Raw genomic sequence first — 72089 nt, forward strand, 5'->3', positions numbered from 1 at the left:
ATTTGCAAAGAAACCACATAGGACACCTCAATAGAATGATACAGCAAGTACAGGACAGACATATGCTATATACTTCATAACACTATATGTGGGATCAGTATAAGTCCATTCAAAATCTGTTTCTCCTTCAGCATCAATGTGTATGGTCCCCAATAGATGTAAACATCTAAATATGGGAACAAGGCATATATAGTATGACCAAAAAAGCAAATATTGCTCAATGAACTGTTCCCAAGGCTGTACTGAGGTCACATCATAAATAGATAGGTCAGACTAGTGTCCAAGTGTGGCTAGTCATAGTATAATGACATTAGGAGGAAACACATACACAACATTGGTATAAGGTTCAGCGCTAAACCATCTGATGAAAAAGATAAAAGTTTAAAATTTCAATGAAAAAAGGCTGAGGTTCAGAGGCTCTGGTGAATACCTGCTGGCACTTGTGCCACGTACACACGATCGGAATTCTCATCGGAAAAAGCTCTGATGGTTTTCCCGACGGAATTCGACTCAAGCTGTCTTGCCTACACACGGTCACACCAAATTCCGATTGTTTATAACGCGGTGAAGTACAACGCATACAACGGGACTTAAATAAGGAAGTTCAGTAGCCAGTAGCCAATAGCTTCTGTTTCGTAGTTGAATCTGAGCATGCGTGACTTTTGGCCTGTCGGAATTGCATACACACGATCGGAATTTCCGATAGAAAGTTTTTCCGTCGGGAAAATTGAGAACATGCTATCAATTTTTGGCTTGCGGAAATTCGGACAGCTAAATTCCGATGGAGCATACACACAGTCGCATTTTCCGGTGAAAAGCTCTCATCGGTCTTTTTCTGGCCGGAATTCCGATCGTGTGTACGCGGCATTAGATTCCACACCCTGGGGAATTTTATACTCTAGCTCTTTCTGTTTGGTACCTGTCTGTGTTCAGGTGGAACCACCCAAAGCTCCATCCGTAGCAGTCAGCCGAAGGGTCCACAACCTTAGCGCTGAACTCCTAACCCCAGCGGGGTGTATCTGTCACCTGGCCTCAGGTGACCTGACACACCTACAGCATTCAAACAGTAATTAACAGGAGTGACCAGTATTTACATAGCAACATTACATAAAGAAAATCCTAGCTTGTTATAACAGTCCCAGTTTTGTCCCACTGGCCAGTAATTGATAATAAAAAAAAAAAAGTTGACCAGCAAAGGAACTGTAATGCCCTGTACACAGAATTGGAAATTCTGACGGAAAAAGTCCGATCGGATTATATTGTCAGAAAATCCGATCATCTGACTTTTTCCGTCGGAAATTCTTACAGAAAAAATTTGAGAGCTGGGTCCAAGATTTTCCGACAAAAAAATCAGATCGGACTTTTTCCGATCGTTTGTAGAGAATTCCGACAGACAAAGTGCCACACATGCTCAGTTTAAATTACAAGACCAAAGCTATTGACTACTAGCCTTTACGTAGTCCCATCGTACGCAATGAACGTCACCACTTTCCGAACGATCGGATTGTCCAACAACTTTGTCTGACCATGTGTATGCAAGACAAGTTTGGCACAAAATCCGTCGGAAAGAATCTCATGGATTTTGTTGATGGAATTTCCAACAGTGTGTACAGGGCATTACACGTTGTGTTAGAAACTGTTAAAGACTGTTGCCATAGGAGACAGCATTCCTACACGTGCAGATGTGGCGTCTTGCTGGATGCTTTCCCCTGTATTGCTGTCCTCCAGTAGAAGTCTCAAAGTCTGCCAATTAAAGTTGAAACTGCCTAGGGGTGTCCTGGTCCTAATCCTCTCTCCCAAAGTTCTGTTTAAGAGAAGAAAAATCTCCTTGCATTCAAGAAGTGTCTGGCGCCCATGAATCTAACTTTCATTACAACCCACTCTGTATGGAAGGATGTCAGCAGGTTTTGGCTCTGAAGGCTCTCATTAGACTAGAGGAGGCCTGGGACCTTGCTACAAATGCATTTTATAATATCTGTTCGATATGTGCACAAAATACCTTTCGATCCTGCTTGTAGTGTGACCTGGTAGCTTTCTGTGCTGTCTGTCTGTGCTGCACTCTAAACCTCTTGCCGACCATGTAGTATATGTGTGGTAGCATTATGGGTGGGCCTTAATGTCCACACTCTGCACTTATGTGTCTATGGTGGGCAAGGTTTCAGTAACAAGACCCAGACAGCTCCTGATCCTGTTTATGATTAGGAGCCAGTGGGATGGGCTTCTGATCATGTGACCACTGTGATAGCCAATCACAGTGATCACATGATTGTGAAGTCCATCCTGCCACATTATGACCCAGTTAAAAGGCTGCTTAAAGGGGGCATTAAGGAGTTATCAATTACATTGTTCACAGCTATCACTGTGGGCTTTAAAATAACCTCCCTCCCCATGTCATTGAACAGATGAGAGGGGGAGGTGTTCTGTAGCCTTGTTCTATGTCCTAGAGTGATAGTATTGTCTTCCCTTCCATAGCTACAGTATGGTGAATGATCATTGCCCCCAATGACATGGTGGGCTACTAGCAGAATTACCAGGTGCAAATAAAGGGAAAAAAATGGAAAAAAAGACCAATGCAGCTACCACATCCAAAGACTGGTAAGCTGCAGTATATATTTTTTTCGTTTTGGGTTTTGTCCAAAAGAGGGACAATGGCTCTAATGTGGGACAGATGGATATAAAAATCCCAGTACAAAATTGAACTATGAAGTAAAAGGACTGGTATTTGGCCCCACCTAGTGCCATGACAAGAAAACCAAAGATTTATATTAATGTCAACTCTAGATTAAAGATGATATATGATGATGCTTATATCCACTGAAATTCATAAAAAGTGTCTTAGATTCTCTTTAGAATTGTGTTGTGCATCCACGCAACTGTCATATCCTGTGACAAAATCATTTACCTGTCACAAACAGGTACATTATGTTATTGCATAGAGGCATGTTGGGGGGGCCAAAGCACGAGTGTCCATACTCGATACTCCATCCTCAATATATGCTCAGCCCCCAGTTCAAAGTGTTTGATTGCTAAGATGCTGTCAGCTGCACAGTGTCATTGGTGGCATTGTTTGCTATGATGCATTTAGCTAGTGGTTGGAAGAGTACTGTCATTAACCAAATAAAGTCATTGCCATATTTGTGTAATATTGACAGCCATCTTCTCTGCCCCATTGTTTATATTTAGCTGTCAGCTGGTGACCAGCTTACAAGTTAATGGGTTTGGGGATATGTCATTGCTGGCTTGGATGCCTGTAGCCATAGGCATTCCAGCAACCAACGAGCCCTGGGCAGGAAACTGTTGCATTTGTGACAGCTTCCAAACACTTTCGTGCATCACTCTTTGCATCAGTGGTGACCGGCCCATTAGGGACGCATGGCCGCCGTCCCCCCATCCATGCGTCCGGCCCTCTGATCTACATACAGGGCGCCACACAATGGATTCCAGGTGTATTTTTTTTGAAGCACATGATTAGAGGCAGCAGCTTTAATAGGCTTCAAAAAAGGGTGGGTTTGGGGCACAGAGCACTGCGCTCTGAGCCAACCCAGTTATGTGACAATAGCGATTGAATATTAACTATTATCACACTGATTCTCCTCCCGGCCAATCAGGAAGTTGGTTGTGAGACCCGTTTCCAGATTGGCTGAAAGGGGAAGAAGAGGTAGAAGACATACGGCTGATGAAGGAAGGAGGAGGCGATGCATGGGAACTCTGAGACATGGAGGAGAGTGAGGAAGGGAGAAAGCCACCACCTCCGCAGCCGTCTGTCACCACGGGGTGATTGAGCTGGCGGGCGGGGGGGTTGTGGGTGAGGTGTGGGCGACCGTTGGAGCACCAGCTGCCACTGCTTTGCTTGCTAACTCAGAGTTGGCTTTTACTTACTGTCAGTTTAATAATCTATGACGGTAATTATTTTTGAATGTGTTGGAGCCATAGCAACAGATTCTTAAAGTGGCACAATGAAGAACTACCTGAATCTGTCTCAACTCATATCAGCCTCCAGCCAGGAAACGAGACAGTCTCTGTGTGGCTTGCTGCAGCTTCTAATGTACACAGTGGGGGTTCATTGCAAAGTAAGCTATTTCTTACAAGAGAGCAGCCTGCACAACTGTGCAAGACCGAATTTAAGGCTTAAGGTTAAGCTTTAAAGTGATTCTAAAGCCTGGAGGTGTTTTTTTTTACCTTAATTTAGAGAATGATTTAGAGAATGAACCTTCTGAGGGGGGTGTGGCCTGGACATGGTGGATTAGATAAGTGTAGAGCCTGAGCTCCTGCTTACTTTCCAGCAAATCGACTTTTTCCTGGCAGAATATTCCCCCGGAATGAGCTCACCTAAACGGCGGAAGGTAAAGAACCTCCATAGAACCTCTCCCCGGTTGGAAAATCCAACACTTCTTCCCAGGATTGTGATCATCTAGCTCCTGGGCTTGCTCAGTGCATACACGTGGCAGGGCATCAGAGGCTCCCAGATGACGGCCCTTCCAGCTTCTCTGGCCTCATCAACATTGGACACATTTTCTAACTTACCAGATGCTCTCTGTTCCCACCCGAGAAGCGCTCCATGTGAGCAGATGGTGTCTCTATCGAACCCCAGAGACTCAGACTTGCGTGTCCTTATCCAAGCCTTGCTGGCCAAGCAGACATAGAGGCACATTTCCTTCGGCTGGAGGAATCGTACCGAAAGCCAGTCCGCACTGAGGTAAACCAGATAGTGGAGCGGGTCTCCATGGGGGGAGACTGCTATCTCTGCCATAGAATAATGCATCTCTCAACTGGAAGCAGTGCAGGCCTCGCAAACCATCCATGTGTCGACCCTGCAACTCTACCTGGAGGACCTAGAGGACCAGGGCCGCCATAATAACTTGCGGCTCTGAGGCCTCACAGAGCATAGCCGAGGGCTGAGCATTTACAGGGCACTGTACTGGCAGTCTTCAACAGGCTCCTGGTCTTGGTCACTCCAGTAAACTTGGAGATGGACAGGGTGCACAGGGCCCTGGGCCCCCGCTTCTCGGACACCAACAGATCACGGGATGTGATATGCCACCTCCACCGGTACATACACAAAGAGCTGATCATCAGGAAGGCCTTGGAGCGTGGAGAAGTGCATTAGTAAAGATATTGACAAGCTTTCCAGAGTGACCCTCCAGCACTGAGCGCTGCTGTCCACTCCTGGATAAGCTCAGTCAATTGGGATGCACATCCCAATGGGGATTCCCCGTCTCTTATGGTCCAGAAGGGCTCCTCATCATTTGCCCTGCACCACCCGGACTTCCTGTCAGCCCTGTTCACTCTCCTGGACACAGATGCCATTGTGGTCCCAAACTGGCTACAACCGTTACCGTGACCTACTGGAAGAGCTGGTGCTGCCCCAGGACCTGTGGGCCTCCCTCCTAGACCATCCATAAACCACCATGGGCCGCAGGATCCACCACTCTCCTCTGATCCTGAGACCTGTTCCATGAATCCCTCTCTACAATCTACATCCCCTGTTTGCTGCTTTGTGGCGTGAAGCTGCTGCGGTACGGTGAAAACATAGCTTCTGTGAACTGACCAATTGCACTGTTGTTCCCTGTAGCTGCCAAGGGCTTGGTCCCTTCATTTTTTATGGGTTCCAACCCAGACTACCTGTCACTGTGATCGCCACCCCAGCAGGCTTGCTATCCCGTACCCATTAATATTCTGCAGACCTGTCTCTAAGTTAGAGGACTTTGCTCCTGAATTTTTCAGCCCGTCCTAAGAAGCAAAATCAGACTGCTCTCAGTTGTGCCTATTTAAATGACTGGACCGCACCCCTACCTCCTGCTCTTTATTTCACAGACCCCAGTTGAAGAACATTGGGGTGCCTGCAGGGACACTTCATGGTCATCTCTTCACTGGGAAAAATCAGTCAGAACTACTGATGGGTTCTCCTTACTGTTTACTGTTTATTTTGTTGCATGCACTTTACAGCCTGTGGGCATATTAAAGTGGAGTTCCACCCATTTAAAAGTCAGCAACAACAAAAAGTATAGCTGCTGACTTATAATAATCAGACACACACCTGTCCCACAGTCCAGCGATGCAGTCACAGAAAGCCTCGCTCCTCTCCTCCCCGTGCCACCAGCATTCTAACTGTGGGCACCCGGCTGTGGCCCGGCTGCTGGGTTTGTGCCCAAGTGAAACAAAGACCACAGAGATACTCCTTTAATGCAGGAATACTCTGCGGAACAAGTGAGTCAGGCAACGTGGAAGGTTGGAAGACCATAGTTCGCCATAAACAGGGACAATCGGGAAGCAGAATTCAAGACCTTATTGTGAGAAAACTCCACCCACAGTAAGAGGTCTGACCACTTGTTATGATGGTCAGAAATATAGCAATGTAGGAACTGCTCCAAGGACTGATTGGCTAATTCTGGAGCCCCATTAGACTGCAGGTGATACACAGAGGAGAAAGCAAGCTTGCCAGAATCGGGACACAAACTGACTACCACTGTCCGAGATGATCACCTTGGGTGGTCCGTTTAAGTGAAAGATCTTCAGAGCAAAAATGGAAGCCAGTTCCTTAGAAGTGGGCAACTTCTTAAGTGAAATACAATGAGAGATTTTCGTGAACTGGTCATTGTGGGAGTTGGGTAACTCCACAAATCCATAGACAGGTGGGTCCAGGGCATCTCTCCATTGGATAAGGCCCACTGGAAGGTGTTGTGGAGTCTTACTCTGAGCACACACGGAACAGGGCGCACTTCTCCAATTTACAATAGAGATTGTTCTCTCTTCATTTCTGAAGCACACAAAAGACATCTGTGTGGTGGCTCTCCAGGGTCCTGGAAAAATATGAGGATATAAAATATCACACATAACTGCAACAAATCTCGGAGGACATCATTAATAAATTAATGATGCCAAATGGCATTACAAGGTGCTCATAATGGCCTGTTCTGGTATTAAATGCAATTTTCCACTCATCGCCCTCCTTAAGCCTCACGAGATTGTATGCCCCTCTCAAATCAAGCTTCATGAAAACTTGAGGCAGTCAAATAACTCGGTAATCAACGGAATTGGATAAGCATTCTTAATCGTGAAATGATTGAGACCCCTATAATCAATACATGGTCTCAGTTCGCCACTCTTCTTCAAAAAGAAGAAACCAGCACCAGCAGGAGACGATGAAACCTTGAGAAAGTGTGTCTGCAGCATACTCCTCCATGACCTTATCCTCCAAGACTGACAATGGGTAAACCCGGCCACGAGGGGGTATGGCACCAGGAAGACGGTCAATTACACAATCATACGTCTGGTGTGGAGGCAAACTACCGGTTTGAACTTTGTGAAAATCATCGCTAAAATTGCGGTACTCCTCCGGCAGGGAGGAGAGTGAAGAGGTGCATAGGACCTTGGCTACCTTCTGGAAACAAGTCTTACTGCATTGTGGCAACCAGGAGAGAGCCTCAGCATGGAGCCAATCGAGTGCCTCTGTAACCAAGAATAACCAATAACCAGTGGAAACTAAGGTGAGGAAATAACTTGTAATTAGATTATCTCATGGTAAAGATCCCCTACGGCTATGGAAAATGGAACAGTCTCATGAGTCACATGGGCAGGCTGTAAAGGTCTCCCGTCAAGAGTCTCAATGGCAAGTGGAGTGGCACGCAGCTGCAGCGGATTTGAGTGCTTCAATACAAAGGCAGCATCAATGAACATGCCTGCAGTCCCAGAGTCGATTACAGCCTGTATCTCGATGGACGACTCAGCCCAAGAAAGGGTTACCCTCATATATATTTAGATGAGGGCATATGCCTGTTAGATGGCTCCCCACAGCCATCCATCCTAAACATCCCACTCTTCCTCCTTTCCCATCTGTTTCCTTCTTTCCCCTCTGCTCCCTTCTTCTTTTCTCCCACCCACTACATTGAAAACCATGTTACCTAACCTTGTGTGTGCTTGGTAGTCTTATTCTAGTTCAAATATCAGTGCTATTCCGATCACAGATTGTACACCCTGTACAGTCTGTGATCCGAAATGTGGTACCTTTTATGCACTTATCCTATTTGACTACTCTTTTGCTGTTCAGAGTTTGATGTGATTTGTTGGTTTCATTTTGTACCTTAAATAAAGAATTAAAAAATTCTAAAATAAAAACATAAAAAAACCTCCTGAGTGCTGCCGCCCCCCCCCCCCCCCCCCACCTTATACTTACCCGGGTCCCTGATCTCAATCCAGCGATGTGCACAAGAGCAGTGTCTCTCTGGGCATTCTCCTCCCCTCATAGGCTCAGACACCTTTTTTTCAGGTGTCTTTGTTCCATTCTTGTTACTTTACCAGTCTTCTTCTTTCAATAGTAAATAGGTTCTAACTGATGTAATGACATGGCACTATTCTTTGGAGAATTCTTTTGTGGGTTCACAGCGGTCTTATGAAGGTAACCCGGGGGGCAGGTCCTTGATGCCTTGCAGGTTGGGTTTCTTTCAATCTTCCAGGTGGGTGTTTAATTTGTAAAAGATCATTAAAAGTTGGAGTTGACATTGAAGTTGAAACTGACCTTAAATCCTCAATGTGGCTTTCTTTGGTGGAGCTGAGCAGTGTGGCTCTCTTTGGTGGCACTGGGCATTGTGGCTCTCTTTAGTGGTGCTGGGCAGTCTGGCTCTCTCTGGTGGTGCTGGGCAGGGTGGCTCTCTCTGGTGGTGCTGGGCAACGTGGCTCTCTCTCTCTGGCTTCCACCCACACTTCTCTCTTACTTTGTCCTGTAGCACTTACTCCCTCAGTTTTTACCAGGTTGCAGTCTCAATCTCTCTCTCTAGATCTCTCTCTATTGATTGAGCTGTAGTCTGCTCCCTGTGGAAAATGGTCCCATGATGCTCCCCTAGTCTCCTTTGATTGGCCTGCCATTGTGGTGAATGGGGAAGGAACAGTGGGCAGGAAGCTCAGTGAGGAACCTGGTGAGAGCTGCTGAGTCTTGGTCTTGACAGGAGAAAGGAGGGGGAGAGCACCGCCGAGCCGCCGTCGGCCTGACACCCCTCAATGTGTGGCACCCGAGGGGGACCGCCTACCCACCCCCACCATAGGTACCCCACTGCTTTTAGGTTTTTATAGCTCCAGAACAACATACTCAAAGAGGCGCTCAGAACTTTTACACTTTCATGTGTAGTTAGATGAAAGAAAACAAAGCAAGCTCAATAGTTCTGGCGAGGCAATTCCCACACGACTTCCCTCAATGGGCACCCAACAGTAGCTCAAACCATTTAGATACATGTAGCAGTATGGACTGCAAACATAATGCACCGTACCTTCTAGCATTGCTGGGTATCCCTCTAGTGATCAATTTATCCATTGACCTCATATTTGTGTGCCCATTAAAAGGATTGTGGGATTCCCCCATCAGATAATTGCTTTGCACGATTATGTGCCAGGACTGCATATCCCAGGGTTCCTTGCTGGGAGTTTTCTGGGAGTAGCTATAAAAGCAACCAAAGCCTGCTTTCTCAAAGCCCGACACTCTCTTCCTCCTGGGCCTGACGTAAGATGGACCTCTCTGTGCAACAGAGAGACAGAGGTCATGGCCTACCACGCATAGTCATGCTTCCAACCAGTGGTCTGAGAGGCGTAGCCAACCAGCACCACTCCGATCGCCTGCCTGTGTGTGTGGCAGTTTCACGTCAGGAGATCGAGACAATGGATCCTCTGCACGAGTTTCTCTACCTGAGTTCCTATTCGAGGACATCAGATGTCATCAGAACACTATACTTCATTACTTGAACACTGTGCTCAGACACCTTTAGCTTTCTTTATTGCGAGGAATCCATAATTTTCACTATACCCAAATGGATTACAGTTATTGAGCTCCAACTAGCCGGTAAGGAACATCAGATCTGAAATGTGGACTTTATTGCCATTACTTATAGAAAGGCCCCTATATTATTCCTCTCTATACCTGCTTTCCCTTCCTAGGATAGTATGTAGGCTGGCCAGGTTCCATCATTTAGAGGGTGACAGTTTAAAAAGTTAACTGAAACATCCACTAGGGGTTGACATAATATCTAAAGGGTGTGTACATATATGTTTACAGTATTGTCATTGTTAAACTCTGTCTTGTGACTTTGGGAGGAAGTTTCTGCTGAGTTAGCGCTGTTGCTTAAAGCTCAACAGATTTATTACTTCCTCTTTGTAACAACTTCTCCTTTTCTTTGGTTCAAGTAAAATATCTCTAGAACCTAATTACACTGAGTTGTTTGATTATTGCCACTCACACACTCACACTGTGTTGCAAGGATGTCTGAACCCAGAGTGTCAGGTGGATTGAAAGGTTCACTTGGTCGGGCAGATGAGCAGGTAATTCTCAGCAGTCCTCTAGGGGGCTGTGCTACAAGTCCAAGATCCTTTAAATTTTTGTTAAAAAAAGTCATATAAACACAGCCAACACGTTTCAAACGCAACACCACTCCCGCTTCATCGGAACCCAGGATAAACTTGGACACAGAAAATAGTGAGATATATGTATAGTATAGTAGCAGTATTAAACTCTACACATAAAGTAACATTTTGACAGCAACCTGAAGTTGCTCAGCAATGGCTACGAAGTCTCCATGTGGAGAGTTTAATAAACGATACACAGAAAATGTTTTGATTTTTCTCTGCGCATGTGTGTGTATTTTCTGTTATTTTCTGTTTTTTAAAGGTTAAGTTCACTTTCTGAATATGTTACACCGGTATTTAGGGTATAATGTGTAACATATTCCAGCCTACCCCAGCATCTCCCGCTTTTCTCCTCTGCCCCAACAGCAGCATCATTCATTCACAGGAATCTGTGAATGGAAAAAATGACAAGCTCCGTTTTCCACTGTCTTCTGCCCCCTTAGTTCATTGACACTTCCTACAGCTTACAAATAGAAAGCCTGTAAAGCAGAACAGGCAAGAAAGTGAGAGGAAATGTCTGCAAAAGCTTGTAATTGAATTGCACCAGTGTTCCACTGATAGCTGGCGTAATGCTCTACAGACTCATACTTGAAAAACTAATAAATGCACATTTTTTGGGGGTGGGGGGGGGGGGGCATATGTGCATTGGTATTTTCTATGACGGTGAACTTATTCTTTAACATATAACAGTAATGTACGTCAAAAAAATTTGAAAAGGGGGAAACATACTATATATACAGTATATATATATATATATATATATATATATATATATATATATATATATATATATATATATATATAAAACCTGTTTTTGTATTGTGTTTCAACATGCATGAAATGTGGTGGGTAGAGGTTGAAACATAAACCCTCCACAGGAAAACACATTATTGAAGTGAAAAACTACTCTTTGAAAGCCTTTTACCTCTGTACTCCTTTTTTTTTTTCTGAATATACAATATGTGCAGCACCTGCCAAATGCAAGGGGAATATCCTTATTAAAGATATGCAGAGATAAGAATGACCTGTTATGATTGTAGTTGGAACAAGTGGGTATAGTTCAAATAATGCATGACCTTGATGGTTTTATATATCCTGATTTGCCATTGATAGTTTACTTTGGATCACTCAAGCAACTATAATAGGTTTTGGCTTTATGATAACTAGGAAGGATTATGGGTGTTATCCTGGTTCAAGATATAAGGATCTCTAACCACACTTTTCTATTTCTAGAAGATGCACAAAGACTTCAGAATTCCATATATGATTTGAAAAAGGTAAGATGTAGATATGGGACTATCCATACAATTTGTTTCCATCACTTTAATGAGCGGTTATATCTATACTGCAATTTGTCTGTTTGTAGACCCCAGTAGTTTATATGTTGTAATATAGTAAACATTCAATAAATTTTTTTTTAAATGTAAATATAAATATAGAAAATGTTAATAGAATTTATTTAAAGAATGGAAATAGGGTAAGTTTATCATATCTTCTCACCTATTTCATCTTCGAGTAAGCAGTAGTTTAACTTGTAAATGCTACAGTACACAATTCCATAGATAGATATGGCAGCAAATCAGAAGACAAAGCAGAATCTGTAGCTGGTTTACCAACTGATCTTGATAATTCGAGAGTTAAATTGTTGTTGCTCTGTTTAGTGGATTTACCTTTTTATTTATAAAGCAATTTTTTAAACCCAAGAAGAAATTGTAATACAGTAAAACCTTGGATTGTGAGCATTCAATTCATTGCAGAAACGTGCTTGCAATCCAAAGCACTCGTATATCAAAGCATATTTCCCCATAAGAACTAATGAAACTCAGTTGATACATTCCACAACCATTTATTCATATAAAAATGATTGCTAAATCTAGCAGGAGCTACAGCGTATAAAAGGGAAGAGAGGCACCTCTAAGTGTAGCAATATGGTTACATTTAACGTAACCCCGGAATCCTGCATACTTATGCCCCATACACAAGATCGGAAATTCCACCAGCAAAAGTCTGATGTGAGCTTTTGGTCATAAATTTCAACTGTGTATATGCTCCAACCGTGTGTATGCTCCAACCGTGTGTATGCTCAGACTGAAATTCCGATCGTCTGTAGCAATTCCGACACGCAAAATTCCTACGCATGCTCGGAAAGATTGAACTTAATTTTCTCGGCTTGTTGTAGTGTTGTACATCACCGTGTTCTTGACGGTCAAAAGTTCAGAGAACTTTTGTGTTACCATGTGTATGCAAGGCAAGCTTGAGTGGAATTCCTTGGATGGTTTTTCCGACGGAAATTCCGATCATGTACCTGTTTTAATGATCAGCCATGTGAGTTGCTAAATGTTGTACCTTCATCAAATATAACCATATTGCTACACTTAGAGACTCCTCTCTTCTCTTTTATACTCCGCAGTTCCTGCTGGATTCAACAATCATTTTTATATGAATAAATGGTTGTGGAATGAAGTTGCTGTTCGTATCGAAAGACATTGCTATTTTATCAAGTTAAAATTTATAAAACAAATGTGCTCGTCTTGTAAAACACACGCAGACCAAGTTACTCGCAATTCAAGGTTTTACTGTATATTGCTGTGTACTAGTCCTTGTATTTTTCAGGCTTAGAACATTTTTTTTTGCAAGTCCAAAAAAAATAACCTAATGATTTTGCTTGAATACCAGTGGCTTTGTAAGTTCTTATGCACCAAAGTAATGTCTCAAACATCACTTTGGTAATAGAAAAGAGAAGAGGAGGTGTTTGTATTCCACATTAGGAAAGCAGGCTAGGGTGACAATATTGCTCCTTCATAATTAGATACCATATGCAGTGACTGAGCTCTAGAAAAGACTGTCAGATAACATGTAAAAAAAAGAAACAGTTTGTTTTTAAGTTGTACTTTAAAGTGACCCTGTGTTCCGACCATGCACATTAAAGTAATTACATATTGTAAAAAAGCAGTAAGGGCTAATTCACATCAGCCACTACATTGTAAAGCAGTGGCTTGTGTGCAGTGCGGTCCAGCGGGATCGCAGCAGTAGCGATGTGCCAATCTCGGCACATTACACTGTTCACTTTTCTTATAAATTACCATTACCGAAATGTAACAGACATTTCACTAAGCTCAATTGCCAGCTGTGTGGTGTGAGGTGGTGAATTTGTTTTGCACTGAACTGTGCTGGATAAAGTTCTGCAAGCAGTAATTTTTTTCAGCGCACCCCACCCACACACCACTGTGATGCAACATTGCTGGATATACAACTGCTCACTTCCCAGCTGATGAAGTCTGCCCTCTTCAACAACTTTATGGCATTTGCTGCAGCTCAGTGGCAGGTACCCAAGCTGATTTTTTTTAGTGCAGAAGGCCATCACTACCCTTCACAGGTGTGTGTTTCAGTGTTGCTTCACCCTCAGCATCAGGGCCTACATGACCACAGATATGTGGTCCAGGAAACATGTGCAGGGATATTTTAATATTTTTCTTGTTTTATGGCACACTGAGTAAATTTGCAGATGGCTAGGAGGGATGCAGAATTACGCTGGTGGTGCCACCTTGTGTCCGTCACCTTGTTGATGGTAACAGCTTGGTCACCTCTACCCACTCCTCCTCTATAGCCTCATCTAATTATTAGACAGGGCCACCAGTCTCTCCAAGCAACCAAGAGCCTATGTAATGGCCCAGTCATAAATGCTGGTAACTGGTATTCCTGGGGGAACTGGAGCCACACTGGGCCACAGATTCTGTTAGCTCTTCAGGGGGTAGGCCAAGAGATAGCTGACCCCACACACTATGTGGGGCCAGGTAAGGTCACAGCAGCACTAACCCGAGATAGCAAGCAATTGTGCTGCAAGTTTGAAATTTACTTGCTAAGCTGTTGCTAGACTTGCCAGGCTTCAGAAGTTTGTTGCACAATTACAGTAAGTGTGTATTTCATGACTCCAGATCAACTTTCTTTGCAAACATTCTGCAAGTCTGCTACAAGTTCTGGTTCAATAATCATCCCACCACAAGGGTCACTGCAGCTAAATTTTCATGCTGTAGACTCGCAGAGCTCCTGCTGTAGGCTCACCACTGCAAATTTGCTCTTGTTAGAGACTTGCCATGCAAATTTGTTACAAATTGGAAAAGACTAGAACTTGTGCTTCAAGTGCTCTGCAAGTGTACAACTTGCTAGTAAAAATGTGCAGCAAGTTAACAGACTTAAGCCCCATACACACGATCGGATTTTCCAACGGGAAATGTTCGATGTCAGGCTGTTGGCGGAGAATCTAACCGTGTGTATGATCCATCGGACAATTGTTGTCAGACTTTCCGCCAACAAATGTTGGCTAGCAGGTTTTCAAATTTTCCGTGGACAAATGTGTGCTGTCAGAAGGGAGTTTTCAAATACTTTTTTTTCTAGTGATATCAAGAATAATATTTGTTGTTTATTTGTATGTTTTTTTTTATTATTTGTGCAAGTTACCACAACACCTTTATCCCCTAGTTTATAAGATCAGAGATACAACTATGTTGGTGTCCCCTGTCAATTTTACATTGTATTTTTTAGAATGTAACTGCCTACTCCCAAATTGTAATTTGAAGTAAAACACATAGCCAAGTATTATTCTACACAATTTTTTTATTGTATTTTTATTTATTTTTTTATTGTATATTAAAAAGAAAAAAATAGACATGCTATCTGCCAATAGTACTTAACCAAAAAGTGTATTCTATGCATCCAAAAATATAGAAAATATACCAAATCAAATCACTACCCAAAAAAATAATGTCAAAGCAATAACTCCAAGGCCAATAATAAATAACACATTATCTTCTCCGATTCCGCAACATGTCTGATTGATAAACGGCCTTCAGAAACAAGCTTAAAATCACGAAATGAAAAGCGCAAACTGAAAAGTGCTAAATAAAAAAAGCAAAAAAAAAAACGTGAATCAACACTCACCAAACTTCTACTTACACGAAATTACACGAGTTGCGCTGCGCAATAAGGATGGACCTGCTGCCTCTGGGATCTGTGTGTTTCCCAGCAGGCAGCGGGGGACTTTCGGAAAGGGCCGTAATCTACGCCCCTTTCCGCAGAGAGCTATCCCGGAAGTGGGTGCAGATACCTGTACTGTACAGGTACCTGCACCCCCCTCCCCCCTGAAAGGTGCCAATTGTGGCGCCGGAGGGGGGGAGGGTTCCGATGAGCGGAAGGTCCACTTTAGGGTGGACCTCCGCTTTAAAAGTATTATTATTTTGGTTTGCAAAAGTTTATGAGACTGGTCTTGTGTATGTCCAAAAGAATATCCTTTTAAAAAAAATGTGGGCTGCTCTAATTGTTTCAATGCTGACTTTGGAATCTGTACAACAATTTCTAGTTTTTGTCTCTGAAATAATAAACTCTAGTTTTTTTTTCTTGATGAAAACCTTCCCAGTCTCTGCCTCTGAAGCAGCCTAGTAAACAGGATGACATGGAGTCTGCAAAATATTTCTGTCTTTTTTCAGAAATTTTGTGTCGTGATTAAATCTGCCTTATCTCTCCATCTTCAATTGCAGCCTAGTAAAACCGCTTACCTAATGTGCATTGAACCTGTACAATATTTCTGACTATTGCCTCTAAATAATACACTGTGATATGTATTTCATAATACAAAATGCCTTGTCTTGCCTTTTACATTGCAGCCCAATCAAAATGCTTATATACTCTCCAGACATATTGTATATGTGCCTATTGTCTCAGAAATATGACACTGTATTTTTTTATTTTAGGATTAAAACTGCCTCGTCTCTGGAATGTGGGATTGTGGTTTTGAAGTGTTTATGTGCATGCTGTTTTGAGATTTTACTAAACTTTTAAAATAATATAGTGTGGTACAGTAAAAAAAGATCACATGCTATACTATAAACTTTAATATGAAGTTGAGGGCTTTACCTTTTTTTTTTGGAAGAGTAAAAATCACAATAACTTACAGATCTGATGCGGCTTCTTCTTTCCTTGTCAATTGAGGCCCAATACTGCTGGATAAAGAAAACAACATGTATCTCTATAGGAAAAGGAAAACTCATTGCGTAGCGTCCAGATTAAAAAACAGGCAATTTATTAAAATACTACTTACAACAAAACTGTAATCACTGGCATTTTTGAATACACCATACTAGCACTCTCACAAACTTAAGATGTCACCTCTATTTCCTGCCCTGCCAACGTATGTTTTGTCTAAATAGACTTTTTCTGTGAGGCATATGAGTTTTCCTTTTCTCATATGACTAACAGTTGGATTGCCTTCTGTGGATATTCTGTGATTATTACCTTGGTGTCAGAGACCATGACCCAGACAAAGACAGAAGTACAATTAAATCACACTTGTTTATTAATAAAAAATAAAAAGGTAAATAGAGTAAGCGTAGTCAAAGCATAGCCAGAGTCCAGTAACCGGAACGAGCAGTCAGCTAGGCCAGAGTTCAGTAACCAAATCGGGTAATCAGCCAGGCCAGAAGTCAGGGATCCAAGTAGAGGAACAGCAAGCAGGATAAGGAGCCAGAAGGGATGCCAGCAAGCCAGTCTTTAAACAGGAATGCAGGAGATGGTTTCTTGTGATGTGACCAAGGTGAAGGCAGAGGTGAAGTGAGCTGGACAGCTTTAAGTAGGCAGGTCAGACAAGCAGGATCAGGAACAGCTGGGTAACTGTGGAGAGAGATGAGAGCTGGCAATTAGCCGACAACTGAGCAGCTAGCCCAGAGAAGGAAGGGCTAAGCCAGCCCTGACACTTGGCTCCTTTTCACCAATGGTTCCCCACGAGGAGGCTGGATAAGCTAAGATGATCTGTACCTAATGTCTTATGGTGTTTCATATATATTATATATCATATTTTTTATATATATAATTTGTATATTATATGATGTATGTTATTTTATTATTATTATTTATTCAGATTTTTGCTCACTTTTTTTTATTGATTTTAACTAGACAGCACAACGCATTTTTTTAATTATGTTTTCGGATGTTGTTGTGTACAATGTTGTGAGTGTTGCTGTCAATTGATCATTTAATATTATTCAATTCACATATACACTAAGCGCATTATTTTTCCATATACTTTTTCCATTCATGCTATGAATAAATATGGGTCAACAAGTTAATTTAAAATATTGTTGTTTGTGTCATGGTATTTCAAATGGTAATATTGGCTTTGTGCTACTCTTTTAGCATTATTCCTTACAAAGATGTTCAAGCTGTGGCGTATCTCCTTTATATGTTGTCTTCTCATCCAAGCTCATTGCGTTAATAGCGCTAGAAGTAAGGGAGCTGTATTACGACTGGCTAAAGGAGCATTAAATGATGGTAAGATAAACCTTTTCATGTTTTCTCTTGAAACAAAAGGTCTAAATTATACTCTGGGGTTCATTTAATAAAAGAAGAGAGACTGTTCAATGAGCAAAATTAATGTCCACTTTGAAAAATGTATGTTCAGTATGTTTAACTTTCAAAAAGTCAGTATTTGCATAGGGTTTCTAAGCCCTACACTACACCCTAGACTAGAATACCTATTACAATTAAATCATTTTTTGTATAATCCAAATGCGTATGGTAGCGTATGTGTATGAATCTATAAAACCTCTCAATATCCTGGACTATCCTGAGCTATAAGAATAATGCCGCGTACACACGATTGGACTTTCCAGCGGACTTGGTCTGGTGGACGAGAGTCAGTCGGACAATTCGATCGTGTGTGGTCTCCAGAGGACATTTTCTTCCAGGCCGCATGCCCTCAATATGGGGGGTGGGTGCTTTGGGAAAGGGGGTGCCGTGTGGCCCCCCACCCCAAAGCACCTTGTCCCCATGTTGATGAGGAAAAGGGCCTCTTCCCGACAACCCTGGCCATTGGTTGTCGGGGTCTGCGGGCGGGGAGCTTATTGGAATCTGGAAGCCCCCTTTAATAAGGGGGCCCCCAGGTCCTGGCCCCCCACCCTATGTGAATGAGTATGGGGTACATCGTACCCCTACCCATTCACCTGGGGGAAAAAGTGCCAATAGAAAAACACACTACACAGGTTTTTAAAGTAGTCTATTAGACAGCTCCGGGTGTCTTCTTTCGACTTCGGGGGTCTTCTTCAGACTTCTCCGCGCTTTCTGGTTCTTCTCGCCAGGCTCCTCCGCTATCTTCTGCTCTTTTGCCGCTCTTTTGCTAGCGGAGCAGCCTGGCTTTCTCCTTCGTTGTCGCCATCGCCATCTTCTTCTTTTTCTTCTTCTTCTGTTCTTCCGATGTTGACACGACACTCTCTCCCGCTGTAATGCCATGGACACAGTGCACGGCAACTTATATAGGCATAAGGGGCGTGGTCACCGGGTGATATCACATAATGACCCCACCCCTTATGATGTCACAGTCCCAAATTTCCCCGGGGACTGTGACGTCATAAGGGGCGGGGTCACCGCGTGCCAACATCGGAAGAACAGAAGAAGGAATCAGTCCCTTGGACAATGTGATCGTGTGTGGGCTAATTGTAAAAAAAAATCAGACGGACCTAGAAATAGAACATGTTTCAAATCTGTCCGATGGATTCAATTCCTATCGGGAAAAACGTTCCTCTGTATGCTGGTCCGACGGACCAAATACGACGCAAGGAAAGCTATTGGCTATTGAACTTCCTTTTTTTAGTCCCATCGTACATCATCACGTTCAAAACGAACAGACATTCAAACAGACTTAGTCCGTTCGTGTGTGGCCAAGTCCTTTCGTTCGGAAAGTCCATAGGAACTCCGCAGAAAGTCCGTCGGGAAGACCGTAGGACCAAGTCTGCCAGAAAGTCCGGTCGTGTGTATGCGGCATTAGAGAAATCCAGTGAGCTCACAATCTTTTGTTTGATCTTACCACACTGCCTCTTAAAATTACAATTAGTGATTTCAGCCCCGAACAGTACTGTATTATAAAACAATTTTCTCCTCAACATATGGGGGAGGCATTTTGTAGTCACAGAAGAAATTCCAGACTGGGATTACAACAATGCTTTGGGATTTCTGAGGCAGGAAAATATGAGCACACTGAATACCCACCTTTACGTTTTAGATTTTTTAAATAGTATACAAGCCAAAACATGCTTTTTTGGTTTTTAGTTTTAAATAAAGAATGGATAGCCCATGTTAGGGTTTTTTTTACTGTCTGTTTCCTGTTGGGAAGATTTCCCCTAACTGCCTATTTCAGAAAGTGAAAGTAAATCCTCCAAGTAAGGGTAAATTTGCTTTTTAGACAGTTGTGACCCGAACAGGTGTACCAGTTGGAAGATTTCATCTTACCTCTGTTCTTGTGACCACTCGTACTTACTGTTCTTGTGACAATGCTCACCAGGGCATAAATTGGGTGTTTCTCCACAACATATTATTTAGAGAACAGTCTGTAATTAGGTCTCTTAATTCTTTTGAGTTCAACAAATTGATAACTTGCCAATTGTAATATATTCCTTCTGTGTATGCTATATTGTAGAGACCTTGTTGTACATGTTACTATGACTAAATATGTACAACATAGATGCAGGTCTTTGTCAGCGGCCATGTCATTACTTTATGGCCTTTTCAATCCTAATAAAAAGGCCTTCAAAAAAATCCTGCCAGGCTAATACTTCTACACTCCATAAACAGTTACTATTTTAGCTTTAGGTGGACTTTAAATAGCTAACTTAAGTAAGCCTTATTATTTCATGTGTTTTTAATAATAAATAGTAAGTACCTCATGGAGAGAATTCTGTGAAAAAGCTATGAAGGAGTTGATTGATCTTCATTACCATCATTGATATCTAAGTTTTGGTTGGATCACAGCAAACTGAACAGACCACCAGCTTCTGGCTCTTACAACAATATTTATAAATATAAATAGAGAAAAATTGGGTGCAGCTCTGAATGGTAGCCAATCAGATTCTAACTTCAGCTTGTTAAATTAATCTTTGATAAAGATAATAAACCTGAAAGCTGATTGGTTTCTCTGCAGAGCTGCACCAGATATTTTACTCTCCAGTTTTAGTAAATTAACCCCTCTCTATTACAAAATTAATGTAAGCACCAAAAAAACTGGTAAAAGGTTCCTTACCGATTCTTTGGTAAGATATTTACACCTAAAATCTCAGATCTTCTCCCCTCATGTTTTACGATTATTCGATGGTTTCCTTCTCCTTGTTTTATTTATTTTTAAATCATGGTCAAAATAATGTCAAATAAAGTAGAGCTGTTAGAATAAAACATTGGCAAATAGATCTTTCTCTTGTAATAAGCCAGTGAGATACAAACCTTTAACATTTTTTCCGTTACCGATCTAATTTGATAATTGAACAATGAATATGGAGAAAGGGAATTTTCTTTTTCCAAATTGTTTTCCTCCTATAGAAGAAAATAACTTTTTAAATCACAGCAACTGGTAAAAATTTCTACTTGTATTAAAATTTTGTTATTAAAAAAAAGAATCCATTAAATGTTTTACTCTTCTTCATTTTTCAGCTGTTTCTGGACAAATGAAAGGAAAGGCTTCCCAAAACAATATGAAAGTTCCATCGGGTAGTGGTGGTGGGGACCTGGTGGGAGGGCTGGTTGGTGGACTGCTTGGTGGTGGAGGAGGAGGTGGTGGTGGACTGTTGGGTGGTGTTTTGGGAGGTGGGCAAGGGGGTGGCTTATTAGGTGGTGTGCTTGGTGGAGGAGGGGGTGGTGGAGGTCTTTTGGGGGGAGTTCTTGGTGGTGGTGGTGGTGGCGGTGGTGGAGGCCTTTTGGGGGGAGTTCTTGGTGGTGGAGGTGGCGGAGGGCTGCTTGGTGGTCTTCTTGGTGGTGGTGGAGGAGGAGGTGGGAATGGTCCAGGTCCTCACAATAATGGTGGCATCCTAGGAAATGGAGGATTGCTGGGTGGACTGCTTGGAGAAGGAGGCCTTCTTGGAATACTTGGCAATGGAGGGATCCTAAACACAGTCCAGGGGATAACTGGGTAAGTCATATACACTAGAGCTATACTGCTGCTTTTCTACAAATCATGTGAATTTATATTGAAAGTCTAATTTTAGAGTACAATTACAGGTTTTCAAGAGGCAACCAAACTTTAAATATAAATGCTTTGTAACACTTGCCCCAAAGCTGAGGGCAGAAAATGTTTCTTCTGCCTTTAGCAGCCCCTCTTACTATAAAGCAGGCATGCCTACTGGTATCTGGTTGCCCTGTGGTCTTCGTACACAATGATGTAATTTGTATCCTGATGGCACAGGGACTGAGTATAGGAAATAGCAAAGAGCAACTGTGTTATTGAAGATGATCACGCATTGGTAGAAGAGCTGCAGGAGAGGATTTATACAAAAGTCTAAGAACTGGTGGTGGTATGGGCAGGCAGTAGATGACAGCATTATCCAGAGACAATCTAAGGTCAGGGCAGGCAGCAGACACAGCATATTGAAAAAATGTAACCATAAATAAAGTGAATGACCTTACACTATTAGGTAGCGCATGTAACAAAAATTAACTCCACTGTGTAAATAATATAATGGAAGTTCATAAATAAAAGTCTCATGTGATATGTTCAAAAAATCTTTGTGTGTTCCATTCCACCAAAAACAGAATCCTCAAATTATATCCACCACTGTGCTCCAAGTGATTTCCACTCCCCTTAAGATACTGTACTCAGTGACTTTATATAAAGCAGGGGCTCTCTTTAAAATTCCTCAAAAATGGCTCCACTTTCAATGCACCTCTGCCAGCACCACACAAATAAGGGTAAACTAAGGATCAAAGATAGGAATGGCCAACATAGCGTAATCCAATTTTTAAATGCTTTATTCAAAACATTAAGCAGATTAAAATGCACTCACATATAAATATAAAATAAATACTCATTAATGGGCCAGTTGCCGTCAACAACACCAGAACCATGCGGTCAGTAAACAGTGCCTCTCACAAAACGTACCTTCCGTGTCACTTCCATCTGCATCATGCTTGACTCAGGGTGTTGATGTCATTTCTGGTTGTCGTACAGCCCTGTCCTAACGTGTTTCATCATTACAACTTCCTCTGAAGGTGCAGCCTTATGGAGGTAGTGGAAATCACTTGGAGCACAGTGGTGGCTATAATTTGAGGATCCTGTTTGGTTTTGGTGGAATTGAACACACGGAGATTGTTTGGACATATCACATGGGACTTTTATTTATTAACTTTTAATATATTATTTACATAGGGCACCTCATGCTCCTAACATGCATACCTTTTTTGAGGGAAGGGGCAGCAGATACTCTGTGTGGCTGCTTGCTGTGTAATGTAACTGTCTGATACAATTATAGTATTAAAATATATATGATTAATAATGTATACTGTACATAGTTATGTGTGTGTGTGCGTGTTTACACATTTTTTTCTACTTGTCAGCCTAAAGAGAACAGAGAATCATTTTATTCAGACCTTGTCCCAAATTAATCCTTATATGTCCCTAAAAATGTAAAAATAATGTAGGTGGGAAAATTAATCATAGGGGAGTTAATGAACACATACCAACACTGCAAATTTTGTTCTAAGCATCTAGGCTTTGACAACCTTTGGGCGGCACAGTAGTCTAGTGGTTAGCACTCTCACCTAGCAGTAAAAAGGTCACTGGTTCGAATCGTAACCATGACACTACCTGCCTGGATTTTGCATGTTCTCCCTGTGCCTGCGTGGGTTTCCGCTGGGTACCCCAGTTTCCTCCCACACTCCAAAGACATGGAGATAGGTTAATTGGCTGCTGTCCAAAATTGGCCCTAGTATATGAATGGGGACCTTAGATTGTGGGCTATTTGAGGGGAGGGTGCAATGTACAGGGATAGGGACAATTGTAGACACTCAGGTTGAACTGGATGGACTGGTGTCTTTATTCAACCTTACTAACTATGTAACTATGACCTCTGGGCATGAAAGTGCTAATATGTATACCTTTTCCTACTATCCCATTAATTTGTATACTTAGTCTTATCAGTCTTGTTTTCATTTACATAACATTGCAAATTCATCTGTATCATATTACTCTTTAAATCACTTGTTCTGAAATGTAATATTTTTTATTAATAACAGCCTAAGAATTATAGATCTTACCCTTCCACAAGTTTCTTTACGACTCCTGCCAGGAATTGGTGTTCATCTTAATTTATATACAAAAGTGGCAATTAATGGTAACAGGTAAGAGCAGCGATATATGTTTTATATTAACTATGATCTGGGATCTCATAATTTTTACTAACAACAGTTTAGTCCAGAAGTATTCATTCATTATAGCAGGGTCAATGGGGCACCTACAGTATTTGACAGATAATGTTTTAATTTTATTAATAATAAAAGTATTAGCCAAAAAAGAAAAGCAGGTAGCGACAGGGGGTTAATGAAGAAGGGTTCCCTTATATTTTTTGGTTAAAGGAAACGTTTGTAGTCAGTGTAACATCTGCTTACACTAAGTAGGTCATTGGAGAAGTGTCCCATACATTAATGCTCCATAAAGTGCTTGCTCATGTTTTGGATCAGTTGAGAAGTGTCCTCTTACATTGGTGATTAGAGGAAGAAGGACCCACTAATATTTGTGGTCTCTGGAAGGAAAGTGTCTCTTACATTAGCGATTATTGAGAAGAATACCCCTTACATTAGTGATCAAAAATGTCAGGGATTCCTCAATGATGAAAAAATAAATAAATAAAAAGCCTATTATAAATCAGTCACATGCATATGACTGTGAATGTTGGAGGTAGTGAAGTTCCACAAGAAGTGAGTTTTTTTGTATGGTATGTATTTTTTCTGAAATAAGGTTAGAGGATATTACAAAATTAGCTGTAAATAGTTCTGAGTTTTGAATTTTTTTTAAAGCCTGTTAGGATTCCTTGATATCTTGGTTGAAGTAAATATCACAGCAAGAACAAGACTAACGCAAGAGACATCAGGAGTTCCTCGTTTGGTTATTGAGGACTGTAACGCACTTCTGGGTGGTATAAATATCAGGCTACTGAGAGGGTGAGTGGCAACAATCCTTATACTTTGGCATTAATTATTAGCATCCAAATGACCACATAAACTATGTATCTCTACCTAGACTGCTATCAGGGATTTTGGACGGACTTGTCAGAAATCTTCTTCAAGGCGTTTTACCAGGACTGGTAAGATTCTGGTCTGGACCATAACCATTAACATTTCTTTTTTTAGCTAGTTCGCTTGCCTGTTCCTGATAAAGCTAGAACATACAAAGAAGCAATATTGTCCCAGGGATTCCATAAAGGATTGTAACAAGCTGGTTCCTCGGCTTAGGAAAGAAACTTACCATAATGCAACTTATGTAGATGGTCAAGGTTGCACTTGTTTTATTCCAGCCACCAGTCCTCTCTTTCATGAATATTGTTTATTAAAATGTGTCATAAGATAATATTTACCAGTTCCTGTCTGCTTGAATGTACTTGCAATACAAGTATACTGTAGGTGTAGCTTTTGGATTGAATTTCACAAAACCACTAGTATTTTTTTTATCATGTCACATGTTTTCAATGTTTTCAAATTTAGGTAGGTTCTCTATATCCCAAATTACCAAGGCCAAGGTTCACGGTGAATAGGGAGGGTTTAGATTATATGTGTGGGTAGCTGAATAGATACTAATAGGGTTTTGGTTAATGGTTGCTGGAGAATTAATATGTATCCGAAGCCAAAACTATTGTCTTGAGCTCTGGATAAAGTATGGAAGTATTTAAATCTTTGTCAGAATTTTATTGGTGTATGTGTCTCTGCTGGGGCCATTGCAAAGTATATTGGTAACCATGGTTACTGAAAAAAGGAAGTGATTGAAAATCCAAAAAAGTGTTTGTTTAACAGGAATAAAGGGGATATCTTGTTATGGTGACAATAGTCTAAGCCCTTGTACACATAGTCAGAGATTCCGACGGAATGTGTCCGATCAGACTGTTTTGTTGGATATTCCCACTGTGTGTGGTCTACATCGGAATGTTTCCGTCGGAGTATCCTGTTGGATTTTCCGACAACTTTGTCCGACCGTGTGTATGCAACAGTTTCAGACAAAATCCGTCGGACAAAATCCATTGGACAAAATCCAATGGATTTGGTTGTCGGAATCTCTGACCGTGTGTACAACGGCTTAGAACAGATTTCACCTAATTTTGGAAAGATTTCCTTACCTCTCGTTATGTCTCTGGAAGAGAAAGTCAAAGATAAGCTTCCCAATAGACACAGACATCAAAAATATACCTCACAGGAGTTTTAAACATTCCATGCTCTATACAGAAAAAATGTTTGCCTTTAGATGGCTTTAAATTAAATTGTATCATAACGTTCTGTGAGTGGGTACAAGAAATCTAAAAAAAAACTGTATAACTTAAACAAAAAAACATGACTGATTTTCTTCTACAGCTATGCCCGGTGTTGACCATAGTGCTAGATTTGACCAATGGCCTTCTACTGTCAGTAAACTGTAAGTTATCTATGTTAAGATATATTAAGTCAAAAATCTAAATGTGTTGCTGTTGTTAGAGTGAAGGACATGATATACAGTAATGTTAGATTGTTTATGTGTGGGCAACATTTTACATTAAAGTAATAAAGACTTTACTAAAGATCCCGTAGACATAATGTAAGATTCAGAGGAGATCGGAATGATGTATTTATAGAAAATCTGTTAGTTTATCTACTTAGAGTAAAGATGCAGTGATGCCCAAAGACTGTTGTCTGAAGGGAGAAGAAATGTATATAAGCCATGTTCTTACTTAGTAGGGAACACAAAAAAGGTAACTATAGGTTGGGGTCTTTTTTTTTGCTAGAGAACCTGTCACTTTGCTCAGCAAAGTGACATAGTGTCTAAGTACATTGGAAATATACAATTTATTTTTCTTGAACCATTTGCCACTCTTAAAGATAGAGGCTTTTAAATGCAAAGGGTTTTGACTCGACTGGTTAAGGTCAAAATTATAATTGAATTTAAATATGATACCTTTCTTTACTAGAAATTAGTAGATTGGTCTATGGAATTTATCTGACATTGATAGAATGAACTTTTCCCTCACTGTGAGGATTTATTGGCAGCTGTCAAGATATACTGTTAATATGAAAGAGGCAACCTAGCTAATGAAAATTATTTTATCAGGATACACCAAATCTACAGTATGTGCAATATATAAGTGTGCATATATGTAACTGTGTTTTGTGAGGGCAGTTTGTGTGAGATGATCCCTACCTCACAGCCATTACATCCTAATGGTATGGCAGCATGTGGATAATAGGGGACTCAAAGCCTCCACTAAGTGGCAGTTATTACATTTGATGTATCACGGTTGTTAACAGTTTATTGCAACCACTTAAATAATATTGAATATTCAAAAGATACTTCCCATTAGGACATTCTTGCTCCTCAAGATAGATCACACTTACTTGCCCTTGAAGGAAAGTAAGTTATCACTTGAAGGTTGTGTTCAGCGCTTTAATCAAACTTGGTGTAGGATAGGAGAACAAAGAGGGCAGATTACACAGACTGGGAGAAGCCTTTCACCTCGGAGTTAGGATCCTGAACTGTTTAGTTATTGCCTGGATGGTAAGGATTTATTTTCAGTTTTTTTTATTTGATTTTCGTGCAATCTTTTAAAAATAAAACTGGCTATAAGTTTGATTTTAAGAAAACCTGCCATTTGTACTACCCTTTTTCCCAGGGAAGGTGAGCCCCATTGATATATATATATATATATATATATATATATATATATATATACAGTATCTCACAAAAGTGAGTACACCCCTCACATTTTTGAATTTAATTATATCTTTTCATGTGACAACACTGAACAAAATACACTTTGCTACAAGGTAAAGAAGTGAGTGTACAGCTTAAAGTAGTGAGCTGTACAGTGTAAATTTGCTGTCCCCTCAAAATAACTCAACACGCAGCCATTAATGTCTACACCATTGGCAACAAAAGCGATTACACCCCTAAGTGAAAATGTCCAAATTGGGCCCAATTAGCTATTTTCCCTCCCCGATGTCATGTGGCTCATTAGTGTTACAAGGTCTCAGGTGTGAATGGGGAGTAGGTGTGTTCAATTTAGTGTTATCACTCTCACTCTCTTATACTGGTCACTGGAAGTTCAACATGGCACCTCTTGGCAAAGAACTCTTGGAGGATCTAACAAAAGAATTGTTGTTCTACATAAAGATGGCCTAGGCTATAGGAAGATTGCCAAGACCCTGAAACTGAGCTGCAGCACATTGGCCAAGACCACACGGCAGTTTAACAGGACAGGTTCTACTCAGAACATGCCTCGCCATGGTCGACCAAAGATGTTAAGTGCACGTGCTCAGCATCATATCCAGAGGTTGTCTTTGGGAAATAGACGTATGAGTGCTGCCAGCATTGCTGCAGAGGTTGAAGGGGTGGGGGGGTCAGCCTGTCAGTGCTCAGACCATACGCCGCACACTGCATCAAATTGGTCTGCATGGCTGTCATCCTAGGAGGAAGTCTCTTCTAAAGATGATGCACAAGAAAGCCCACAAACAGTTTGCTGAAGACAAGCAGACGAAGGACATGGATTACTGGAACCATGTCCTGTGGTCTGATAACACCAAGATAAAACTTATTTGGTTTAGATGGTGTCAACCGTGTGTGACAGCAACCAGGTGAGGAGTACAAAGACAAGTGTGTCTTGCCTACAGTCAAGCATGGTGGTGGGAGTGTCATGAGCTGGGGCTGCATGAGTGCTGCCGACAATGGGGATCTACAGTTCATTGAGGGAACCATGATGAAAACATGTACTGCAACATACTGAAGCAGAGCATGATCCCCTCCCTTCGAAGACTGGGCCGCATGGCACTATTCCAACATGATAATGACCCCAAACACACCTTCAAGATGACCACTGCCTTGCTAAAGAAGCTGAGGGTAAGGGTGATGGACTGGCCAAGCATGTCTCGAGATCTAAACCCTGTTAAGCATCTGTGGGGCATCCCCAAATGGAAGGTGGAGGAGTGCAAGATCTCTAACATCCACCAGCTCCGTGAGGTTGTCATGGAGGAGTGGAAGAGGACTCCAGTGGTAACCTGTGAAGCTCTGGAGAACATGCCCAAGCCTGTTAAGGCAGTGCTGGAAAATAATGGTGGCCACACAAAATATTGACACTTTGGGCCCAATTTGGACATTTTAACTTAGGAGTGTACTTACTTTTGTTGCCAGGGGTTTAGATATTAATGGCTGTGCGTTGAGTTATTTTGAGGGGACAGAAAATTTACACTGTTATACAAGCTGCACACTCACTACTTTACATTGAAGCAACGTCTCATTTCTTCAGTGTATTTTTTAAATTATTACTGTAGAATAGCAGATCCTTTTTGTTATGAATAATGTGAATAAATATCATGTAATCTTTTGTTTGAACTGCACTATAGTTGGGATTTGAGATTTCTAAGCTCTGTATTTTGACCTTTTATGTGGGCCTGTGTTTCGGAAGTGAGCAAGCACTGTAAACTTTTCCTAGGCTTTTTTCCACATGAGGGACATTTGATATATTTTTTTCAATATTCAAGTTAGTCATGCAATATTTTAAAGCATACTGTAAGGTTAACAAAAATACAGATGAAAGGCCCTGACATAGAGGAGTTCTGGTGGCCCATGCCTCTTACTTTCCCTCATTCCAGTGCTGCAGTCTCCCTCATTGTCTTTGTCATTCAAAACTTCAGAGAGTGATTGATAGGCGTGTCCCCTGTTATGTGCCATTATTACAACCTCCAACCTCCACATTACAAGCGGACGCAACAATGACATAGGGGTTGGAGGATGAAATCACTGCATGATAGGAGACAGTAATTATAAGCACTTTTCTATTGCAGGAGACCTTTCAACCGTGTTTTATGTTAACTTGACAATGTTTCTTTAACCCTGTAGAGGAAATGGGTGTGTGGTTGTCAACTGAACATTAAGGCATGGAGAGCAAGAACAACATTGTTAGAGATTCTAGGCTTTCCTCATCATAATAAAAATGTGTTTTTGTTTTTGACTGTGTTCCAACCTGAAAGATTTCTAATCACTTCCTGTCCAGACAGAAAGGTCCCTTTCACACTGGGGCAGTGCGGCCATCGGCGGTAAAGCGCCGCTATTTTTAGCGGCGCTTTACCGTCGTTTTAGCGGCGGTCTGCGGCCTGCTAGTGGGGTGGTTTTAACCCCCGCTAGAGGCTGAAAAAGGGTTAAAACCGCCAGCAAAGAACCGCTGCAGAGGCTCTTTGCCGGCGGTATAGCCACGCGGTCTCATTGATTTCAATGGGTAGGAGCAGTTTAGGAGCGGTGAATACACCGCTGCAAAGATGCGGCTAGAAGGACTTTCTTTTACCATCTTGCTAGTGCACCGCTCCAGTGTGAAAGCCCCTCAGGCTTTCACACCGTAGTGAAAGGGGCGGGTTTTTTCAGGCGCTATTTTTAGCACTGTAGCGCCTGAAAAACACCCCAGTGTGAAAGGGGCCAAAGTGAATGAAAATTTCCTTGAAAAAAATCAACAGTAGTTCCAACTCTTCTCTACTCTACCCAAAATAAAAATAAATGTTTTTATTTGACTTGGGTCTTAAAGCTGCAATCCAGTGGACTACCAAAAAAAAAATAATGAAGAAATCGGTAAAAAGTTTGTGAAAACCAGTAATATGTTTTGTGTAAAAAGATAAAAAATAGATTAATTGTTATTTCTTTTATTCAGCAATTGTTCCTCTCGGCTTAGTTGGCAGTATTCAGTATACAGTATCAAGCCTCCCCATAGTAACTGGGCAATTTATTGAGCTGGATTTAAATGTAAGTTATCATCATTGATGTAAAGCGTTGCCTTTTCACTATTAAATGACTAAACATATGTAAGAGATCAACCTCTGGTAAAAAGAAACTTTAAAACAGTGTGTTACATGTATTAAAATGTCTATGTCTAAATGTAAGAAAATAAATTAAGCAGAAAAGTAATTGTGGAATGGGGTATACATTTTTTTACACATACACTAGTGGAGTGACTCAGGGTATCATCCCAATATGTATAGTAAAGGGAAGGTAAGAGGCCACCTACTTGAACAGGGGTTGCCCACGGAAATTTGAGAAGGTGTGGAACTGCTGGCTGGATGATAACAGAACAGCAACGGATGTAGTAAATAACCCATAGTTCGGTATGGATGTAGTATGGTTATAGGCTGACCCACCTGCTCTTATGACACTTTATCCGGTCATTTTAATACTTAGCATGAATTATCCTACAATATCCTCTCCCCACAGTGGGGTATAGATAGGCAAGTTTATGTTTGTGTTCATTTGCCCTGTTGCGGTCGGTTGCCGCATATGGAAGTTTGTTTTGTAATGTGCATATGTTTTGTAATGTGCTTTGTTGCGGCCTGTTGCCGCATTTGGAAGTTTACCCCTGTGTGGGAAATGTTTGGCCCCTGCGTGGGCGATTTTGTATGACACTGAAAATTCAATAAAAAAAAGATTTCTAAAATCTGGGACTTTAAATATACCCCTCTGATATATGAAGAATATATATGGGTCAGACGTTAGAATTGAACCCAGTCTAGAGATGAGCGTGGGATGAGCGTGGCAATGTCTGTTCATGAGCCTAATCCTCACTGCATTATATCCCCTTTTTTTTCTTTACTCTTCTTCTTCTCAGTTTTTGTTTGGTCTTGGTATGTGTGATGTGTCCTACACCCTTATGAGAGTTGAAGACGGGGAGTAGTAAACCATAGACCACAGTCTTGTTGAATTGAGGAAGATATAAGGTTATTCTTGCTAGGGGTCCAACAATCTAAGTAACTCATTGTTTTAATTTTTTTTCCTTAAAATATATGAGCTTTAACATTGGTAGACGTTCCCCAATGGTATTTTAATTAGTTCACGCCATTTATTGGGTAAGGTTTTTTTTTTTGGTAGGGTGTCTGTATATGTGTTACATGTTTTTATGTTATGTATATTTCTTCTAATATTCTTTTTCTGATTGTTTTTGGTATGTGGACAAGATCTCTTGTTGTATAAATTTATATTAAAACTTCAATAAAATCTGATTGAAAATAAATAATCCCCTACTGTCACTTATGTATGATTCAACAGATCATATAAGTTAATAAAAGACACAATTTTATCAGATACAGTTATATCGACATTAGATACATCACAGAGGCAAGCAATCTGTGTCCTTCAAATTAGGTCTACGCGTTTCACGGATATACTGCTTCTTCAGGACCCACAAAGGTTTTTGTATGTTCAGAGAGCTTGTTCACAGTCATAAAAACAAATCTACAATGGGAATAGAGGAAGCAATAAACAAACAAAATAACTTATCACATTGACATATTCCATAGGTACAGGATTAGTCACATTTTAAATCATATACACAAATATCTCAGTACCAACCGAAAAGAGAAAAATATATATATTTCATATAGGTTCATACATTTCTCATGTATGATATATATATATATATATATATATATATATATATATATATATATATATATATATATATATATATATAAACCCACAGCTCCTATCAATTAAAATTGTAAAGTTTGTTTAGTGTTTTTTTTGTTTATATCATACATGAAGAATGTATAAAACTATATGAAATATAGTTTTTTTTTCTTGCCACCAAGACAGATAGGGACAGTAAATCTCCCCAAAAGGAATGCAGACAGCAAAAACTGTGCAAAGGCTCTAGCCTTTTCATACTCTTTTTAAAACGAAAAAAAGTTTTACTTTAGGCAGATCTCACCTTTATGCATAGGCAGACAGAACTCCATGACTGCAGGAGAGGCTGGTCACATAACTCTAAGCCCTTGTAAACACGGTCGGACATTCTGACAACAAAATCCGTCTGATTTTTTCAGACGGATTTTGTCTGAAACTGGTGTTGCGTACACATGGACAAAGTTGTCGGAAAATCCGATCGTTCTTAATGTAATGACGTTCGTTTGTTACGATGGGGCTAGTAGCCAATAGCTTTGGTCTCGTAATTTGATCTGAGCATGCGTGGCACTTTGTCCGATCGGAATTCTCTACAAACGATCCGACGAAAAATTTATATCCAGCTCTCAAACTTTGTTGGTCAGACATTCCGAAAAAAGTCAGATGGAGCCCACACACGGTCGGATTATCCGACAACATGGTCCGACGAACTTTCCAACTGTGTGTACAAGGGCTAACAGGTCAGCTCCCCTTTTTCCAGCATTTTTTTCCCCTTTACATATTTTACTTGCTTCGAGTCTGCAATGTACAACATAAACTGTGGTGTAGGGTCCCCACTCCATGTTGTGGTACACTGAAAATAAAGACACAGGTATTGAGTGTCAATTGAGGTGCATTGACAACTCATTGATTTTTCTTTCTGAACCTGCTCTCTAAACTTGCATTGTTCTGTTTTTTTCACAGACAGTAGTGAGTCAGCTGGGTGGTGGACTAATTGATTATCCTCTTGGTCATGTTCAACAAATTTCTTTACCACCAATGAAAGAAGCATCTGAAAGCCAGCTGGGCTTGTCTGCCCATTTCTTGAGTAGTGTCCTCACTGCTTTACAGAAAGAGGGTCTAATGGATCTTGAAATAACAAATGGAGATGTAAGTACTCTATTCCTTTTTTTATGCATAGTAGTCTTGTGGGCCTACGCCATTTAATATTGACCTGAACTCAAAAAGTGAAGATGTGCTGTATTATATGGAACATTTTTATTTAAATTCCTCCAGCTTTGTGATATCAAACTATGCCTAGGCATTCCTATTCTGTGGCCTAATAGCTGTATGTTTGAGGTGTGAGATCTTAGGCACTGCTAGTCAGGTACTAGAGGTACTAGGGCCCTGTCTCCACCAAGATGACCTTCTCCAGACAGAGATACTGTGCAGAACAAGGCAAGGTCATCAAGGACATCAAAAAGAGAAAGACCAGCTGCAGGAAATACTCAGGAGTTATCCTTTCCTCTCTATTTGCTGTTTGGGGGCACAGCTTTCAGAATGTGAGGCCTATTTAACAGCAGCCTGAGATATATATATATATATATATATATATATATATATATATATATATATATATATATACAGTGGTGTGAAAAAGTGTTTGCCCCCTTCCTCATTTCCTGTTCCTTTGCATGTTTGTCACACTTAAGTGTTTCGGAACATCAAACCAATTTAAACAATAGTCAAGGACAACACAAGTAAACACAAAATGCAATTTGTAAATGAAGGTGTTTATTATTAAAGGTGAAAAAAAATCCAAACCATCATGGCCCTGTGTGAAAAAGTGATTGCCCCCCTTGTTAAAACATACTATAACTGTGGTTGTCCACACCTGAGTTCAATTTCTCTAGCCACACCCAGGCCTGATTATTGCCACACCTGTTCACAATCAAGGCATCACTTAAATAGGAGCTGCTTGACACAGTAAGGTCCACCAGAAGATCCTTAAAAGCTACACATCATGCCGAGACCCAAAGAAATTCAGGAACAATTGAGAAAGAAAGTAATTGAGATCTATCAGTCTGGAAAGGGTTATAAAGCCATTTCCAAAGCTTTGGGAATCCAGCGAACCACAGTGAGAGCCATTATCCACAAATGGCGAAGACATGGAACAGTGGTGAACCTTCCCAGGAGTGGCCGGCCGCCCAAAATTACCCCAAGAGCGCAGCAACGACTCATCCAAGAGGTCACAAAAGACCCCACAACAACGTCCAAGGAACTGCAGGCCTCACTTGCCTCAGTTAAGGTCAGCGTTCATGCCTCCACCATCAGGAAAAGACTGGGCAAAAATGGCCTGCATGGCAGAGTTCCAAGGAGAAAACCACTGCTGAGCAAAAAGAACATCAAAGCTCGTCTCAATTTCTCCACAACACATCTTGATGATCCCCAAGACTTTTGGGACAACATTCTGTGGACCGATGAGACAAAAGTGGAACTCTTTGGAAGGTGTGTGTCCAAGTATATCTGGCGTAGAAGGAACACTGCATTTCATAAAAAGAACATTATACCAACAGTAAAATATGGTGGTGGTAGTGTGATGGTCTGGGGCTGTTTTGCTGCTTCAGGACCTGGAAGACTTGCCGTGATAAAAGGAACTATGAATTCTGCTGTCTACCAAGAGATCCTGAAGGAGAATGTCTGACCATCTGTTCGTGTACTCAAGCTGAAACGAACTTGGGTTCTGCAGCAGGACAATGATCCTAAACACACCAGCAAGTCCACCACCGAATGGCTGAAGAAAAACAAAATGAAGACTTTGGAGTGGCCTAGCCAAAGTCCTGACCTGAATCCTATTGAGATGTTGTGGTATGACCTTAAAAAGGCCGTTCATGCTCGAAAACCCTCTAATGTAACTGAATTAGGACAATTCTGCAAAGATGAGTGGGCCAAAATTCCTCCAGGACGCTGTAAAAGCCTCATTGCACGTTATCGCAAACGCTTGGTTGCAGTTGTTGCTGCTAAGGGTGGCCCAACCAGTTATTAGGTTTAGGGGGCAATCACTTTTTCACACAGGGCCATGATGGTTTGGATTTTTTTTCACCTTTAATAATAAACACCTTCATTTACAAATTGCATTTTGTGTTGACTTGTGTTGTCCTTGACTATTGTTTAAATTGGTTTGATGTTCCGAAACACTTAAGTGTGACAAACATGCAAAGGAACAGGAAATGAGGAAGGGGGGCAAACACTTTTTCACACCACTGTATATATATATATATATATATATATATAAATATATAATATATATAAGATATATTTTGTAAATTGATGTTTCAAAGTACACCTGTCACAAAGCTAGACAATACAAATTATACATAGGATGAGAAGTATAACCTCAGACAGAGCATAGGTAGGACCATTATTTTGTTTAAAAAATAGGAACTGTGTTGTAAATTTTGGTTATGTCCTAAATACGGGGCATTTAGATAAAATTTTTGAAACTGTATCTAAAGCAATATATTTTTCTATTTAGATAGAGTAGGAAAGAAATACAACCTCATGGGTTTTTATTGGTGTCTGCGTTCCTTCTTGGAGAACCCCTCTCTTTCTTTGTCGTGGTGACCATTGTTACCAGGACTGAAAGTGAGAGAGGCTTTAAAATTTGAATTGAGCTGCATTTTTTTTGAATGCAGCATGACCTTTTGAGATGCATTTTAACTGAAGGCAAAGCAAATCAAAAGCTGCATTTTCTACCGAACACAGCTGCAATAGAATGCTGCATTTGAATAGAATCATGTTTGACATGAGCACTAAGGGGAAATATTCAAATAGAAGAACTTGTAACTCAAGACAACTGTCTAAAGGCCCATACACACGATCTGACTTTTTGACAACAAACATGCAAATTAGCTGTTTTTAAGGCAACATCTGACCGTGTGTACGTTCCATCGGACAAACTTTTTCGGTTTTCATCTGACTTTTGTTGGCTGTGCGAACGGACAAACTTTCCGGCAACAAAGGTCTGATGGAGCAAAGTCTGATCGTGTGTACAGAAACCATAGGACTTTTGTACAAAGTACAAAAAACCCATGCTCAGAACCAATGCAAAAGATCAGACAACAATACAGGAGTTGACCAAAAGTGGCGGTAAAGAGCAGAAAAAAAACGTGATTTGGTGAAAGTTGGCTAAAAAAGTCCTGCCGTGTGTATGCAATACACGTTCACAGCCCATGCCCTTTGTACAAAAATCCACAGGAAAGTTTGTACAAAGTCCGATCGTGTGTATGAGGCTTTAGAAAGGATCCCTCTTCCTTTAGAAGGGGCTCCTTTTTCTTCATGTTGTGTCTTGACAAGGAAACCTCCCCAAAGGGACACAGATAGCAAAACAAAAAAAAATCTTATAGGTATTCCCTTATCTATCCAAGGGGTCTATTTGTCAATACTTTCACCCAAAAGTAATGCATTTTTAAGAAAGATTCAATTAGAAAAAATGTGTTCATCATCTTAAATTAAAACATTGATAAATAGACCTCTAAAAAAAAGTTTTCACTGGTACATCAATGTTAGAAATACCTTCTTCATGGATTTAAAAAGAGCTGACCAAGGGATAGAAATGTTAAAAGTGTATTTACAGGTGCAGCTGTCAATTGGCCTATCTCTGGGAGTATTATCTATGTAAACAAACCCATGTGATTACAATGGTTCCTGTTTTTGTGAGCACATGATCAGGAACTGATCAGTGTAGTTACCAGTGGTTAGTCAGTCTCAGAACTACAACAGCTTGTAAAGGATTCTGGATTAGAGAGATACTGCCATGAGAAATTAATGGAGGCTGCCATTACTGACCTCTACTCTAAGCATGCTAGTCACCAACCTAGAACAATCTAGAGAAAAATTGTATCTGATGTTACAGGCACACACAGGACATAGATAATATATAAAAATATATAATATATATATATATATATATATATATATATATATATATATATATATATATATAAATTTCACTTTTATTACAAACATAATACATAAAAATCCCTATGACCACTGTAGGCCACTAAAAGCCCAGAACAAGTATAGAGAAAAGTGGTTCTGACATTTTTTTGATACTCATTTACCTCGTTTTCTTTCTAGCACTGTGACCGAAACATATCAAAATCAACCAAAATGTGAAATGTAGTGCAACACCACTGCTGAAAAGCCCAGATACAGCTTTATTCCAATAAGGGTTAGAAGGACAATTAAAAGAGTTGTCAACGCGTTTCAATGGTCCAAAAACACTTTCTTAATTAGGGCTTTAGAAAAAAAGTAATGTTTATAGGCTAGAAGTTAACTGGACCATTAAAGATATTTGCTCCATTATGATTATCTGCCGGTTTGGCAACATCAAACCAGCTTGGCAGCTTGATGACAAAAACTGTGCAAATAATCACACTGGAAGAAAATTCCTTTGTGTTTTTTGACCCTGACATGCATTGACTATCCTTTTGTTTGTCCTTCTGACTCTTATTGGAATAAAGATGTATCTGGACCTTTTAGTAGTAGATTGGCACTTCAATACATTTTGGTTGACTTGATATGTTTCAGTCACTATTTTTATTGGCTGTGGTGGGGCAATTTAATATATATTTTTGATACAGTACACTACAAACCAAGGAAACTTTGAAGATCCTCCACCATATAGAAGGTGCCTACCCTATGACCAGATCACCTACATCAACATCATTATATGAACTTAGGATAGCACTGCCAATCAGATAACTTTGCATGTCCAGCACTATCTTTCCCCTTTCCTTTTACATTTCAAAGTCAGACAAAGCCAGGAATCTATTATTTTCAGATGGAGGCCTGCAATGATATCTCCCTATACTTTGCTCATGATGGATTCACTTTATAAAAAGAGGTTTCAAATACAACTGTGTAACTGTATGTCTTGTTTTCAGATACCTGGAGTCCCCCCTTTGACAACAACTGTTATTGGTGGAATCATTCCAAAGGTCAGAGCTCAATTCATTTCAATTTGTGTTACATTTATATCATTTCCAAATTCGACTCTAAAAAAAGATATAACCAGGACTACACATTCTACTTCTGTTGTGGAATAACAGATCTGGATAAATCCTGAGGGATATTTGATCACTAAGCAGGAATGACGAAGATTTCTCCAGTTTAACCAGTGTTGGCTTTTATGGTACAATATTTCTAATACAATTTTATATGGACTTTACATGATGTTCAACCTACCCTATACCTACCCTATACGCTCCTTAACCACTTGAGCCACGGAAGGTTCATATCCAGGCCATTTTTTGTGATACAGCACTGCGTTACTTTAATGGACAATTGCGCGGTTGTGCGATTTTGCACCCAAATAAAACGTATGTTCTTTTTTTCCCACAAATAGAGCTTTCTTTTGGTGGTATTTGATCACCTCTGCGTTTTTTTTTTTTTTGCGCTATAAACAAAAAAAGACAATTTTGAATAATAAAAAAAAAAATTTCTTACTTTCTGCTATAAAACACATCCAATAAATTTTTTTAAAAAAATTCTAATTTCTTCATCAGTTCAGGCCAATATGTATTCTGCTACATATTTAGTTACATAACTACAAAGCTTTAGTGCCTACAAACTATGGGATAGCTTTCCGGGCTTTTTATTTATTTATTACCAGTAATGGTGGAAATCCGCGACAGATAGCAGGACTGCGACATTGCGGCACACAAATCGGACACTAATGTCGCGTACACACGATCGGACTATCCGGCGGACTTAGTCTGGCGGACTCTACAATTAGATCGTGTGTGGGCTCCAGCTGACTTTTTCTTCCCAAAAGTCAGTCGGACTCATAAATAAGACGTGCTTCAAAATTGTCCGCCAGACTCGGCTTTTAACGGACAATCCGTTCATCTGTGTGCTAGTCCGGCGGACTAAAACTGACACAAGGGCAGCTATTGGCTACTGGCTATGAACTTCCTTATTCTACGTCATCACGTTAGAATCCGCCGGACTTTTGGAGTGATCGTGTGTGACCAAGTCCGTTCGCTTGAAAGTCCGGTAAACCTCAGCTGCAAAGTCCGTCGGATAGTTTGATTGTGTGTACGCGGAATATGGGACACTATATTGGGGGCCAGTGACACCAATACAGTGATCAGTGCTAAAAATATGCACTGTCACTGTACTAATGACATTGGCAGGGAAGGGATTAACACAAGGGGTGATCATAGGGTGTTCCTAGGGAGTGATTACTAACTGTGGGGGATGTGCTTTTACTGTAAGAAGGCAGAAACACAGGATCTCTACCTCCCCGTCTCACAGAACGGCGATCTGCCTTGTTTACGTTGGCAGGCTGCCGTTCTGTCTCTCTCAGGAAAGATCGGCAGGTCCCAGCGGACATTGGAACCGCCAGATCCAATCACAGCTGGAGCGGGTCTCCGGCGGCATGTGTGCGTGCCCCAAACCCAGATGTGCAGAATCACATACAGGTTCGTGATTCTGCACATGGAAGCTGTCTTGTTACTGTATATACACAGTATATGGTCGGCAAGCGGTTGAAATGTTTTTGTGGCTGTACATGGCCCCTCGGAGAGAGTCCACCTCACCTGTTACTGTGACCATTGTCACTAGGACAGGAAAAGAGAGAATTCCCAACAGGTACACATCAACAAAAACCTGACAGAGTTTCTTGCTTTTCTCCATTATATGCAGAACAAAGTAAAACATTTTTTTTATTTTATTTACTATAACGTTGTCCCCAATTTGAGAGATTGGATGGTTACATTATATCAAGCCCATGCTGACTTATGCTTTTACTTACTACGCAGGTTGCTGCTATGTATAAAGAAGAAAGACCACTGGTGATGAAGATTTCAGTTCCCAAGGCTCCAATGGTGAAACTGGAGAGTAAGAGAGGCATTGTGAAAATGTTTGTGAAAACAGAAATCCTTGTCTCTAATGTAGACGGCTCCTTGAGGCCCCTCTGTGAAATTGGTGTGGTGAGTAATATAACTGCTTCTATGGGCGAGGTAAAAAAAAACAACAAAACACCTGTCAACAAACTGCAGAATAACATACACTAAAACCTCTCTAACAAAGCAAAATTCCTACATGTAAATGCTGTGATTTTATGCAATCACAGTACATCAGTATTTAGTAGCGATATATTCTTCAACCAGTAGATGGCAGTGTTTATACATTTTACCTGCTCTATGGTAAACTCTATGGAGTTGATTTACTAAATCTGAAAGTGCAAAATGTGGTGCAGCTGTACGTGCCAGCCAATCAACTTCAAACTTCATTAACTAATTAACTTCATATAATAAAATAATGACAGCGCTCGCAAAAGTGCATGGATCATTTCATTGAACACAGTTTCAAAAACAACAGTGAAAAAAAATCAAAAAAAAAAAATCTATCAAATAATCATGTTGTAATATTGCAAAGCGTCCCAAATATAGGTGCGTAAGTGCTCCAATCCTTATAAAGTGCAGTAGTGCTCCAAACTTCCATTCCGTGAGGTGGCACACACCAACCCCTCCTGTGTTCCCATTAACCGGATGATATGGACCCATAGCTTTTCATTCTAGGGTTCATATGAGCTGTATAGCTGGCCAGGATTGGTGACTCACAGATGGTCCAATGAAGATCTCCCCCAATGTAATAATCATATGTTGGTAAATGCACCAAAAATAAAAAGAAGGAACAAATAGTGAAGCACAGTAGGTTGGTGTTTATTGCGCAAATACAGGTTGGTACTTATAGGACAGAGAAGTAAAATAGCCAAAGTGTGCCAAAAAAATATCTCCCACACCATTACACCACTACCACCAGCCTGAACCGTTCATACAAGGCAGGACGGATCCATGCTTTCATGTTGTCCACCATCTGAATGTAGCAGCTGAAATCGAGACTCATCAGACGAGGCAAAGTTTTTTCAATCTTCTGTTGTCCAATTTTAGTGAGCCTGTGCGAATTGTAGCCTCAGTTTCCTGTTCTTAGCTGACAGGAGTGTCACTACTGCTGGTCTTCTGCTGCTGTAGCCCATCGCCTTCAAGGTTCGACGTGTTGAGCATTCAGTGATGTTAGTCTGTATACCTTCATTGTAACAAGTGGCTATTTGAATTACTGTTGCCTTTCTATCATCTCGAACCAGTCTGCCCATTGTCCTTTGACCTCTGATATCAACAAGGCATTTTCGTCCACGCAACTGCCTGTCACTGGATATTTTCTCTTTTTCGAACCATTCCCTGTAAACCCGAGAGATGGTTGTGCATGAAAACCTCAGTAGATAAACAGTTTTTTAAATACTTAGGCCAGCCCGACGGGCACCAAGAACCTCGCCACGTTCAAAGTCACTTAAATACCCTTTCTTCCCCATTCTGATGCTCGGTTTAAATTTCAGCAAGTTGTCTTCACCACGTCTAGATGGCGTTGATTTGCTGCCATGTGACTGGCTGATTAGCAATTTGTGTTATCAAGCAATTGAACACGTGTACCTAATAAAGTGGCCGGTGAATGTATAATTTAGTAAGATTTCTGATGGCTATCCTGCTGCAGTTATTATAATTCGTGCGTTGTATAGGTAGTTAAATCTCAGATTTCAAAGAGGAACTTCTGTCCCCTTGATCATGGCTCTGCCTGCACCTGCGCTGGCACCTATGTGCAATAGCCTGGCATATACACAGATGTGCCAAAGAGTTCCAACTTGCCTTCAGGACCTGTCCCCAAGCTGAGCTGTGCTCGCGCATGCGCAGTTAAAAAGATCCTGGACGGAACAGAACACCTCCAGGTTTCCATATTGCTTTGAATTTTTTGACAGTTTTGTGCAATTACAGCAACTACAGAAAGGTGATTTTAATTAACATTAAATTACAGAATGGCTTAAGTAGCTATCTGATATACTGCATTCATTTTTTTTTTTCATGAAATCAGTTTTCCTTTAATATCATGATATTATTTTACTACAGGATTCACAGTTAGAGGCCAAGTTTTCTGTTGGAGGAGATAAACTAAAGATATCCATGTCTGTAGACAGGTAAAACATTAAAATGTTTAAATAAATGTTGTACGGAAAATTAATCTATAACTTGTAGAAAAAAATGTAGTATGATGATCTTATTTTTACTGTTTAGAATATGACTGATAACTCCAACCTCTCCTGCAGTGAAATTGCTTGTTCTGATTTCACTATACACTATGAGATTCTCACTGTATGCAATAATCTCTTAAAAAAAACGATCAACTTGTGGATGTATATTGAAGAGCACATTGTACACATGTTCATACCACTTAAAAAGTATTTTTAAAACATTTACTAGCTATAAGCATCAGATACAGCCAGTGTTTTGGGGGAAAGGCCTCCTTGTTCTTCGGGGCTTTTGCAATGGATGTTGATGGAATAAAGTTGAAAGGAACCTCAAAATTAAAGTGGATGTAAACCCACTCTCATCCTTTCTAAACTACTGCAATATTGGTTATCTAGAAGGATATACAGTGGTGTGAAAAACGTATACCAACAACATAATATACAGTGGTGTGAAAAAGTGTTTGCCCCCTTCCTCATTTCCTGTTCCTTTGCATGTTTGTCACACTTAAGTGTTTCGGAACATCAAACCAATTTAAACAATAGTCAAGGACAACACAAGTCAACACAAAATGCAATTTGTAAATGAAGGTGTTTATTATTAAAGGTGAAAAAAAATCCAAACCATCATGGCCCTGTGTGAAAAAGTGATTGCCCCCTAAACCTAATAACTGGTTGGGCCACCCTTAGCAGCAACAACTGCAACCAAGCGTTTGCGATAACGTGCAATGAGGCTTTTACAGCGTCCTGGAGGAATTTTGGCCCACTCATCTTTGCAGAATTGTCCTAATTCAGTTATATTAGAGGGTTTTCAAGCATGAACGGCCTTTTTAAGGTCATACCACAACGTCTCAATAGGATTCAGGTCAGGACTTTGGCTAGGCCACTCCAAAGTCTTCATTTTGTTTTTCTTCAGCCATTCGGTGGTGGACTTGCTGGTGTGTTTAGGATCATTGTCCTGCTGCAGAACCCAAGTTCGTTTCAGCTTGAGTACACGAACAGATGGTCGGACATTCTCCTTCAGGATCTCTTGGTAGACAGCAGAATTCATAGTTCCTTTTATCACGGCAAGTCTTCCAGGTCCTGAAGCAGCAAAACAGCCCCAGACCATCACACTACCACCACCATATTTTACTGTTGGTATAATGTTCTTTTTATGAAATGCAGTGTTCCTTCTACGCCAGATATACTTGGACACACACCTTCCAAAGAGTTCCACTTTTGTCTCATCGGTCCACAGAATGTTGTCCCAAAAGTCTTGGGGATCATCAAGATGTGTTGTGGAGAAATTGAGACGAGCTTTGATGTTCTTTTTGCTCAGCAGTGGTTTTCTCCTTGGAACTCTGCCATGCAGGCCATTTTTGCCCAGTCTTTTCCTGATGGTGGAGGCATGAACGCTGACCTTAACTGAGGCAAGTGAGGCCTGCAGTTCCTTGGACATTGTTGTGGGGTCTTTTGTGACCTCTTGGATGAGTCGTTGCTGCGCTCTTGGGGTAATTTTGGGCGGCCGGCCACTCCTGGGAAGGTTCACCACTGTTCCATGTCTTCGCCATTTGTGGATAATGGCTCTCACTGTGGTTCGCTGGATTCCCAAAGCTTTGGAAATGGCTTTATAACCCTTTCCAGACTGATAGATCTCAATTACTTTCTTTCTCAATTGTTCCTGAATTTCTTTGGGTCTCGGCATGATGTGTAGCTTTTAAGGATCTTCTGGTGGACCTTACTGTGTCAAGCAGCTCCTATTTAAGTGATGCCTTGATTGTGAACAGGTGTGGCAATAATCAGGCCTGGGTGTGGCTAGAGAAATTGAACTCAGGTGTGGACAACCACAGTTATAGTATGTTTTAACAAGGGGGGCAATCACTTTTTCACACAGGGCCATGATGGTTTGGATTTTTTTTCACCTTTAATAATAAACACCTTCATTTACAAATTGCATTTTGTGTTTACTTGTGTTGTCCTTGACTATTGTTTAAATTGGTTTGATGTTCCGAAACACTTAAGTGTGACAAACATGCAAAGGAACAGGAAATGAGGAAGGGGGCAAACACTTTTTCACACCACTGTACAGGCCTCCTGCATGTATACTTATCTGTCAAATGCCTCCCCTCTATCTGCTATGAGACCAGAAAAACTGCAGATTTTGTGGGTGGGTCAGTTTTCCAGGGCTCAGTGGGTGGAGTTGTGATGTCAGTAGACTCCCCGCCCACCTCTACACTCCCCTTATCAACATGCATTTTCTCCTGTGTATTTCTTACACTGAACTTCTGCTATGATCATCAACATCCAGTCAAAACCCAGAAAAGTCCCCACATGACTTCAGCATGCACAATCATGCTGAGGTGTGGAACAGCCAATCCTTGCAGAGCAGCAGAAGAAAGGAGTGGGGGTGGGAATTAAAAAAAATAATGCATGTCTCTTAGTGCACAAGATATGTAAATCACCTGTCACTCACAGCAAGGGGGAGGATTTGACAAAGTTTTTCTCTGTTTGTCAAGATTTATCTCACTGAACAATAAAAGAGGATTGCTCAGAGCTAGATTAACTCTTTGTGGCAAGACTGGGCTCAAATGATAGGAAATCTTATACTCTACATTATGTCATCAAAAAAAAAATAATAATTTTGTGTTTACATCCACTTTAAGGATAGATAGAGACTAGCATATCTGGCCCAGCCAGATAGAGACTCCTGTCCTCTAGTGCATTTCATTGTGATTTGATTAACATCCATTGTTCAAGCCCTAAAGAAGGGGAAGACCTTTACCCTGAAACGTGTTACCTGTATCTCATGCTTTGAAATTCTAAAAATTTCAAAAAGACTTAAAGTGGGCTGAACATTTGTACTAGGTAGACATGCACAAAATGAAAAATTTTGCTTAATTTCATTTTGGATCGATTCATTAAGTTGCTAGTTAAGATTATTTTGTTTCATTTAGTTTATTCCTTTTTAACTGGGTTAGAATTTTCCCAATGAATTTGAACTATTAAAATTGAATTTGAACTGAAAATATAGAATTGATCCAAATTCATTGTAAAGAATAGCTGGTTTTATTCTGTTAAAAATTCTAATTTCTCGTTCAATATTTTTATTAATGTTTATCAGAAAGAACAGAAATGTGATCAATATCTGCCATACAATAGTACATATGAAGTAGATTCTTTCAAAAGCTTAATATAAAGTAAGGAGTATTGTCCTTCCCCCGGACACCCCATCTGGTGTCATGAGGGGTAGATAGCACTGCCGATTCCTAGTGTCTAGTTCTATTCTAAATCAAATTTCGAAAGATGGCTATATTCTTTCTATTCTATTCTATTCTATGCTATTCTATTTTTTTGATTCTATCCTTTTCTTTTATTCTATTCTATTCCTTTATTTTCAATTCTGTTATTTTATTTTATTAAATTATATCCTTTTTGTTTTATTCTATTCTATTTGATTTCGAAATTCGAGTTTCAGAAGACAGCTTTATTCTTTCTATTTTACTCTGTAAAATTTGAATTTTGGCACTCGAATTTCGCAAGATGGTTATATTCTTTATTTTTTATTCTATTCTATTTGAATTTCGAAAGTAGAATGTCAGAGAAGAAATCATTTGAAGTAGCTGGTAACACCTAAAACTCTCAGGTGATCAGGAACAGTCTGGAGTTATGTCGGGGGAGAATTAATTAGAAGGAGCTGGAAACACCTAAAACTCCCAGATGATCAAAAACAGTCTGGAGTTATGTTAGGGGAGAATAAACACATGATCAGATTTTCCGCAGATAAAACCTCGACCTTTTGCCCGAAGGCGTGTGCCTGGATTTTGTGTGGCATACAAACGGCAAGGAGTTGTTGGCCAACAAACACGAAAGGTAATGACATACTATGTGTTTTTTCAGCTCTTTAGCGCCACCCTTTGGGCTCCTTCTGCTATTTTCATGTTAGTAGAAGTTTGGTGAGTGTTGATTCGTGCTTTTCATTTTGCACTTTTCATTTAGCGCTTTTCAGTTCACGCTTTTTCATTTCGTGCTTTTCAGTCGGTCGTTCTTAAACCAGACATGTTGCGGAATCGGAGGAGATAACGTGTTATTTATTATTGGCCTTGGAGTTATTGCTTTGTCCCAAGTCCCAAGATATTTGTCCGTGGAAAATTTTAAAACCTGCCATCCAACATTTGTCTGTGGAAAATCTGACAAGAATTGTCCGATGGAGTGTACAAATGGTTGGATTTTCTGCCAACAGGCTGTCATCACACATTTCCTATCAGAAAATCCGATCATGTGTATGCAACTTTAATTAGAAGGAACTGGTAACACCTGAAACCCTCAGGTGATCAGGAACAGTCTGGAGTTATGTAAGGCGAGCATAAATTAGAAGGTGCTGGTGACACCAAAAACACCCAGGTGATCCGAAACAGTCAGGAGTTACGTTAGGGGAGAATTAGAATGAATTCAAAGGCACTGGCAACACTTATGCCCCGTACACACGATCGGACATTGATTGGACATTCTGACAACAAAATCCATGGATTTTTTCCGACGGATGTTGGCTCAAACTTGTCTACACACGGTCACACAAAGTTGGTCAGAAATTGCGAACGTCAACAACGTGGTGACATACAACGCATACGACGAGTCGAGAAAAATTAAGTTCAATAGCCAGTGCAGCTCTTCTACTTGATTCCAAGCATGCGTGGAACTTTGTGTGTCGGAATTAAGCACACGCAATCGGACTTTCCGACAACGGATTTTGTGGATGGAAAATTTGAGAACCAGATCTCAAATATTGTATGACGGAAATTCCGATGGAAACTGTCCGATGGAGCCTACACACAGTCAGAATTTCCGACAACAAGCTCCGATCGCACATTTTACTCCGACCGTGTGTACGCGGCATTAGAACTCACAGGTGATCAGGAACAGTCTGGAGTTATGTCAGAGGAGAATGAATTAGAAGGTGCTGGTAACAAAAAAAAATTATATTTAGCAAAACATACACTTTAACAAAATAGAAATGGACAACCAACCATTTTTTTTAATTTTCCTCAGCACTCACCTTTCATTAATCTCATCATCAGTTGGACGTTTTGAGGTATGTGTGACAACTCACTATAAAAGTATAACAGTATTACTAAAGCATAGTACTATTTGCTAGTACATAGCAAAACAAAAAACTGAAATACTGTGTGTGTGTGTATTATATTATTATTTTTTGGGATACAGTACCAGAGGAATAACTAAATAACGAAATAAACTAAATAATGAAGTATATCCATGTCCTGCTCTGGTTGCTGGTTACTATACAAACCTCCCTTCAGTGAGGCCGGGTACCTCCCTAGCTCAATTAGTTTTGCACTCCTGTGACCCGTTTTTAGCAGAGAGTGGTCTGACGTCCGCTCTCCGCTGATGTCACTGTCATCAGTCGAGGCATTGCGTCATCCCGATTTCCAAGTATGGATCCGCCATCTGCCTTGATTGATGGCAGTCTCAGCTGCGCCTCACCATAGGCGTCCGCAAGTAGGGGCAAGGGGGGTCAAGTGTCCCCCCTTGGAATCAGGGATCGGATCTTAAATTCAGCACAGTTGCGCCGCTATCGGGGTGTGGGCAGCCCGCACCCGGTTGCCACCCGCCAGTGGGGAGACTAGGAGAGGAGAGCATCATGGGACATGTAGTCCCAAACATTGGTGGCCCCATTTTCCACAGGGAGGAGGCTACAGCTCAATCAAGAGAGAGATTGAGAGACTGCAGCCCGGAAAAAGCTGAGGGAGAGAGCGCTACAGGAAATAGAATGAGTGTGCTGGGCGGAAGCCAGAGAGAGAGCCACGCTGCCCAGCACCACCAGAGAGAGGGCCACACTGCCCAGCGCCACCAGAGAGAGCCACACTGCCCAGCACTACCAAAGAGAGAAATACCGAACCACTACCAGGGTACAGACATGCTACACTACTGACCAGAGTCGGCCCTGAGGAACCCAGAGTGAACGATCGTCCAGCCGGAGGGATCACTGCTGTAGTTTCGCTGGGTCTGGTAAGAGGGCCTGTTGGCCATTATCCATTACTTATCCTAAGGACTGTACTACGTCTGTAGTCTCCGAGCATGATAATATGATAATGACATTGTCGAAAAGGGGCGGTGCATGGGTGACCCTAAAATGATGCCCCCCCCTGAAAAAAATTCTGTGGACGCCCATGTGCCTCACCCCTCCACAGCTCAGCGCTCCAATGAGCATGGAGAAGCAGAGAGGAGAGATGCTTCTCCATGGGGAAACTATGTGAAAACCGAGCCATAGGGGATGTTCGGTGGCTCGGTTCTCAGTGCAGAGATGGCGGGGACAGATGCAGCATTGGTCTGATGCTGCATCCACCTAGGTAAGTATGAATCTTTAATAAAAAATAAAAAAAACATACTTTGATTGGGCCGCTTGCCCATCCCTTTTACCCCACTTTGTGTTGTAAATTGAGGCAGACAACACATGGCCACCACATATCCATTCTCCTTCATGACCATATTTGGTCCATTACATCACCCAAGGTCACTGATTTGTTTACAAACAGCAGCTGGCCAGGGATCTGTCATTTTGCAGTGGTAGAGTGGTTGAACTTGTCAATATCATTTGGTGTCTGGTTGTTGTTGTTGTGGTGTGGAGACATCATCATTTGGTAGGGAAACATAATTGGGTGGAGGGTTGACATGGATTACAAGATACAACATTGATTGTCCTCCCAAAAATTTGCCTTCAACTCTGCTTATGATTAGGAATGAGCAAAACATGCCTGGGTTCAGTTCAAGGCAGGTTCAGTAAACATTACAGTCCAAGTGCTTAATCTGAATCCTAGTGAAGTCAATGAGTGGCAAAAGCCACTACCCTGTGAAAAATTTTATAATAAGAAATATATATTTTTTTTTTTTGTTTGGCTAGTAGCAGCTATTTAAAGCATGCTCAAAGGGCAACATGAAAAATGCAAAATGTATTGAAATAACAGGCTGTGGGAATGTCCCAAACCTGACTGTAAAGTGGTGCATCTGTACCATGTATTCAACCTACTACAGCAAAACTGCCATTTCCGAAAAAGAACATTCCTGATTCATTCCAGACCACATGCCCTTAACAGTTATCTAAACTGTTATCTGGAATGTAAATAAAGGGGCAAGGAATACCTGGTGATGTCATTGACCAAATATGGCCATGACCATATTTTGTCAATATCATCACCCAAATATGGCCATGCAGCCATATTTGGACAATTACTTTAGTCACTATACCTGCCTGTTTGTTTACATGGCTAGGGATTCCCGGCCAACAAATGAATAGTATCAGACGAGGTCACTGGTTGCTAAGGACATGGCAGGTGCTTTCTTAACAACCATTGACAGGGAATAAAGGAACCTGTCATATAGCAGCAGTAGGAAAAAAACTACTATATGACACTTAGCCCTTGTACACACGGTGGGAGATTCCGACGGAATGTGTCCTATCGGATCGTTTTGTTGGATATCCCGACTGTGTGTGGTCTGCATCGGACTGTTTCCATCGGAACATCCTTCGGACCAAATTTTCCAACTTGCCGGAAATATTTTCTGACAAAATGCTCCGATTGGACATACTCCGATCATGTGTAGCCTACTCCAACGGACAAAGTGCCACGCATGCTCAGATCAAATTCCTAGACCAAAGCTATTGGCTACTAGCCTGAACGTAGTCCCGCCGTAACGAAATAACGTCATCACGTTATGTACAATCGGATTTTCCGACAACTTTGTCCAACCGTGTGTATGCAACATCACTTCCGGACCGACAACCAAATCCATCGGATTTGGTTGTCGGAATCTCCGACCGTGTGTACAAGGGCTAAGAGGTTGATTTACTAAAAGTAAAAAGACTGTGCACTTTGTAAAGTGCAGTTGCACTCTGCAAGAGCAGATACTCCAGAGCTTAGTAAATGAGCAGAAGCTCTGCTGCCTTCCATCGTCCTATCATGTTCAAACGAAAATGTGTTTTTTTGTTTTTTTCTTGCATGTGATTGGGTATGCTTTGCAAAGTGAAGCTTTACCTCATTTGCTTAGCTCTGGAGCAACTGCACTTTCAGAGTGCAACTCTACTTTGCAAAGTGCACACTCTATTTGCCTATCAGTAAATCAACCCCAAAAAGTCTGGCATTTGGATGAACACCCAAACAAGCAAAAACTGGTTCAAACGTATGTTCAGACTGAACCAAAAGCTTATCTCTACTTATGATCTGTTGCTGACAGCTGGTCTATTTACATTGTTTTCTTTTACAGGTCTCTACACTAGAGGGATTAGTTGGGAACATTTTCACCCTAGCTTTTCTGCCTTCAATTAATAGTAAGCATTGCACATTTGTAACAATTTAAAGTTTAATTTACTCACATTGCAATCGGACAGTAGCAGAGTCAGGCTAGGTCAGGCTGATGGCTAGGTCAGATGCAGACAAAGTCAAGGTTCCAAACAGGTAATGGAGATATAGCTGACAATTGTAGAGGTAGTAGGCTGCTGATCAAGCAAACTGAGAACAAAAACTATGATACAAAGGAAGAAATTCAAAGAATGAACAGTAAGACAGAAGTCAGATACAGGCCTTAATGCAAGGTACAAGAAAACAGATGAACCTGTTATTCAGGCACTGATTGGACATTCTGAATTCCATATATATATGGATAAAAGGGGTCAGATGTTGCTGAATAACTGTAAAAACAAACAGGAGGGTGCAAACACCTAGTGCGGTGATATGCAATTAGCGGACCTCCAGCTGTTGCAAAACTAAAAAGTCCCATCATGCCTCTGACTGTCATGCTTGTGGCTGTCAGAGTCTTGCTACGCCTCATGAGACTTGTAGTTCTGCAACAGCTGGAGGTCCGCTAATTGCATATCCCTGACCTAGTGCATTACCAAAAACTTTTATTGAAACCAAATGCCAAAGACATTCTCACAAGTGTAATATATTGCAGGAAAATACCATCACTGTATTCTGATTCAGCAGTAGGGCAGTGCCACCTGGCCCAAACCATCTCTCGAAATGACAGGCTTACGCATTTCGGGGGATGCATCCCCTTCTAAGCTAAACCAAACCAGCCAATTGCTGATTGCTACAAGAAATTAACTGTATTTTCTTATTGTGCCTGTTACCCTCATTTTAAACTGAAAAGAACACCTGCCTGCATCCCTCTAATCCCGAGCTGTGACAGCAGGCATGGGATCTTCTCCCTGCACCCATTATCACAACTTAACCACTTCAGCCCCAGAAGGTTTTACTACCTTAATGGGCAGGCCATTTTTTGCGTACGGCACTGTGTTACTTTAACTGGCAATTGCAACGCCGTACCCAAACAAAATTGATGTGTTTTTTTCCCTACAAATAGAGCTTTCTATTGGTGGTATTTGAGCACCTCTGCGTTTTTTGGGGTTTTTTTGCGCTAAAAACAAAAAAAGAGCAACAATTTTGAAAAAAATAATAGTTTTTACTTTCTGCTATAAAACATATCCAATAAAAATCCAATATGTATTTTGCCACATATTTTTGATAAAAAAATCCCAATTAGTGTATATTGATATATGGGATATATTTATGGCATTTTTATTTTTACCAGTAATAGCAGTGTTTAACGATTTTTTGGGGGACTGCAACATTGTGGCAGACAAATCAGACACTAAGTGACACTTTTTGGGGACCAGTGACACCAATACAATGATCAGTGCAAAAAAAATGCACTGTTACTGTATAAATGACCCTGGCATGGAAGGGGTTAACATCAGGAGCGATCAAAGGGTTAGGTGTGCTCCTAGGGAAAGCTTACTAAATGTGGGGGGGGGATGGACTGACTGGAGAAAGAGAGACATCTGTGTTCCTGATTAGCAGGAATCACAGATCTCACTTTTCCTCTGTGACAGACCACCGTTCTGCCTCTCCTACGAACAATCGTGGGTGGCCGGCAGGCATCGCAGCCACCGAACACGCTGATTGGCTCCCACTGTGTCCAATCACAGCAGAAGCGGGTCTCCGACGACATGCGCGTTCCAGATCCAGGAAGTAGAAACAACGCGCAGGTACATTGTTTTGTGCAGCTGGGCCACAGTATTTGTACGATGGGCGGTCCGGAAGCAGTTGAGGAAAGCGCAGCCATGTGGGATTCCAACTACCATCTGCCACCACAGCAGACGGCTTGTAGTTCTTTTGTAGATCATTGACTTTCCTACTCTCCAATAACTGTCTGCTGGTACGGGAGGTATGGGCAGACAGACACACTGAGATTCTGCAGGAGCCTGACACTGCACTCGTAATCTGCTGATCTACGATCTGCTGATTAATGCACCTTTTTACCTGCAAAAATATGTGCATTAATTATTTTTTATAAGGTGAACAAAGCCTTTAAAGAATATCTATATTCAAAAAGTTTTTTTTATAGTTTTGAATAGAATAGAGAAGGATTAGACCCCACTACTTTTTTTTTTTTTTTTTGGTGTCCGTGTGCCATTAAGCAAATGTATCTCAACTTGTTACGTCTGAGACACAACAGGGAGTTACCTTTTAATTAATTTCCAGTATAGGTTGTCATCCTACTCAAGTGTTTCTGTTTTTCAATTCTAGCTATTGTGGGAAATGGTATCCCTCTTCCAAAGCTTATGAATATAGACTTTAATGATGCAGAAATTGACATCTTTGATGTAAGTATACCCTTTAATCATGACCTTTTTTTTACTATGAGGGTCATAGGTTAGGTACAGTGTCAGTGTGACATTGGGCATTGGTGTAATTTAGGAGACTTTTCAAGGCCATGTCTAATTTATGACGTGTAATGGGGGAATTGGATCAGGTCTCTACTGAGACTGATTGAAAAATATATCAATAGAATAAAGAGAAATACTCCCTGTTTGAGTTAGGTAGTACTGTGGCTTAGTGATTAGCACCTCTGCCTTGAAGCACTGGGGCCCTTGGCTCGAATCCTGGTAAGGACGTTATCATCATGGAGTTTTCATGCTCTAACATAGTTTGTTTGGGGTTTCTCTGGTTTTCTGACACACTTCTATAACATGCTGGGCTGGTAGGTTAATTAGCCCCTGTCTAATTGGTCCTAGTATGTATACATGTGAGATAGGAGCCTTAAATTGTAAGCTCACTAAGGACAGGTATCTGAATGTACAGTATGTAAATGAATCCCTTGGTCCCAGTAATTACACCGTATGCTGTGGCTGACACATGTATTTAATGGGTGACCTTCAAAATACTCATATGAGCAACTGGAAAGTCATTTGAAATGTTTGCAATTGCAAGTCTGTGAAAGTGTTACCTTCGTACTTATTTGTGTAGTTGTGAAATCCTACCTGACCTAATGTTATGTTAACAATTTATGCACAATATCATTTTTTTTTTAGCAAACTGAATGTTAGTAAAAAAAAGATCAAGCAGGTAACTTTGAGCACCTAATTATGTACTAGAGAAAAATTTTCTTGCACATGATTGGGTATTCAGAGTTAACATGGCACATCTCATTGACCATCCTTTACTTTGCAAAGTGCACATTCGAATAACTATGTAAACAGCCTCTACTCTTTTGAAATGAAGAAAAAGAAACATCCTGAAAATTAATAGGATTATAGGATGGAAAAGGTTATGAGACTAAAAAGGTTTAAATTGTTACAACATTTGACTTGTGTATATTTATTTTTAATAAAAACTGAATTATTTTTTTTTTGCAAATTGCAAAGTAAACTTTTTGAAAAGTTACTTTTTATATAGTATGGGTGGAATGGGGTGAGTTTATTTCAACCACTGGTTTGAAATATTTGCTGTTATTTATCTCGTCAAAACTATTAAAATGCATTTTTCTAATTCTTAGGAACTTATTGTATTAAACTCCTAATATGGAAGGTAAGATTGCACAATTTTACAGCTATTGATATAATATATAATACTGTAGGAGCATATTGAATACGCAAAGGATTTTTTTATTAGCTTTTCCAATATTCACTGCCCTATTAAAAGCTCAATTTCAGGTTGGACCAAAAATAAATAAATGGATGTCAGCGGCCAGTGAGGCAGCTCTGGCACACCGCAGCGCTGGAGTGGAGGTGGGTATAGTTCTGCTTTAAAGTTCAGGCGACGTAACAGTTCAATGACCATCCTGTTTCAGCAGCACTCTAGAATAACCAGCAAGGGAAGGAGAGGTTGCATTAAGGACACTGGTCAACCAGCCAATAGATAGTTGGTAATATCGAAAAACGTTCTCAGCAATCCATTGATGTTCTGTAGGGGTCCACCGGACTGCTGCAGCAAACTGGGTCTGGTGTCACAATCTTCTTTGGTGATGTCCTCAGGAGCCCAACTGTCTTTTCCATGCAGTAGAATACCCAATGGCTTCCTGGGATGCATAATGAAGTTATCCCAGGAGGTTGTAGGTACTGCATAAATCATTCTCACCTAGACAATAATACAAAAAATACAGGGATATGTTCCCTGAAAAAGGCTGAAAAAAATATACAAATAAAGAATTTCCAAATTGTAAGAGAGGAGGACAAGCAGATTGAAATGATAGAAACTGGGTGGTGAATGTAAACTTTCACTTAAAGATTTCCTCAACAAAATCGAGCATTAAAAAGTTAGTAGGTAGCATTTCCCGATGAATTGAAAGTGAAAAAAATGGTTGGTTGCACATAGAAGCATCCCAACAATTAATCAGGACTACTAAAAGCAGAATATTGGAGGTTATCTTTTTTGCCAAAATTAGGTACCTGCTCCGACTTCCACTTAAATCGCCTAGGTAATTGTCCCCCCTTCCCTCCCTGTGGACAACCTCTTGGAACACGTCACAGGTCCCAGGAGGCTGCAGGGCCACAAAGTGCAGTGAGACTCGTGCATGCACAGTGGGCAGCTGGCTGTGAAGCTGTAAGGAGTCACAGCTGACTTCCCACACTAGACATGCCGACATTGGGGACACAAAGAGAACCAGCTTGGTAGAGGACAGCATTGTCTGAAAAACAATTCAAAGCACAAGACCAGACAGTTTTATGAAGTCCAATATAAATGAAGTGAATCCTAGCATGGCAGGAAAAGTACCCTAGCTTATGATACTGTAGTTATAAGTAGTTATCTTCAGTCAAATTATTTGTCCTTTTGGAGCCCTCTCCAAGCATTAAACCCTGTTCTTGGCACTTGTTAATTGCCAGAATTTCTCCTGTCTATAGAGTTTTAGCCTTTTGATGAATGACAGAGCTTAGTGCCATAAGGAGCACCACAAATTGAAGTACTGCCCCATCTTTGAATTTGAAAGGAAACAAGGATACAAGGTAATAGGAGTTAATTTGAAGATCAAAGGACAAGTTCCTTTTAGTAAAAATGAAAAGCATAGCCCCTTAACCTAAACTATTGTAAATACCCCATCCAGCTGCTGAGTAAGTTGCCTCAGATGTTTGCTTTCTCCAGGCTGAAATCTACAGTACTTGGCCCATTCAAGTCTACAGCGGTTCAAAGAGCAAGCACAAGAAGTGCCTGAGAAGATTTAGACCCAGAGACTTACAGCTGTGATGTTGAGGTATAAGTAAGCAGCTGACTGATGGGTATCTAGATTAGTTTAGATTAGGAGAGCTGAGGCTGAACCAATATTTTTTTTTTTTTTTACTAAAAGTAAACTTTTTCTTTTGAACCAGATATTTTCTGGCACTTCAGCAGTATTGTTATCTTGAAGTGGACCTCCACTGTTTATTTACCCTAACCCCCCCTCCACAGCATACCAATGCACTACAAAAAAACTGTAGTTAAAAAAAAGAAGATATATACTATACTTACCATACCCCTGGCTTCCATAGTGCAGGAGAGGATCTCAGTATCCTTCCAACAAGACCCTGGGAAATGCTGAGCAACTCAAATCACATGAAATGATGCTCCAGTGGAGTGCCAGAGCATCTTTTTGCAAGATTTTGACTTCTCAGTGTTCTCCAGCATCTTGTTGGACGGGTGGTGATGCCCCTCTTGCCTAGAAATCATAGGTGGAAGTAGGGGAAAGGATTAATGTAGTTGTGACGAACGCTGGTGTCAGATCCCTGCCCTCCTCGCTAACTGGCGACAAAGGACCGGCCAACCTAACCCCACGCTGTCACTTACGTAACAATGCCACACTCAGCTGCACCCAGCACAAAGATTTTCCAGCTTGCGGGACCACAATCTAGGTGCAGGCAGCCTGAGAGCGATTGTCACTGGGCTAATTACACAATTAACCCTTTAACTGCCACCACCCCCGTTTAAAGACAGAGCCGGGGGGACTCGTAATTTAAGCAACACCAATTAGAATAAGCGCCTGCAACACACACTGCCACCACAGACAGGTCTGCTCAGCGCCTTACTCTATCACAGTAGCGCCCTTTTAAGAGACAGGTTCGTTTATAGTTTGCATCAAGAGCTTTAAAGACAAGGTTAACACTTTTCAACATGAGGATTTATTATGAAAAGGTCAAGGTTGGTGCGAATAAAACATTTACAGAAAAAGGATGTTTCAAAAAATAAAGACAATATACAGCCACAAAGAAATAAGGTAGAATTGGGAAGGAAGCATACTTGCAGTTAATGTCCAAGGGTTGATCAGAGTTCAATCGATAAGCAAAGGTAATCGGTTCTCAACTTGGCAGATGTTCTTTCTTGGATGGTAAAAAGGAGAACTGCCTATTGCCTTGGCCTCTCCTCTTTTCTGTCAAATCAAAGGGGGTGTTGACAGCGACCAGTGACCAATCGTCTGGTCATCTTGTTTAGGGGTTGGTTGCTGGGAGGTGTCTACACTCATGACCCTGTCCCAGGTACACTTTGTTATACATGTTCATATCTCTGCCTCTCTATTGTTTATAGACTGCAGATATCCATTTTAGTGATCAGCATGATATTTGCTTCAAAACGAGTCCACACATGACAGGTTTCCCATTTCAGGGTTACCTAGGAGCCGTAAGGGGTCCCAGTGGCTTCCCATATGACCTGACATAGGGGTGTTTGGACTTGAAATGTTAGAAATTATCCGAGGAAACCAAATATATCCATATTATGGCTGTGCTATGATGGCTTTGAAAGTTATAAAAAATGTTAACGTTTCAACACGTTACTAATCTGTTTGCACGCTATCTTGTTGGAAGTATTTACGACGAGGATCTGTTAGTTCTCTGAATGGAGAAAGTGACAGTTTTACGACAGGCCGCAATATCTTGCCAGGCAACTTGAGCCTTGTTTATTTGACCTGGCCTGGTTCTGTTTTCTCTGCTTTCCTTTTGAAGATGTTAAAACATTTGGAATTCCTAAGACAAGGGAGGGGGGAGTTTTTACAGATGTAAGTAAGTTTACAAGGTAGCCAAACTGTCATGGCTGCGTTCCACACAAAATGGCAACTAGTTACAATATATCCTGGCTCAGACGTGATATCGTTACAGTAGTAACTATTCATTTTTAAGCTGCAAGCTGCAGCATTTTGAACTGAAGAGGGGGCCCTATGTTAAAAAGTACTTTTTAGGCCATGCCAGGTTCACTTTAAAGTGTAACGCTAGGCAGATGTTTATAGCTTAGCTTAAAGCTCTGACTTTACTATCCCTTTTTTTAACAGTTTGTTTGGATCAAGCTAACCCAAATGATTTATTTTACTAATAAGTGCACCACTGTATTAAAGTGGTAGTAAATCGCCACAAACAGTGCAAGCTTAGGAAATATTCATTGTACCTACAGGTAAGCCTTATTATAGGCTTATTTTTTAGGTACAAGTTAAAATTGGACTTTAGTTCCACTTTAACTGTATATAGCATAAGCTACATACCGTATACAGTGTCGTCTTCCAGCAATGGTACAGGGACTCCTTGTCCCCATTTAAACAAAATCAAGTCTGGCTGAGTGATTCAGCCATTCACAGGAAGCCCTTGTATTTTATCAATAGACTTCCTATGAATGAAAGGTAAGGTGCTAAGGTGGAAATATGGTAGATGATGTCACAAACCCCACTGCCATTTATGGGAAGCCTTGTATTCGTTGATAAAAATACAAGGCTTTCTGTGAATGGCTGAGCAGTGCCCAGCCTGACTTGATTTTGTTCTGGGAATGTGACTGAAAATTCCTGTACCTCTGTCAAAACAAAGTGCTGTATACCGTATGTAGTTGATTCTACAAACAGTTTATATAGCGCTGATGGAGGGGTGCATGTATTAGTAAACAAAATAGTTTTTTGGGGTCAGCTTGGCCCAAATGAACTATGTAAAGCTGGAGTTTGACATTAAGACACAAACTAATGTAGCTCCATAATCAATAATACAACATTAAATGTATTTTTGTAATACAAACAGTGTCCCTGACTTTAACCTGGTAACAGACTTTTACAGTCCCTGTACAGCAGGGCTGGCGAGGGTGTGGAAGAAGAACAAGGGGACAATTATTTTACATGCAGACAAGAAAACAGAGAGACAGACAAAAAGACAGAGATGATTTAATTACTTTGCTGCTTCTCCTTTCACTGTCCAGTTACAGGCTGGAGTGGGTCCAAAACAACCTGGGCTCAGAGCAGGTTTCTCAAACAATGTTGACCATCAGATTTAGGGCATTTAGTGAAAGAAAAAGGGTATTGCGGGGAAAATCTCTGGATTGAAAATTATTATTGCAGCCAAAGCTGGTTTATTTGATCTTTTAATGGGCTATGCGTTTGTTTCTCTTTTGACTGGAGTTCTGCTTTAAGATTGCATAAAATGTATTCTTAATAACAATCCGTGTACAGAGGTGTTTCTAATTCTTCCCACTCCTAGGCAAACATGTTACATTACACCAATTACAGACCACATATGTATTGCAAATCATCTGAATTAATATCTATGGACAGCAACATCCAGGGAGAATGGACTCAATTGAGAAAACCTGCAATATCAAGTGACACTAATGAAAGATTGTGAAAACCTGTTTAAAGAAAGAAATCAGTGACTGTCTCAGACTCTTTCCAATAAAGAATTTCACAGTCTTTAAGTCGTTTTTTTGCATTTTCATATTTCCTATTCTTAAGCTTGACTTTGGAGAGTAGCAATATTGGATATCCAGAACTACAGATATATTCAATCTTAAATTTTAAGTATAGGCTTACGTATAAAGATTTGTATTTGTCACTGTTTAATTTTATATAATACAGTAATAACAGTAGCTGCTTCAGACTTCACAATTGATACCCCCTAATTATAATGAAATATTCAGGTAAAAAGAACAAATTCCTATGCTCAATATAAAATGGATTTCCTGATAAACAATATGTCCACCAATAATCAGTGCTTTTGCTTTCCAGGGTACATATTGAACACAATGGGGGTTGTTTTACTAAAGATAAATAGACTGTTTAGTTTAGAAGGGAAGTTGCACTTTCCAAGGGAATTTGCCCTCAAGCTTATTGTATTAAAATGTCACCTTGCAAATAATAGCCAATCGTGTTTAAAGAAAATGTAAAAAAACAGCAATTTTGCTTACACGTGATGAGATGATGGACACCAGAAGACCTTCACTGCATTCGCAAAGCTCTGGGTAAATGTCTTTGCAAAGTAAACAGTCTATTTGCTTAAAATTAGTAAATCAACTCCTATATAGCCACCTTTAGTCGGTGCTATTGCTTAAAGTGGAAGTAAACTCATGGATTTAAACAGTTTAAAAAAAAGGCATGCCGGGAATGCTAACTGCACATTGGCTGTGCTCTCAGCCAAACTATCAAACCATCCAATGGCTGGTGTCATAACGAATCACATGTGCAGCACCATAGCAGTTGAAGATTAAACAGAGGCAAAGATGGCAGCTTCCTTGGCTGAAAACGATAGGGGAGTTTACTTCCACTTTAATAAAATTATCAAAGTGTTGTTATTGTTATTTGTGATCCCAACAACCTTTGGTTTTATGCTGCTCCCCTAAAACATGTTCTCTGCTGAATTATTCTGTCATGAGTTCCCTCAGGAGGATTAACTGGGCCCAGTGGAAGCAAATCACACTTTCATAGCCAGAGAGAATCTACGCATGTGTGATTCCATAGAGAGGTTCCTGACTGTCAACTAGCATGTGTTAGAGGTCTAGCACTCACCTTCCTTATGACAAGACAAGCATGTGGCTGGGGTCATTTGCACCCGTGTACGCGGGGGCACCTTTTGTGCAAAGTGCGCTCATCAGTGCCCTGGACCAGGCAGAGACTGCGATCATGTGAAAAGTCATACATTAAGGCAGTTCCCTGACTTAGAGATGAGCCGTGTCACTAGGGTTGCCACCTCATCCCTAAACACTGATTAAGGTGGTAATTAAACTCACTTGGCACCTTATCTGCATTCAATTAGCCTCAGAACCGGTGTAATTCATAGGTGTTCTAGTTTAAAGGGATGAGTTGGCAAACCTACGTGTCACTATGTGTAATAATAACATCCAGAGTTCCTCTGAAAAGCAACTTGTCCCATGTAACTACACACTGTAACTTATATGTTGCATTAGGAGGGAGGTGCTGAGCCCACTCCATCAGTCCAGCGTAGCTCTGTTAACTCATTCCCAGTAACAGAATGGGGTCTGGGCTGAGCACATACCACGGACCTCATGTATGCTCATTAACTCCTTCCTTCCCATACTTCATGACCAGGCCGTAGATCTCTGTAACGCGAGTTTGGCTCTGTTTTTTACTGGAAACCGACTGCTAGGAAGGGAACCAGATGACAACCCCCTCACTACTTAGACGATCTGTCACCTTATCAAGAACCATGCCTAAAACAGGTTGCTTGTAGCTTGTTCCTTCAATTGGTAACCCAAAGCAACTACACTCCTCTTCTAGTCTTGCCAAGTTAATGATGTCACTTCATACCCTGTAGTGCATTTACAGACCCAAGTTTTTTTGATAGAATCAACCAGAACCAATATGCACCCCTTTGAATAACTTCAGACCTGGGCTCATATTGGTTAACGTAACTGAAGAAATGTGGCAGAACATTTCAATATGAATAACTTTCTTCCCCTAACCCTAACTATAGTAGTGTAGTGGCCCAGGCATACCTCAGGGAGACGAGAGTTCATAATGGCATTGTCCATGGCTTGGATGTCTTCCGAAAACCTCGGCTCCTTCAGCAGTGCCACTCACTCACAGGTAAGGCTGTAAATCACCAAAACCACCTGTACCCTTGGACCTCACCCGCCCTCCTTTTTATAGCACAGGTGGACTGTCTAGGACCAAAAGCCCAGGAACTATTCCTGCAACATTATTTATCCTTTGCCCAACCTAAACCAGACACTGACTCACTACAACTAAACACAGTTCAGCCTGCCTACATGAAGAGACTCCTGGCTTTCTTTTTTATAAAGGCTCCAGTTAGCTCTTAGCTCCATCTGTGGCTTCAATTATGGGGAATTTTTATTTTGTGGCAACAATGTTTGATATTGTAATAGTCTAATAACAAGAGTAATGCAACATACAGTATCTCACAAAAGTGAGTACACCCCTCATATTTTTGTAAATATTTTACTATATCTTTTCATTTGACAACACTGAAGAAATTACACTTTGCTACAATATAAAGTAGTGATTGTACAGCTTGTATAACAGTAAATTTGCTGTCCCCTCAAAATAACTCGACACACAGCCATTGATGTCTAAACCGATTTCAAAAGTACACCCCTAAGTTAAAATGTCCAAATGAAGCCCAAAGTGTCAATATTTTGTGTGGCCACCATTATTTTCTAGCACTGCCTGCTCCCTCTTGGGCATGGAGTTCACCAGAGCTTCACAGGTTGCCACTGGAGTTCTCTTTCACTCCTCCACGATGACATCACAGAGCTGGTGGATGTTAAAGACCTTGTGCTCCTCCATTTTCTGTTTGAGGATGCCCCACAGATGCTCAATAGGGTTTAGGTCTGGAGACATGCTTGGCCAGTCTATCACCTTTACCCGCAGCAGTGGGATGCTTCCTGCAGTCTGGGACATCCAAATCTCTACCTGGATCCAAGGTCCGGATATCAGAAGAGGAGAGGTTGCAAATACCAGCCGCCATGGAAGAAGAATTGGGAGGGAGATTGCGAGATATACTGATACAGTACAGGGACCAGTGTCAATGCAGATCCTGCTGGGATGGTATGATTCTGTCCGCTGGGAACTCTGCAAGGAAATTCTAGCCTGTGGGCAGCGCCACCAGGGAAAAATTCTCCCCTCCATCCAGGAAAGGTAATGGTCGCAGTATGGATTGTGGGTGCTGTTTTTGGGAGAAAAACTGCACAAGGAGCAGACAGCTGAATCAATCAGGCTTGTCCATGCAGAGATGCAGCTGGATGAAAGTTACAGAGTCCACTGTGGCATATATCCCAAGCATGCCATTGGATAGTGAATGACAGCCCAACATAAGGCTTTGGCCACGGCGGCCTTGGATTGTTGTACCGGAACCTGTCAGGTGACCCTAACTTTGTGAGCGATCTGGGGTGCCGGTTGGAGGAAATCATGGATTTCAGAGAAGAGATAATGAACATCTCGGTAGTTCTCTGGGCACTGGAAGTTATGGAGTTTCTGGCCATTCAGGAATGGGAGCCGGAGATCACCTACCATCAGCTTCTAGAGCAGGGCTGGGCTCCCTTTGCCTGGGGCTTTCCAGAAATACCAGCTTACTGTTCTGAAAACCTGGCTGAAGTGTCTGCAATGGGGCAGAGAAACAATGTGCTTTGCCCATCTCCACCTGCAGCTATGGAAGCGGAGCTCCTATGGCAGATGCAGCAAGTGTTGATTGACCTTGACAAAATAGTTTCTGCACAGGATGAGTTTCAATGGAGGAATGGGACTATGGTCTCCACCTGTATACCCCAGGGATGCTGGAGAGTCAGCTCAGATCCCCAACAGCATGATGGAGTGAGCCCAGCCACCTTGTCTTCTCTTCAGCGGCTGAAAGGACTCCAGGGAGAAAGGCCAGTCCACACTTCTCCCCAATGGCGGGTATGTTCTACAAGAGAGGCAGAGGTTGGATGAGTAATGCTCTGTTCGGGACAATTTGTTTTGGGTACTGGCATTGGGGGACTGTAACTACAGACTAACTTCTAAATCAACCCATCTGGGGTCTCCTTCTGTGTTAGTCTCCTGCCAAAAGGGGAGAATTGTGACAGACTCACCCTGGACAGAGGCTTTTGGAGGGGACTGCAGACTACTGACTATGGGCCCTGGCTTTTAAGGGAACACTACTTTTTATAAGGTGTATGCCTGGGGGACCCTTGGAGTAATGTTTCTTTGAATTCAAGCACATGTCTCCCCAAGACACACAGACTCTGGGACTCTAGGCCCGGGGTCCCTGCATAGGGCCTAGCTGCCTCATTACCAATAGTGGCTGCTTCATACAGTAAGACTCATACAGTAAGCAGATGGTGATATCATCAATTCAAGCCACCTGTTTGGGGTCGCTTGCTATAGTGTTCCTTCTAAGGGTCTTTCACTCATTGTTAATTGTGCTAATTAACTCACCTATTGTCTGCCTAGACAATTGACAGGTGACTAGTTGTTTAATTAACGTAATGTCTCTAGTATATGTTAATTATTGTAATTATAATCCTGTGTATAGTTTGCATTGTTAGGGTAATATGATCAGGAGGGGGATGTCCTCCTGTGGGGTATATATTGTATGTGAGTTTTTCAATAAATAGTTCCAGTTTTGCAACTGAGATAGTCCCATCTAGTTCTTAGTTGCAATATAATATCTGATATCTAGATTCAGAGTGGAGGAAGCAGTATACTGACGGAAGCACTCAAGAGGAGTGTGGGACGGTTCCATCACACCATATACAGTACATATTTGGAGTCTCTAGGCCCAACCCAGCGATAACTGCTTCACACTGTAAGACTCATAGCAGATGTTAAAATCATCAGCTCAAGCCACCTGTCTGGGGTCTCCTGCTATAATGTGTTTATTGTAAGTAGGTCTCTCCCATAGTGTGCCTCCTAGGTGTCGTCCTCCCATTGTTAGTTGTGATAATTAAGTCACCTATTATTTCAGTCAGTCTGATCATCTCTTGAACAGGTGATTAATATTGTGATGACTGCACCTTGTTATTGAACCATTGTGGGATGTTTATACTTCTGATAATGTGTAATGTAGTTTGTATCCAGGGTGGAGGCGCTTGGTGCCAAATAATCTGGGTGGGCACTGAGTCATCCAGGTTAGTTGCTTAATTAACTTAATATTTATAGTTTATGTTGGCTGTCCCTTAGCTATGTTAACTATATTCCTGTTTTGCAGTTTGCATTGTTAGGGTAATATGATCAGAAGGGAAATATCCTCCTGCAGGGTATAAAGTATGTGTCTAAGTTTCAACAAACAGTCATTCCTTTGGATTTTACCTTACATCTTGTCTGTGTATGATGTTTGATGTGAAAAGGACTGGTATTAGCTCTCGGTCTGCTTGGAATGGTTTGGAGGGCAGGAGACACTGGTTGGTGGAAAGAAGCACCTAGTTGGGGTGGCAAGCAGTTTCATCACATTTGGTGGCAGCAGTGGGATGCTTCCTGCAGTCTGGGTTATCCAAACCACCACTGGGATCCAAGGTCTGGATAGCAGAAGAGAAGAGGTACAGATACCTGCCACCATGGAAGAGGAATTTGGAAGGAGGCCGCAAAAGATGCAGATACAACATAGGGGAACAGTGTCAGCGCAGGTCCTGCTGGGATGGTATGTCCGCTGGGAACTCTGAAAGGAAGAGCTAGCCCATTAGCAATGCCACCAGAAAAAAAATGTCCCCTGTATCCAGGAAAGGTACTGGTCGCAGTACAAAGTGGGAATGCTGTTATTGGGGAAACAACCGAACAAGGAGTAGACAGCTAATTTAAATCGTTTGTTAACTCCAAAAAAATAAAAATAAAGATCCTGTTCCCTTAAAACATGTTATACAGCACAGTGCTTGTGCTGTCATTTGGACCCCCATATCACCTGAAATACCTAGCTGATCCTGCCTGGCTATACCCTCCCCTCAGCAAACTGACCACGATAATTATGGATGCTGAGCCCTGACACCGTGGTCAGTTTACGTGATTCCATCATCCGCAGCTCTGCTATCTGTCTCCTGTGTCCTTTCCCCCCTCCTCCCCATTCCCCTCTCTGCCTGTCTCTGCTCGTACCAGTGCCCATCCCCCGCTCCTGATGCTCTTCTATCTGCTATTAAGTACTCCCATCCTCTCTTTACCATTATAAAAATTGTCCCTGTGCCTGTATTCTTAAAAAATCTGCCTGAATGTACCTTAATGAGCGCGGTTCCCAGCACTCAGCTGATTGTCGTCTCTGTCTCTCCTCTCTCCCCCTCCTCCCCAGATGACATCAGAGGGAGGGCTCGGCCTCACCCACTGCAGCTGTACGCCAGAGAGAGAAGAGAGAGCCGTCAGTCAGCTGAGTGTTGGAGCAGAGCTCATATAGATACAATCAGGAAGATTTTTTTTTTACAGAACACAGGCACAGGGACAATTATTATAATGCTAAAGAGAGGATGGGAGTATGTAGTAGAATTAGGTTAACAACCACTTTAAGCAGGCTGGCCCAAGCAGAGATGTGATTGGACGAGAGCTACAGAGCCCTCCGCTGGTATGTTAGCCCAAGTGTGTCTGTGGACAGCGGATGACAGCCCAAAAAAGGCTTTGGCTATGGCAGCCTGGGGCTGTTGTACCGGAGGCTGTCCAAGGACCCTGATTTTGGGAGAGATCTGGAGTGGCATTTACAGGAAATATTGGAGTACAGAGAACAGATGCTAAACATCTTGGAAGTGCCCTGGGCTTCTGAACCTCAGAAGACCTCTGACCCCGCCTCCCTATCCTGGTTTGCTAATCTAACTCTTCCCACTCTGTCTGCCCAGCAACTGGAAGTGCTCTGGGCACAGGAAGATTTGGAGGTTTCTAGCCATTCAGGAATGGGAGCTGGAAATCGCCTACAGACAGCTGCTAGATTCTGCTCAGGGGCAGGGCTGGGCTCTCTTTGCCTGGGACTATTGGGAAGTACCAGCCAACAGCTCTGAAATCCTGGCTTAAGTGTCAGCAAGGGGGCAGAGTAACAATGTGCTTTGCCCACCTCCAACCACAGCTATGGAAGTGGAGCTCTTATGGGAGATGCAGCTAGTGCTGACTCACCTTGACGAACCTGTTTCTGCACAGGGTGAGCTTAGATAGAGGAATGCATCTGTCCAGCAGCCACATAAGTTTATGGGAGACCATGGAGAGTGAACTTTTGCTTCAGGTGTAGGTGTCCCTCGTTTGAGACGCTGTGGTGGTTGTTGGCCATGAAACCTCTAATCCCACATTTGAAAACTTTCTGCCTCATTGATAAAACTCATTTTGCCTTTCATTAGTTGAAACTGTAACAAGTATTAACTTGGGACTAATGGCAGCCACCAATAGGTGTTTTCATCTCCCTTCATTCCCAAAGGCTACCCTGTGTACCTGAGGTGACACATTTTGGTGTAGTCACCACTACCAAAACACAATTCTGCCTATTAGCCTGGTCCTACAATTATGCTCAATTGGCAAGACATATGATATTTATTCATCTTACAATCCAGATCGGAACTACAATGGCGTTTCCTACCAGCATACATCTTCTGTGCTGTGCTCTACTTATATTCTATACAGAATTAATTCATAACTGCTTTACTTAAGCAGAGGGAAATGTTGCTGAGCACAATATATGAGATTTCATTTCTATCATATTTTCCATTTCTGAGTCCGTACACCATCATTTGACAACGTTGTTATTTTTAGATGGTGATGGGTGGAGGTACTATTTTTTCATATTTGATGTCATTTTCACGAAACTATTAATTGAATTGCTTTGGTACCTCCTCTTGTAGGGGTCCTTTCCCATATATAAATATTTTTTTCTAAAAAAGAATATAGCATTTACAATTGCTACATAGGTGATATTGTAATTGAATGTTATTAAAAAATTAAATTTTCTTTTCAATCTTCAGCTCTATAATTTTCTTTAACCATTTTCAGACCGGACCATTTTGCAGGCAATGACCAGACCACTTTTTGTGACTCGGCACTGCGTCGCTTTAACTGACAATTGCACGGTCATGCGACGTGGCTCACAAACAAAATTGATGTCCTTTTTTCCCCCACAAATAGAGCTTTCTTTTAGTGGTATTTGATCACCCCTGCAGTTTTTATTTTTTGAGCTATAAACAAAAAAAGAGCGATAATTTTGAAAATAACGCAATATTTTTTACTTTTTGCTATAATAAATATCCCCCAAATATATATAAAAAAACATTTTTTTTCCTCAGTTTAGGCCGATAAGTATTCTTCTACATATTTTTGGTAAAAAATTATTGATTGGTTTGCGCAAAATTTATAGCATTTACAAAATAGGGGATAGTTTTATGGTATTTTTTTTTTTTACTAGTAATGGCGGCGATCAGCGATTTTTATTGTGACTGCGACATTATGGCAGACACATCGGACATTTTTGACACATTTTTGGGACTATTGTCATTTATACAGCAATCAGTGCTATACAAATGCACAGATTCCTGTGTAAATTACACTGGCAGTGAAGGGGTTAACCAGGGGGTGGCAGTGTAGGGGTTAAGTGTGTCCTAGGGGCGTGTTACTAACTGTGGGGGGGCTGGGCTGTGTGCTAGTGAACACTGATCTCTCCTCCAATCACAGGACGCAGAGATCAGTTTCACTTGTTGCTAGGCAGAACGGGCAAATTCAGCTGGACGTACCTGCACGCCAGTTTGTCTGCCCGTGCCATTCTGCTGACGTACATCGCTGTGCACCAGTCGGGAACTGGTTTAAATGCAATTCAACATGGCTACTTGGAGGTGTACTGTACGCAGATGATATACAGAATGCCCCCCCCCCCTCCCCCGCCATGTAATTTCCTGCTTGTGTGGTTGGCTTACTAATTTTCACAGAAGTCTGTATTAAGATGCAAGCCAGATTTTGGCCATCCCCTGCAATAAAAATGTAATTTTTGATGAGATACTCCCAAGGGGAAGTCAGGTCTAAAGGGACGCAGACCCTGACTTTTTTTTCCATTAGAACCCAGCTGATTAATAAATACAAAATCACTTCATACAGATTAACTCAGATTCAGATTCACATGGACACAGACAAACAAACAGCTATTTCTTCAGAATAACAAAAGGTAGAAGTCTGTAACAGAGTTTGTTAAAAACCGTGCAATGTACATTGGTTCTTTTTTATATTGATAATAAAATAATACTTTAAACATAATTTATAATATAATGCTATAATAAAATAATACTTTAAAAGATAACGTTGTCACACTTACCTCAATATGTCTTTTACAGTCATTTAACCCATCATGAGTGACACATGATGATAAGTGATGAGTGAGCTGAGAGATGTGGTGAGAGAGTGACACACAGTGATGCTCAGCGCCACTGTGTCACTCTATCCACACTCTGCAAAACTCACACACACTGGAGGACCAGCCTGTGCATACCAGAGTCCGTGTGACTCCTCCCACCTCACATAGACCGGTCTTCCTGGCAAGGGGAGGACATTTGTCATCATCATGGATGACTCATCTGCAGCCGATGGGCGGGTTTGCACTGCTGGCAGTTGCAGACTGTTGCACAGTCTGTCTGCCAGCTTACACAAAGCTGACCCTTTCTCTCAAACCTGGCTCAACACCCAAACGCAATCCTCTCATGACAGATGTATGTAAGCAATAACACACTAGGTGCATATAAAGTAAATTAAATAAGTGACACCGATGATTCACGACAGACAGCAGCTCTCACAAAAATGTACACCTCATAACAAAAAAAGCGCTGTCAAAACATGACCTTAATAAATAAAGTGCAAAAGTCCCTCTAATATATTAAAATAAAGATAAAAAATGAAAATGAAAAAAAGGGGGAGGGGGGAACCTAATAGTCCAAATGTCCTAATTCAACATCCATAAAGTGAACCTGAAAAGTATGTAGATCCAATATTCAATCTGTGAAGACACCCCGTGCTCCCCACAGGATACATAGGGCACATATATATGCTTACCAGATTTTAAGACCCTCCAGGTTCTATATGCGCATTAGTGAGCTTTCACCCCTTCACTACGAGCTCAACCGTATCAGCTATCCAGTAGGCTTGTGCAATTCGTTTCGTAACAAATCGAAATTCGGTCGCATTTTGCATCTTTCGGACATTCGGATGCATCCGAATGTCCGATTAAAAAAATAACGAATAACAACGAATACGAAAGAAATATAACAAATGAATTCAAATGAATTCGGTAATTCTTTAAAGATCTAATGAAACAAAAGGTCAGCTCAAAGTAAATTTTATAGTCCAATCAGCTAATTAATTTTGTGCCGGAGGATGGATTACTGGCAAAGTGCATTCCTGAGAACTGAGTTAGACGGGTGTTGTATTGTATGTGAGCCGAGGAGAAGAGACGTTGTCATTGTGTGTGTTAAAAGATTCAATAAACAAACGACTTTCCAAAATACGAATCATTATCACGAATGTCTATACATACATAAATAGCGAATTTTAACGAATACAAACGAATGAATTCGACACTCTACGAATAATAATGAATCATCCAAAAACGTATTAACGTAACATAACGAATAGATGTATTTAATGAATGACAACGAACCGAAACTAAATGAAATTTTCCATTGTGCACAAGTCTACTATCCAGCCTACTTAACTGGATTCCACAGGTGTATCCCCCACAGCTATCATCAATCAAGTTCGGTCACACAATGATCATATGGAAGAGGAAGATAAACTCATTGTGCAACATTCTTTAAAAGCACACAGGAGTTTATTAAAAGTTGTACTTACAGCAAAATAAAAATAGGCTCAAAATAGAAACATTTGTTTGTCCAGCACCCTCCACGAGTGCGCAAACGTCACCGCTGGTCCGTGCCTAGCCTGATGTACGTTTCGTCCAATAGGACTTCTTCTGTGAGACAGTAAGGATCAGCAGTGCTCACATCACTTCCTTATATTCAAAGAAACTTCTGTTGCCGAACACTAAAGAGCAGTGCAACCAATATCAGAACCAGAATGAATTGCACTGCCATATTTCCGTAGCCCAGTCCTACTTCTATGGCGGCCATACCCCTCACTCCTTCTCGCAAACAAAACAAAAAAGGAAAAGGTTGGACCCATACCCCTAAAAGGCCCAATTCAGGTGGTAATTTTAGATTTAGAGATGAGTCGCCTGGATATAGAAGCCCTTTACCTTTGCATAGCAGACATGCCCCATTGACTCTGGATGTTTATACCCCGAGGTGGAGACCAAGATCTCCCCCTAGGGATAGGAGGAATTATGAGAATGAGTATCGTAATCCTCCTAGAGAATATGGCCCAAATTCGTATCAATATTCTAACTATCCTTGGTGTACATATCAACCTCCACCACCATCTCAATCTTTTTTAGTGGAAGGTCCCAAACAAAAGGGAAAAGAAAAAAGAAAAGAGGGAGCAGGGGAGGAAGAAGAAGCAGGGCCAAAAAGGAGGAGACGTTAGAAACTAGTGGAATTTTTCATTTAAGTCAAGTGGAGTTATCTACTAAATAAATATCCCTGTTAACTAAAGGCCTGAAATATGCCCCCCAAGGAAATTAAATAAATTTGAAACGTTTATTGACATTAACAAGTATGATTTTGATGCTTCCCTACTAAGACCTTGGTAATCTCGATTTATACTTCCATTCTCTGCATTCATGGTATGTGTTTACTACCATGTACTACCACGGGGACCCCTACTACCTCTCATTTCTTTCTTCCCTATCTATTTTTTCTCCTAGCTAAGATTACGTTTTCTTTTATCTTCTTTCTCTCTTCTACTTTTTCCCCCTATTCTCTCTCTCCTCTTGCAATTTACTCTTTATATAGTTCTGGTAGCAGAACTTTTATTTCCTTGGTTATCATTATAGCAATTGTACATAGTTCCAAAATGTAGTATAAGATTTTAGATTCTATAATCAATTTTTAATTTTTTTATTTCTTATTCTTATTTTTAATTTCTTATTTAAAAACTATACTGATAATAATTAAGAGCTTTTTTATCTGAGGTCATCTTATATTAACCTGGTCTAAGTTGGTTTTATCCTCTCTTATACAATGTATTACACAATCTTTTGAATAGATAGATCCATTCTAAAATTGTTTTAGGTAAACTACTTTTAGTTTATGTTGGAACTACAACTCAATATTATTACCATAGATGTGATCTTTTCTTTTGCTGCCACCATATGCACTTATGTATACTAATTGTTAAAATTCAATAAACAAATTTGACAATACATTAACAAGTATGTGAGGAAATTAAGCATTAAAAGACATTTTCTTAACAACCCAGGACCCCCCCCCCCCCTATTAGTGGGGAATCGCAAGGGTATAATACATACTGGATAATCCAATGCCTCTACTTTCAACCCTCTGGGTGCCTTCAACCCGAATATCTCAGTATTTAGGGATCTCATGATAAAGAGTGTTGAGGACTTTCAAAATAGCAATAGATCAGCTACTTTCATTCAGGATAGTATACGTACCCTTTGTGAAAATAGGAATCTCATAATATGCCTGGTAAATAAGGGAGTTGGGATAGTTTTGTTGAACAAATTGGATTATCAATGTGAGATGAACAATTTGCTATCACAGGAATACTTATCGGATCCTAAAAGGAGACCCCACTAGGGCATACAAACTTGCCTTGGATAAAGGAGCTTTTGAGGATGGTAGTTTAAATAAAAAAAGAGAACTCATACTTGATCCCAATATCTCCAGGAATCCCAGTAATCTACTACCTCCCAAAAATTCATAAGTTGCTTGAAAAACCCCCAGGTTTCCCCATAGCCAGTGGGATTGAGTCCGTGACATCCAGAGCCAGGAAGTACATTGACTTTTTCCTATAGCCGCTGGTGACTAACACACAAGCATATCTTAAAGGGTTACTAACCCTCGTGTTTTTTTTTTTAAACAAACATGTCATACATACCTCCACGGTGCAGTTCATTTTGCATAGAGTGGCCCCGATCCTCCCCTTCTTGGGTACCCCGGCAGCGCTAGTTGCTCCTCCCCACATCAGGAAACCACTTAGGAGAAGCTCTCTCCTTGGGGGTTCCAGTGCGGGCGCTCTCCCGAGTCCAGATTTTGAATCCACTACACAGAAAGCCGAACTGGGCCCCGCCCCCCAGCACCCGCATCAATGGATTTCATTGACAGCAGCAGGAGCCAATGGCTGCCATCAATCTATCCAATCTAATCTATCCAATCAAGAGCCGAGACAATGGTC

At 41.0% G+C, this 72089-nt stretch overlaps 1 protein-coding gene across 1 annotated transcript; it reads left to right on the top strand.

The window, feature by feature from the left end:
• Positions 1-11494: 11494 nt before the first annotated feature.
• On the top strand, positions 11495-58814 carry LOC143935287 (BPI fold-containing family B member 4-like). Its single transcript, XM_077459035.1, has 17 exons — positions 11495-11663; positions 17572-17706; positions 20851-21325; positions 23425-23529; positions 24205-24348; positions 24428-24491; positions 25747-25807; positions 30057-30148; positions 32759-32944; positions 37723-37776; positions 39601-39771; positions 41743-41810; positions 46887-46929; positions 50118-50181; positions 52442-52518; positions 53691-53722; positions 58606-58814. The coding sequence occupies exons 2-16, from the start codon at positions 17589-17591 to the stop codon at positions 53712-53714; spliced, it is 1746 nt and encodes a 581-aa protein (XP_077315161.1). The 5' UTR covers positions 11495-11663; positions 17572-17588; the 3' UTR covers positions 53715-53722; positions 58606-58814.
• The last annotated feature ends 13275 nt before the right edge of the window (positions 58815-72089 follow it).

This window comes from Lithobates pipiens, unplaced genomic scaffold (assembly GCF_037356315.1).
Source record: "Lithobates pipiens isolate NorthernLeopardFrog02 unplaced genomic scaffold, aLitPip1_a1.2 Scaffold_28, whole genome shotgun sequence".
NCBI lineage: Eukaryota > Metazoa > Chordata > Amphibia > Anura > Ranidae > Lithobates > Lithobates pipiens.

Coding starts and splice junctions, on each gene's coding strand:
- LOC143935287 (XM_077459035.1), top strand. CDS start 17,589: ATGTTCAAGCTGTGGCGTATCTCCTTTATATGTTGTCTTCTCATCCAA. Junction 23,530..24,204: donor GTGGCAATTAATGGTAACAG/GTAAGAGCAGCG, acceptor TTTTTTTTAAAG/CCTGTTAGGATTCCTTGATA. Junction 24,349..24,427: donor AATATCAGGCTACTGAGAGG/GTGAGTGGCAAC, acceptor ATCTCTACCTAG/ACTGCTATCAGGGATTTTGG.